General features: G+C 40.0%; 1 protein-coding gene across 10 annotated transcripts; it reads left to right on the top strand.

The window, feature by feature from the left end:
• Nucleotides 1-3,867: 3,867 nt before the first annotated feature.
• Nucleotides 3,868-37,975, top strand: LOC112138828 (SWI/SNF-related matrix-associated actin-dependent regulator of chromatin subfamily E member 1). 10 transcript variants are annotated; one of them, XM_024261478.2, is made up of 12 exons: nucleotides 3,868-3,962; nucleotides 4,353-4,390; nucleotides 8,706-8,749; nucleotides 9,184-9,282; nucleotides 22,263-22,289; nucleotides 26,084-26,176; nucleotides 27,245-27,376; nucleotides 28,048-28,219; nucleotides 28,310-28,482; nucleotides 28,556-28,657; nucleotides 35,136-35,343; nucleotides 37,065-37,975. In XM_024261478.2, exons 2-12 carry the CDS (start codon nucleotides 4,384-4,386, stop codon nucleotides 37,379-37,381), a joined length of 1,374 nt encoding a protein of 457 aa, XP_024117246.1. In that variant the 5' UTR covers nucleotides 3,868-3,962; nucleotides 4,353-4,383; the 3' UTR covers nucleotides 37,382-37,975. The 10 variants fall into 10 exon arrangements, with proteins under 10 accessions (XP_024117246.1, XP_024117251.1, XP_036066696.1 ...); XM_036210803.1 differs by having other exon boundaries at nucleotides 3,885-4,029; XM_036210800.1 differs by lacking the exon at nucleotides 3,868-3,962 and adding an exon at nucleotides 4,017-4,078 and having other exon boundaries at nucleotides 26,084-26,164.
• Nucleotides 37,976-52,857: the final 14,882 nt, after the last annotated feature.

Raw genomic sequence — 52,857 nt, 5'->3', positions numbered from 1 at the left:
CATTCTAAATGCTTGCCTAATTTTTCATGTGGTGAAAAATGAAAAATGGGCCGGGCTTGACCATTAAACTCCCGGGCTGAAAAGTTGTCCCACTCCGCCCCTGCTCGGAACAAAGCTCAAACAACACGATTGTTTGTTCTGAGCTTCACGGCTCTGCTGACACCTGCAGCTCCTCACCCCTCCCAACCGGAGAATCTGTTGGTCACTCCCATGCCCCTCCCCTCGCTCAGGTGCTGCTAGCTCATAGACTGTATATAAAATAACTGGACAGAGCAAACCCCCCTCCTTCCGTGTTCCATATAGGAAGTACCACTGGGTTGCAAAAAGGCCAAAGTCCCATTGACTTCCATTGAGAAACAGACAGTTATTTCTCAGTCATTTTATATGTCAGAATAATCATTCTTCCTCTGCTGCTTTCTGCTTAACTTCTTTTTTCTAATCCTAATTTTTTTAAAGATTTTTTTCCATTATCACAAGTTATTAGAGTTATAAATTGACCAATCAGATGGCTCAATAAGCGTTTGTGGCTCTGACGTCGACCGTCTGGGGGGTTTGATGGACAGATGGCGGGTAGCCAATGGGAGCAGACTTCATCAATGGGTCAATGAAGACCTTTTAACACCTACTTTACAATTCAACAATGTACCAATCATTGTCCTACTGTTGTTTTCCTCAATGGAATGTACCGATGCAGCAGTTTGAAACAACAAGAGGAGCATCCTGTCGACATTTTTAGATGAGGATTTACTCTGTAGAAATAGATTTCAGTCTGAGGTTATGTGCTTTGGACTTTATTGTTTGATTAACGTTCGTTTTTCTTTTTTTCACTGTTTTGGTTGTAGCTTATAAATTCTAAGTTGCGTATATGCGCATAAAATCCCCAACCAAAGTTTGCACTTTTCCAGCTTCAGCCTGAATTAGACCCAGCCGTCTGAGGAGCGCGAGACAAACTTGAAAGGACCTGGTTGTATTTTTAAACAGAAAAAAGATCCAGCTGTTCACTTGTTGGGATGGTTATTTATTTTAAATACCGCTGAACGCGCTTCTCACGTATATTTGATCAGACTGTAACGTGGAAGCGAATGTGAAGAGACAAGCTGCTACGGTGCGCGGCTCCTCCTTCGCGCGCCGTTCTGCAGCGACGTCACCCAAATGCTCCTTTTATCTCGACAAAAAGGAATATATGTAAGTAAATCCCAAAGGACCACTGACAGAATCAAATGTTGGAATGGTTCTCCCTCAAAGGCTTTAACAATGACTTGTAAAATTCTCCGGTGTTATTAAAGTGGAAGCTGTTTACATCCGCGGTCTCGTGGTCGAGGCGTGGAAAGAGGCGGAGACTCCCAATAAACTCACTCCAGATTGGCGACAGTACTTCCTATAGATTCCATGACTCAGCTATTACTCACAGAGGCTCAGACCAATCGCTGAAGATGGGTTGCAGACGTTTGCAAAATGGCGATAGTGACGGTCTACCTTTGAGAGGAGTGGAGGTAATGCATTTCCAATGGGGGACCTCATAGTTCGATTAGTCCATTACTTTTACAGTCTATGTGCGAGCTGCACTCTGAGTCCGGGCTGAATCACATGGGCGTGTTCGAGTCAGGACTTGGTCAGGACTCATATGAGTCATTTGATCCACCTCGTTTCGAGCTGAATCAAATGAGTGATGACTCAGAGCTCACCAGACACCCAAACTGTGGGGTTTGGGGCTGGGTTTCATCATGTTTCTGTTTTTACCTTTGTTTTCACCCCCTCTTGTTTTAGGTGTGTTTACTCATTTCCTTTTCCACCTGGTTAATTGGTCTTAATGGGTGCACCTGTGCATGATTATGGTTTCAGTTTAAAAGCTGTTGTTCACTTCCACTTGTTGCCAGATTGTTTTGTGTACTACTCTCGAGTACTACAAGCCTTCCAGCTTCTTAAAAAAACTTATCAAAAGAAAGAAAATAAATAAAACATAATCCTTCTGCAAACATCTGCCTCTGCGTTTGTGTCCACATCCGGATCCTGACACGAACAGCGCCTCCTCCGAGCTGAATCACGAGTCAGGACTCATGAAGGAGCAGCTATGATTCGTTCAGGACTCAGAGCTCACTGAAGAGAACTCATTTCAGACTGAATCGAGTCAGGACTCATATCTCTGACCAATCACAGAGAAATTCACCTCGTTAGGAGGTGAATCGTTTGAAAGAATCTCTCAGCAGCTCGTCCTCGCTCTGAAGCTTGTAGGAATCCATTGTGCTGGAGCTATAGATAGATAGATAGTCCTTTATTCGTCCCACGGTGGGGAAATTGCAGTGTTACAGCAGCATTGCAGATAGGTAAAAAATTGAACAATTAACATATTTACAACAGAGCTAAATAAGATAAAAAATACAAAAAGAAGAGATGAAAAAAAAAGAAGAAGCAATTGCACTGTGGATATGATTTATGTTAAATAAATAAATTGCACAACATATTTTTAAAAGTAGTTTGGAAAGACTGTGAGATAAAGTGACAACAGCAGGAATAAAAGTGACTAGTGACTAAACGGATCAAACGGTTCACTAGGAGCAGCTCCGATTGTACAGTCTCACTGCAGCAGGTAGGAGTGACCTGCGGTGACGCTCTTTCAGACACCTGGGATGGATCAGTCTGTGGCTGAAAGAGCTGCTTAGGGACAGCACCGTGTCACAAAGGGGATGGGCGTCGTTCCTCATCAAGGATGATAGCTTGGCTACCATCCTCCCTTCCCCCACCTCCTGCACAGACTGAAGCGGCAGCCCCAGAACGGAGCTGGCCTTCCTCACCAGCTCCTCCAGCTTCTTCATGTCTGCTGAGGAGATGCTGCTGCACCAGCAGACCACTCCATAGAAGATTTCTGATGCCACTACGGAGTCATAGAAGGACTTTAGGAGTGGTCCCTGGACTCCAAAAGACCTCAGTCTCCGCAGCAGGAAGAGTCTGCTCTGCCCTTTTTTGTAGAGTGCAGTGGTGTTATTGGACCAGTCCAGCTTATTGTTCAGGTGAACACCCAGGTACTTGTAGGACTCCACTCTCTCAATGTCCCTTCCCTGAATGTTCACCGGCGTTAGTGCAGAGTGGGAGTGCCTCCGGATATCCACCACCAGCTCCTTTGTTTTCAAGTTAAGAGGTTACGACGTAACCGGAGCTGCTGTAACAGGCTGCCACTCGGGCGGCGCCAGATTTTAGGAAATGGCTTTAGCTTAGCTTAGCTTTAGCTTATCAGCCTGTTTGACCGGGACGAGCTGCTTCCTCTGCTCAGCTGCTGCTTTGCCCTGATGGTCTGCTGCCATATTATTAAGATTTTTGTTTTCATTTTATGTCTTGCAAAGCAAATAAAAGATTATTAATCAATTCCACCACTTTTTAAAAATATAAACTGACCTTGTTATCAAATTTGCTAATTTCATTGCTCTAAAAGTGTAATAAAACTACAAAACTCATAGAAACTCAGTTGATTTCTGCTCTTTAACAATATGCTCTCTTGTTTGCATTTTATTTATTTTCACTTTATTTTTGAAGAAATCTAATTGGAGTTATTAATACATAAAAATTAGTGTTTTTTTATTGTAAATAATTATTTTTTTCTGTCCCACAATGCAATGATTAGTTTGAATTTTTTCATAATTAATTTAGTCATATGAATTTGGACCTAACATATTTTACTTTGCACTTCCTGGTTAAGTGACTCAGTGACTCAAATGACTCAAATGATTCGATTCACTTTGGTGGGTGACTCATTAAAACTAGAGTCAGTAAAATGAATCAAAAATTGCATCACTAATGTATACTATTTTAAGCTTTAAATTGATTCTTTAAATGCACCAGCATTTGCATTTAACAATACCAGGACACAGCTGTGCTTTTATTTTGAAAACATTGTTGTATGGGCGGAAGTGATTGTCTTACTTCCGGTTTGCTGTGAAGGAGGGAACAAAGAGCAGAGAGGCTAGCAGGTTAGCCATGTTTGAATAAATTAAATTGATAAATATATACATCTCTCTCTATACAACTTGTAGATTGGTATGTTCCCGTCTCGGCCGTGCTTGTGTAGGAATGACGTAACGCAGTGGTGAGCGTTTCAGCAGCGGCACCTGAAGCTTTGAGCTTTCGGGCTGTGGCCTTGTCACGTTCCCAGATGCTAAACGGCTTAAATTGAGGTTTTGGTTTTTAAACGCAACAATTTTAGCTTAAATGTAAACTTCTATCACTGTCGTGTCCGCTGGATCGTTTATGTTCAGACTGGTCGCTCAGACCTTGGGTAGTTTTTTCTTCATTTATTTCTTAAATAGTGCACTAACTTGATTTTTTGGACAATGTTCGTTTGTTTCTGTTTCCCTGTGCAGTCGAATTCAGTGGAGCAACTCTTACGCAGGAATGTCGAGTAAGTACACTGTACACCTTTGATGTAAAATTATACTGAAACATCCACAATATTAACAATTTATGCCGTATTAATTAGGTATGTGACAAAAAAAAATTAAGTGGATTGCTCTTATCTGTATATTACCAGAAAGGGCTGAAAGAGAACATTTCAATGGTATAAAGATCATTAAGATAGCTCAAAGAATAAGAAAGTTAGCGCATTTGAAGTGATCAAAAGAATGGTTAATTTTATTCCTGACTAAACAGCAAAACTGTGACATTATTGTGACCAGAAATAAAGATTAGAATCTTTAAACTGTCGTAATTTTCTCATTACTTATCCAATCCACAAAAGGGGGATATTGTTGGAAAGCTAATCAAACGAACTTCAAGAATTAGTTCACAAATGTGGTCTTAAATCAATATTCATTTCCATATTGCCAAATAATCATACAGAAATCTGCTAGTGTATGTTTGTAGACATCAGTAGCATCCCGTCAGCTTGCTGTATTTTGTTCCAGCATTCAATTCTTGAACACAGAGACTTGCGATTGAAAAAACAATACCTCAGAGTTTTTCCTGGCTTAAAATAAGGTGGTGGTGTCTCATCGCGGCCTCAGATTCGTGTACCTTAACTTTTGCTCCCTCGAGCAAATGTATTACTAAAGGACCATTTTAGCAGGTATATTTACATAAATAAAGGACAAATTAGTATGATTTCATTTCAAGTTTATTTCTCTATTTTCTTCTAAGTACTTCTTAGTAAATAACACCTCATGGAAACTAACAGATCCATGGACATTCACTGAACATGGGATTATACAAGAAACATGTACTCATTACCACTCAGGTACTCATTTGTACAATGAACAGCCTATAGCAGAGCATTTGACACGTCAATGTTTCATCTTATTGACCTTATTCCTGGGGCCTCTCATGCAAAAGGGATTATGGGTGCAACTTCCGGCATAGCAACCGGAAGTTACCCGGCTCTATTTGTTTCCACTGAAAGTTGCCGGTTTTGTTAGCTCTAGCGGTGCATGCAAACTTTAAAAGCGTGTTTTACTTAATCCCTCAAAGCGATGCATCCCTCATCGCAGCATGTAAACACAAGCACGTGAAGAGATAACGTTACAATTGATCAGCACTGTGTGCTAACTCTGGCAGAAATAGGCAGAAATAAAGAATTATGATGTGAACTTTTAAGATGGTTTGTAGCTTCACCACCTGCCGCAGCTGAATTGAGAAAGTAGCTAAAAACAGTAGCTAAAAATGCTACTAAATGTTATGTTTTTTAAGGTCATCCTCCAATCCCTCAATTTTGTTACGTCGCCTCTTTTAAGACATGACAGCTGGTTTTTCCACATTTATATGTAGTTATAGATCCAAAACAAAAGGAATTGCGCTGTCGGCTCTACAGTTGTAATGTAAATACATGCGAGTTCCGGCGTCTACCGGAAGTTTCACCTATAATTCATGCAAAGGCTCATGGGGGCTGGGAATAAGGTCAATAAACCTTTTCTGAATTTTTTAACCACAACATTAAAGAGGTCAAACAAAAAAATAAGATGTAATTTCAGTCTGCACTTGTGCAGCAGGTGCAGGTAGGAAGGATCTATACAACACCCGCAGGAGAAAGCCACTGCTCTGTTTGTAACCAGTGAATGGGGCTTTTATTGCATCAGGGAGTAGTGAAATAATGAAAGTACTGTAGTACATTCGAAAATCCCTTGCTTTTCTCCCTTTTTTTGAAACCCCCCTCCCCCCTCTCTCTTTTTTTTTATATACAATTATTATGCAAATATTTTGAGTCTGTTTATATGTGTCTATAGGTTGTAAAATACCTTATAAATGTTTTATTATATATATGTTTTTAAGCTTTAAACAAATAATTGCAGGATGTTATTTTGTTTTTTGTTGTTGATCCAGATTGCCAACCTTGTTGGATTTAAGTCCTGTTTTAATGCCAGAAACAAATGAAGGAGAAAAGCTGCATGTTTCATTAAAGGCTTAATTGTCTTAATTTTTTGTTAGCATAAAGCTTAAAAACTTCAAGTTTAAAGCTAATGATGGTTAAGATGAGTGTTTTACATCCACCCGCTGTGTAACTACAATACTTAGTCGACTAATAAAATAATCGTTTGTCCAAACTAGTTAAAACTAAGTGCTGATTTTTATGCCAAAATCAAGTCTATGATCAATAAATTACATCAAACATGTGCTAATGATTGTCAACATTAAAACCCAGTCGTTCCTGGTGAGGAACAGCAAACTGCTATTAAGGCGAGGTTGTAAAAGACAGTTTCACATAATGATGAGATTGAGCACCACAACAAGAAACAAGGTAGTTCTACTGCATCACCACCAGACAAAGATTTCAGAGTGTGCTGTAACAGACCTTCCAGGATATTGCGATGTTGCAACTATGAACACAAATTCAATCAAAACTTTAAGTTTTAACTGCAACTCTACTGCAACTTTGACCAATCTACCATGACAACAGTCATGGGCAATGACAGAGCTTTGCAACTGTTTCCTGAGTGACTCCTTCCCTGGAGTCATGCTCTTTTTTATTAACTCTGAGCTGAGTACGAAAGAAAGACGGAGAGAGTCTCTGGAAAAATAAGTAAAATTTGGCACCATTTTACTCTAATTGATAATGCAAAGGAAGAGTGAAGAGTCGCAGGAAAATAATTTCATTTTGCAAATACCTGCACCTACAAGAGTTATTGTTGTCTTGTAAGCAAAGAGTGTTCACATCAAACGTTGATTAGATTTGTCTTTTCTTTATTCACTGGAATTTTTTTAAAGAAATAAAAGTGATGAACATGTCAGTTTTTGGAAGCATTTTTTAACACCTGCATAAATAATCTTTTTCTCAGCTTTTGATTATGAGAAGACTGAATATGAGCAACTCAATTCTGAAATAGAAAGTCTTCAAAACAAGTAGAGGTCTGGTGAAATTTTAAACAGTGGACCTAAAAGTTGTACAATGACAAACGTGCTAAAAAAAAAAAAAAAAAACAAAAAACTCAAACACGTAAGTGTATGTTTCAACTTTTTAAAACTGAAAATGCTTACTATTGCTTTTTAAACTAGCGTGAAAATATAAATTAACTTTTCAAAGCTGTTTCCTGTATACTTTTTTGTGATGGTATGCTAATCATGACATAAATGAGAGTCACGTTTGCACACCTTTCATGTGTTGTCTACAGTAGGGCTATGACGAGTATCCGGGTGCTCGGGTATTCGTGATTTGCTCCCGAAAATTCGAGTACGGATACTCTCGACGTCCAAGATCGCTGATTTGCGATCTTTATAAATGTAGTAAATTGTAGTAAAATATGATCAAAATATCACCTGGGAACAATGTATTTTTGCTCTGAAATGCAGATTAATGTAGGATTTTAAGTTTACGAACTAAAACAAAGAGCCGCGGTACCGCCACCGGAAGTAAACATATCTTCGTGACGACGAAGCTTCCGGTTTTCAAAGTAAAACTAGCGAGAGGTTTTTTTCTGTTCAGAAACTGAGACTGAAGTTCCGCTCACAGGCATAACTTCTGAAACAATGAATTAGGTTTAGTGTTTACATTCTTCTGGTTATGGTAACTCTTCAACGTTTGATGCAATTAACAAAACTCCAGCTTATTCTGAAGAAACAGCTTCGTGCTGCTGAAAGGTGGATGTAATCAACGTGAATCAGCTGATTCTGCTGCGGGAAAAAAAAAATGTTTTTCATACGAGCTCTCCACCAATATGTAATGCTTAGAACGTAAAATATTGAAGAACTTTGAGGATAGAAAACTGTGTAGAACATTTTCAGATTCTGTTGTTGAATGATCCAAAACAGCAGTGATTTTATCCTTTTTATGTTGTTTTACTGCTGAACCAGAAGACTGATTAATAAAAAAGTTTAAAATGACAAACAACATTTCTTTCCATCTGAATCTTTGTGTGTTTTAATCAGTTTTGTTCATTTTGATCTCCTGTTCTAAATAAATGTATAAATGATGATTAAATACAATAATTTAAATTTTCCTCCATCCAGTAAATAGACATACACATGGCAATAAACATATTAAAAAGTAAGAATCGTGGTTCGATTCGTCAATCGAATCGGATCGCCACCTAAGCAATGATCCACAGCCCTAGTCTACAGTGGTCTGTAAAAATATGAATGCACAAGAAATTTGCTGAAGTACGTAATGGTCTGTGCTAACTGGAGTAGCATCCTGCCTATTTCTTGGCCAAAGCTCACTGTCATCTGAAGCAAGAACTGAATGAAGCTTTTTTAACCTCACTTAAGTATCTTTTGTTTTTTCTTGACCATAGAGCGCCCGTCCTACGCTCCACCCCCTCCCCCTGCCCCAACCACAGTAAGTGTCCCAGATTCAGCTGCCTTTTAACCCTGTCTTCACTGATCTCAATGGGCTGTCACCATCTCTGTACTGCTGCTGTCCTCTGTCAAGTGCTGGAGCAGAGCTAAGACTCCTGCTGTATACCAATGAGCCTCAGTAGTGTTTTTTTGTCACTAACTTGTGCTCAGGTCAACCTTTGGCTTAGTCTTGGTGTTTTTATCCGTTTAGGTTCCTCAAATGCTTAAGCTCACCATCAAGGGTCAAAGTGATCTAAATGCAACAGTCCATACTCATTCAGAACAGCTACCCTCTGCTTTTCATGAAAAGTCCATCAAAGAAATCAGCTTATATTTTCATGTTTACCCTTCTATTCACTTTTTTATGTTTCTCCCTGTTCCTCTTGTTTGTAAACCATTTCTCATTCGTGTTTTGTCTCATTTGTCTTCCATCAGCAAATGCCTTCCACCCCAGGGTTTGTGGGCTACAACCCCTACAGCCATCTGGCCTACAACAACCTCCGACTGGGAGGGAGCTCCGGAGGCTCCAGCAGGGTAATGAAGGATGGAGGTTTAACAACCATTCAAGACCAGGATAGGCAGTTCTTTAGTTTTTAATAGACAAATACACATTTGGGAAATTTGAAAGTCTCATAGATTGGCTCAGCTTCAGTCCTTTAGTTTTTCATATAGTGGGGATCAAAAGTTTGGGCACCCCCAGGTAAAATGTTGTATTATTGTGCATAAAGAACCCACAGAAAGATGGAAAAATCCTCTAAGGCATCATATTATTATGGAGCTAAATCGGGGCCAAAATTATTTGACACAAAATTAAATTAAATTGAAAAGAAGATTGGTGTTTGGTTAAAAAAAAAATTTAAATGTCCAAAACTTTTTGCTATGCAAAAATAAACTTAATTATTTTCAGTTTCAAATGTTCTGTTTTTTTAGGTTTCATAACTCGAAATTTCTGTTTTGAATCTTTTTTTCACTTTCAACTCTTTTTTTTTTTTTCGTTTACCGATCTGAAAGTTTCCATTACAAGACTTTTAGCCCTGTTGTGGCGCGTCTGGGCGGGTCTAACACATGGAAAATTAAGATTGATGAGTGTGGGAACTTCAGTTCCAATGCGTTCACTGACTCTGAGAACTGGGATAATTACGATTAAAAAATGCCTGTTTAGTCTGTACTATCATAGTCTAAAGTTGTCCCAAGACGGGTGTAAAAATCAGTTTTATCGCTTATAAACTGCGCGTCGAAAACACCGTTCCCACCCGATCAAACCACCATCTTATTGAGATAAATCCAGGCGTAGAAAATGTCTTTATGCTGGAATAAAATTACTCTGTGGTGGGTCGCCCTTAATAAACCTACAGAACACTTTGTTAAAACTGCGTAGTACCAGTAAACACTTTGCATGTGGTGCTTTTCCGGCTCTGTAGCGGGACTCACTGATCACTCCTGACTGCAGTGTGCAGTGGACCTCCACAGAATCGGCCTTGTGCACGTCTCCCGCCTCCTGGATGTGGAGCGCTGTGGGACCTCGCTGCAGCTCCTGTGGAGCTGATGGTTGTTCCCATTAAATCAGAGCTCTGTAACGTCAGAGCTGCACACCGACGGCCAGCCTCTCTTTCGCCGTAAACTGGCGCCGCACGGTGAATTCACTGCTTGCTGCCTGTCAAACATGTAATCCTGCACGGATGATGCTGGTTTATTTATTTTGAAGAGTTCCACAAAAACCTACAAAAAAATGAAATCCTTTAGAGATTTTCTCCCTAGCGGGGCTTCTGTCTGGCTTCTGGCGGGTGTGTCTGGATGACTCAGTTTGAAGACAACCTGAGTTTAAAGGTTGTCCAGCATGAACCTGAGAGGGGGGAAATAAGGAGACCTTTTTTAAGTGATTGTCTCAGACAAAAATAACAAAAAGATGACAGTTCACGACCAGAGCAACTGCTCCCGCTTAGGTCTCTCCCGACGTATTGAACGAGCTCCGCTGAAGTCCGTAAGGCTGGACGCCTATACGGCTGTATTTAACTCAATAAGATGGCACTTTGATCGGGCTAGAACAGTGTTTTGGACGCGCAGTTTATACCACAATAAAACTGTTTTTTACACCCGTCTTGAGACAATTTCAGACTGTTATTTCAGACTAAACAACCATTTTTTGAATCTAATTATCACAGTTCTCAGAGTCAGTGAATGCACTGGAACTGAAGTTCCCACCCTCATCGCACCCTCTGAAACTTTCAAATTCATAAACGAAAAAAAAGTTGAAAGTGAAAAAAAGATTTAAAGCTGGAAAAAAAAGTTTTGAAATTAAAATTTTGCGTTATGAAACCTAAAAAACAGAACATTTGAAACTGAAAATAGCTAATTTTATTTTTGAATGGCAAAAAGTTTTGGACATTTATATTTTTCTAACCAAACACCAATTTATATTTTTTCATTCATTCATTCATTCATCTTCTTGTCCGCTTTGTCCCTTTTGGGGTCGCGAGGGTGCCGGAGCCTGACCCGATTACTGATGGGCGAAGGCAGGGTTGACCCTGGACAGGTCGCCAGTCTGTCTCAGGGTCTCAATCACACACATATACATACATTCACACTAGGGCTGGGCGATAAAACGATAGTTATCGTTATTGCGATATTACTTTTTTCGATAGTGAAATGAGTCTATTGCGATAAACTTTCATTTTAAATGAACAGGGGAGAAACCCCGGAAGAGCCGCCCTTCTTCTTCTTCTTCTTACGGAGTGGCTGATTCTAGGAGCCCAGACTGAGACGGGGGGACGGAGGCCCCGAATGATGACAAAAGGACAAAACAGAAAACATTATTTCAGTAAACCAGTAACCAATATATAATTGCAAATACTTTTATTTTTAATATCAAGGTAACGATGTTTATATATTTTGTTTTGGAAACGTCGTCACCGGACCCCCTCCTCTAAATTGAAAATGGTTCGGTCCGACTGGATTATTCTTCCGCAGGTGCGCTGATTGTTACCCACAGACCCACAGAGTGTGAGGGAGAGAAGACACGCTTTAAAATCAGGAGTTTAAACACCTGATTTAGAGCAGAACCTCCATGAAAAAAGAAAAAGGAGACAGTCTGTCTATTGCCGCGCGTCACGTGTCACGCGGGGCTGAAAGAGGAGAGAAGGAGAGACTGCGCGTGCTCGTAACAGCCGCGCACAGGGGGGCGGGGACTCAATTGTGGCTGTGGAGTTGAGATGAGTTTGAGGGTTTTGTTAAAATATTAACCAAAAGCTTTTGTATAGAGCTTCGAATTAGAATAATTAGTTGTTTTATTATGTATCAAAAATGAATTTGTTAGTTACATTGGTTCCGTTTATGCTCATTTCTTAATGAGGTGATCTAATAATAGTAAAATAAACTTGTTTTTAACAACTCCTGACATGACTCTAAATGAAGTGTGTTTGATCAATCCTCCAACATGTACACATGTCAGATGACTGAGTGAAATGATGATTAAATCTATTATCAGAACTGTTTATTTTAAGTTTACATTTTATTATCTTCTGCTGCACAGCAGTACCTATAGTTTATGTTCAGAAGAAATTAGAAAATAAGATAAAAATAACTGCAATATATTTGCTGCTTTAGAACAATGTTTTTAAGACTTAATTTTAATTTAAAATGAACTTGTATGTGCTGCAGTCAGATTAAAATAAATCAGAAATTCTTTACAGCCTATTGAAAACATACCACCATTATGGTTTAACTATTGTGTACATTATGTATATGTACAATATTTATTAGAAATATTTAAATGTTCCTCACAGTTAGTTTCAATACTACAGTTAATACAAAAAATAATATAAGTTTAATTTGAACTAAGATTTAATGGGGGGGGGCAAAGTTGCAATAAAGATTACTTTGATTATTTGATTTATATCGTTTTTAATATCGTTATCACACAAAATGAAAAAAACGATATCGCAATATGAAAATTCCCATATCGCCCAGCCCTAATTCACACCAAGGGGCAATTTAGAGTCGCCAATTAACCTATGAAGCATGTTTTTGGACGGTGGGAGGAAGCCGGAGTCCCCGGTGAAAACCCACGCATGCACGGGGAGAACATGCAAACTCCACACAACCGGGGGTCTTCTTGCTGTGAGGCAAGAGCGCTAACCACTGCTCCACCGTGCAGCCCCACCAATATTCTTTCATTTCAATTTATTTGGGTTTCATATAATATTGGTCCTGATTTAGCTCCATAGATTATATATGAGACACTCTTTTAACATGTGAAAAAGTAGGTTTTATTTCCATTATTTACCCATTTCAAAATAACAGAAAACAAAGTAATGGCGTGTGTGAAAGTTTGCCCCCTGCAGAGTTTATAGTATGCTCCGCCCCCTTTAGATAAGCTCAAACCTGGCAGTGTCATGGATTGTCCACAAAGACAGGTGATTTCAATCTGAAAGATTCTAAATAATCAGAGTCATGTGACCTCTCTCCACCAATCAGCACGATGGGTTCTTCCAGCAGTTTTCTAGAAGACTGAAACTGAAAACAGTTGATGCTCACAAAGCAGGAGAAGGCTGTAAGAAGATAGCAGAGTTTTCAGATTCCAGTGTCCTCTGTTCAGAATGTCTTTAAGAAATGTCAGTCAACAGGAAGAGTGGAAGTTAAAGATCTGGAAGATCAAGAAAACTCTCAGACAGAGCAGCTGCAGAACTGTGAGAAAAACAAGTCCAAACATCAGGATTTCCACAAGAAAAGCACTGATAAAACATTCCAATGTTCTCAAATATCTCTGTTTTTAACACATAATAATAAATAAAATAAATAAATAAATTATTATGAATTAAAAATCAGGCAAATCAGTATGGAAGTTTTTTAGTTCCACCAGACTCTGATTTTATCTGAATTTATGACGCAAATCGCGTTTGGTGCTTCATGGCTCCTCCTCTGCCCAGCTGATTGGAGGAATGAATGAGTAAGCGAGGCACTGGACAGCCCGCCAGAGTCATATACCTCACTGTGATTGGTTCGTTCAACTCTGCACACAGCAACTGTCATTCATATCAGACTTGCGGGCCGCACTAACAGTAATCTTTCATATTAAGACGCGAGCCGCAAATTATCATCCCGGGGGCCGCAGATGGCCCGCGGGCCGCGAGTTTGAGACCCCTGGTTTAAGCTATATGCTAACTAAAAATTAAGACAATAGTTTATTAAGCCTTTAATGAATCATGCAGGTTTTCTCCTTAATTTCTTTCTGGCATTAAGACGAAACTTAAATCAAATGAGGTAATCTGATTCAACAACAGAATACTTATTAAAGGCCTGCAAGTATTTTTTAAAGCTTTAATATGTATATTTAATAAAACATGTGAAAAGTGTTTCAAAAGCTATTAGCAGCCTCTCTGTCTGCGCGGTGAACATTTCAAAATCATGATCGCGGTGCAGAATATAAATGAAGACTTGGACGAGCGATACATTTCCAGTTTAAACTCATAACCCACGCCGCCCTCGCGGCGTTTGGTTCAAAGGGTGCGGATTATGAAACGTTCACTATGCAGGCAGAAGCGCCGTAGACACGGATCTGCTGCAGATCTGATGGGTTATTTCCAAACAGCGCATTAATGCCAGCTGAACAGGATCCTTTTAAACCCAGAAAACTGCCGCGGCAGAGCTAGCTGTGTTAGTGCCGATGTTAGCTTAGCTAGACGAAGCTCTCTGTTCAACGTGATCGAACTCAGTCACAACATGCTTCATCTTCATGCACCGCCATAGTGATCTCGTGGAACACAAGTTCTGCCTTAAAGAAATTACATTGGATAATTTTCCTCTTTTATTTTTCTTATGTTTCCCCACATTTTCGAATTCCGTTAGCGTGTTGTTGTATTGTTGTTGATACTCCAGCCTGCCCTGTAACATCACTGCTAACCGGATTAGCACCACTGCGCATGTGTGAAGAGAACGGCAGACCCGGCATTAGAAAGCGCGCACCGTAGTTTTGAGATCAAAACAAGGAAAAAGCAAACCAAAACAGACGCTTCGACGACCAAAATAGCTGTCGACTATTTTAATAGTCCACGTAGTCGCAACTAATAGAATAATCGTGGCAGCCCTAGTTTATACACAACACATTTTTGGACAAGCATCAAGCAAATGTGAGTTTAATTTGTGAATTGAGTTTGTTGTGAATGGAGCATACCTCTACCTGGCTCCAATCATTTCCAGTTTGTGAAGTCGGAAACAGGTTTTCACTTGATATGGGAATATCAAGAATGATGAGCGCCTAAATCTAATAATAGCTTAGTAGCATATCAGTTTGATAAAGTAGCTGATCTCATTTTGAAAAGAGTTTAGCTCTGCAGACTTTACCTGGTCTGACCTCAGAAACGAGCAGTTTGCTTAAGAAACAAAATGTTTTGTATTTTCTTTGTTGTATTGAACTTTAAACGGCTTCAAACGAATTTTACATAGCCATTCTTTGCATTTTTGGGGTAAAGACAGCATGCATTCCAACATTCTAGGACATAACAATAAAACAATCACCCTCTTAGTTCTTTGGCATTTGCTTCTTTGCTTTGAACCTTCAGTCATTGTATCTTCATCACTGAACCTTTTATTTCTAGAATTGTGAACCGGTTTGTAACTCTGTTTGCCCAACTTTCACACCCCTTTTTTTAGTGCTGGGAAATATGACGATATATATCGTGTGCGCGATATTAAAGTGTCTCTTGTCCCATTTCTCCTCTATCCTTTATATTGTTGCTAAGCTAATTTGATCAATTATTACGGCAAATATGTCATTATCAGACCCTCAAGGATTTGTTGCGCACCCTACAGCTTTTTATTTTCACCGCACTTTAACCAATCTACCGTGACAACAGTCATGAATGACGACGCAGCTTCATGACCGTTTCTCTTCTGACACCTTACCGGGAGCCGTGCACTCTTTTATTATCTCTCTTTAGTCCTTCTGACTTGTTTCTCTTCGAGACGTGTATGAACGGTCGCCCCGCAGGGTGGCGGTGTGCTGTGCGTGAGCGTGCACGCACGCAATGGAGTGAAGGTGTGCTGGTCGCAAACATGTACGCGAGGGAGTAGAGGTGCCCTTAGCGCAAACGTGCACGCGGCGCTGTGGGTGCAGGTACGTAGCGGTCTGTCATTTTGCGCGCCGCACAGCTGCTGCACAACATGAGAGAAAGGCCACTGTCTGTGGATAAAATGGAAATCTGAGGATTAATCTTATTATACTGTTTTTTTAAGTTTATAATTTTCATTTTATTCTAAAGTATGTTCAAATCAATACACAAATATTTGTGTTATTGTGAGCAGAGAGGACCAAAAGTTAATTTTGTGTTTCACAGTTCTGTTCAAGTTAAATGACAGCACAACAACATTGTATATGGTGATGATGAAGTCTTTTCCTAGAGCATCTGTCACAATAAAACGAGTTGAAATATGAGAATGTGAAGTTTATTTCATAATTAACATTTTTTAGGCACATTTCAAAACAACATTATATTCAAAACATTGCATCTTTTGTTGCAACTTTTCACAAAAGCTGCTGCAACAGACATTTTTTGAGAGAATAGCTGAAAATATACTTTGTTGTATATCGTGATTATATATCGTATTGTGACATCAAATATTATCATATATATTATCAATAATATATCATGATATCAATTTTTTTCCATATTGCCCAGCACTACTTTTTTATAGCCTACTGAAACTAACTGCTGAAGTGGAAGACCTTTGAGGAGTTTTTGTAGAATCCTGGTGTCAGGAATGGTGGTGGAGGACCCAAATGCAGGAGACAAGATGGTGGCAGAAACTCAAAGATTTACTTAAAAAAAACTCAAAACATGACAAAACCAGGAGAAACCAAACCAGTGACATGACATAACAGAACAGATGACCTGACAATGAGAACTGAAGACCAGACACTTAAATACACTGAGGGTGATTAACTAAATGGAAACAGCTGTGGATGATTTAACCTGAAAATGGTGGGACTGACAGGGAAAAACAAAACATGACAAAACTTAAGCACGAATCATGACAGTACCCCTCCCCTAAAGGGCAGATCCCAGATGCCCAAACATCTGTGAGGAGGGGACCTGAAACAAAAACACAAGTCCAGAAAACAGGGTTCCTTAAAGAAGAGATTCCGTTCTCTGTCCTCTGTATTTCATCATCAGCATTCTGGCTTTTTCTCTCAACCGGCAAACCTAAAGCATTGCCAAAGCAAACAGCCAGAATGACAAGGACCAAAACTGAATCTACTCCCATCTTGTCAGACACTGAATGACACTGTCATGATACAGGGACACAGGGAGCATTGGCCCAGGCTTCAGTCCGGCCTGACTGACAGCTGCCAGAGTACCACTGTCTGTATTCATGACCACACTGACAATTAGAAAATAAATTGGGCTGCAGTACCTTATTCCAAAGCCTCCTCATGGCGCAGTGGCAGTTTCATTTGTGACCATACCATTAGGGTAGGGGTCTCAAACTTGCAGCCCGCGGGCCATCTGCGTCTTCATATGAAAGATTACTGTTAGTGCGGGCCGCAAGGTTGATATGAATGACACTTTGTGTGTGCAGAGCTAAACGAACCAATCACAGTGAGCTATATGACTCTGGAGGCGGGACATCGGCGGTCTGTCCAGTACCTCACTCCCTCATTCTTTCATTCCTCCAATCAGCTTTGCGGAGGAGGAGCCATGAAGCACCAAACGTGACTCGGGTGACTAATTCGCGTGACCCGCACAGTGAATTTGCTGCTCGTGTCTTGTCAAAAAACAAGGTGTTTCTGAGCTACCAGCTCTGTCTGTGGATGTCTCTCTTAGAATGAACTCGTCATATACGACGCTGAAGTTGAGAAATGCGTTTTTTCACGTGATGGTTGTTCCTATTAAATCAGAGCTGCTCAAGCTCCGAGCCGCAAACCTGTAGCCCGCCCCGCGCGGCAATCCGCTGCTCCCGCCTGTCAAACATGTGATCCTGAGCTTGGCTCGCACCTGCATGCGCGTGTCTATGAATTTTGTGGGATTGATTAAATGCTCATGATGGATAATACGCTCGTCAGTCTGGTGGCCCAGTCTTCTGTCACTTGTGAACAAAGCCCCAAGATTCTCAATCACCCAACTACATCATCATCATAAAAAAAAATGACCTCTTATCCTCCACCTGAGGCAGGAGCTCTCCACCCACCCAAGGAGGACAAACTACCTACACTCTCAGAAAAAGAAGGACCAAATTGTACCTTTAGGGGTACAATGGCTTGTAACTGGGGTGGTACCCTCAAAGGTACTTCTGGCGTACCCCTAACGCTTGGTACATATTTGTACCCCTGTGATTTGTACCTTATCAAGATCAGAATAGTACCTTTGGTGGCCAAATTGTACCCTCATTTTAGAGTACAATTTTGTACCCTTTAATAAAAGGTACAAAATTGACTTATAGGGAGCTATAAAATTATATATACACATCGTTTTTTTCATTTTGTGCGATAACGATATTAAAAACGATATCAATCAAATAACTATATTTGTCAAACTAATCTTTATTGCAAAGAGCTTTAGGACTTCAGATTTTTACACCTTAACCTTGCCCCCCCCCACCACCCCATTAAATCTTAGTTAGTTCAAATTAAACTTTAATTGTTTTTTTGTATTAACTGTAGTATTGAAACTAACTGTGAGGAACATTTAAATATTTCTAAAAAATATTGTACATATACATAATGTACACAATAGTTAAACCATAAGGTGGTATGTTTTCAATAGGCTATACAGAATTTCTGATTTATTTTAATCTGACTGCAGCACATACAAGTTCCTTTCAAATTAAAATTAAGTTTTAAAACATTGTTCTAAAGCAGCATTTCATTTCATTTTCATTTATTCATTTATAAAGCACCTTTCACCACCAGCCAAGGAGGCCCAAAGTGCTGTACACAAGAAAATACAACACATAACAATCCTTAAAACAATTTTAAAATAAATAAATACATACATACATAAAATCCTACTTAAAAGAAATTATGTTGCAGTTATTTTTATATTATTTTCTAATTTCTTCTGAACATAAACTATAGGTACTGCTGTGCAGCAGAAGATAAAATGTAAACTTAAAATAAAGAGTTATGATAATAGATTTAATCATCATATCACTCAGTCATCTGACATGTGTACATGTTGGAGGATTGATCAAACACATAAGATCTCTTCATTTAGTGTCATGTCAGGAGATGTTAAAACAAGTTTATTTTACTATTATTAGATCACCTCATTAAGAAATGAGCATAAACGGCACAAATGTAACTAACAAATTCATTATTGATACACAATAAAACAACAAATTATTCTAATTCGAAGCTCTATACAAAAGCTTTTGGTTAATATTTTAACAAAACCCTCAAACTCGCGGCTGTTACGAGCATGCGCTGTCTCTCCTTCTCTCCTCTTTCAGCCCCGCGTGACGCGCAGCAATAGACAGACTGTCTCCTTTTTCTTTTTTCATGGAGGTTCTCCTCTAAATCAGGTTTTAAACTCCTGATTTTAAAGCGTGTCTTCTCTCCCTCACACTCTGTGGATCTGTCTGTAACAAACAGCTGAAGAATAATCCTCTTGGACCGAACCATTTTCAATTTAGAGGAGGGGGGTCCGGTGACGACAATTCCAGAACAAAATATATAAACATTGTTACCTTGACATTAAAAACAAAAGTATTTGCGATTACATATAGGTTATTGGTTTACTGAAATAATGTTTTCTGTTTTGTCCTTTTGTCATCATTCGGGGCCTCCGTGCCCCCCCTCTCAGTCTGGGCTCCCATAATCAGCCGCTCCGTAAGAAGAAGAAGAAGCGCGGCTCTTCCGGGGTTTCTCCCGTGTTTATTTAAAACGAAAGTTTATCGTAATAGACTCATTTCATTATCGAAAAAAAGTAATATCGCAATAACAATAATTATCGTTTTATCGCCCAGCCCTAATGGCAATATATAAAAGCATCATCATTCTCTTTAAGAAAAAAAAACAGAAACCTGTATATCATTAACAACCTCTATGAAGCTATGTTGGGGCAATAAATATTTGAAACCCAAATATCACATTTTGAAGAAAAATATTGCAGTTTGGCCATAAACTAAAAAAGTTAAATGTCCTAAACTTTTTGCTATTCGAAAATAGACTAAATTATTGTCAGCTTCAAATGTTGCTTTTAGCTTTTAAAACTCAAAAATTACATTTCAAAACTTTTTTTTAGACTCAAATCTTTTTTTTCCATATTTAAATCTAAAAATTTCAGTTTCAAAACTTTTGGCTTTGTAGTGGAACTAACACGAAAGACCATTCAAAAATGATGAGGGTGGTAACTTCAGTCCCGGTGCATTCACTGATTCTGAAAACTGTGATACTTACGGTCAGAAAATGGATGTTTAGGATTGGTCCTTCTGAAATTTTTTGATTTGAAAATGGAAAAAAGTTTAATTTTGAGTTTTGAAACCTACAAAACATAAAATTTGAAGCCGAAAATAAAGTTTTTTTTTGAATAGCAAAAAGTTTTGGACATTTAACTGGTTTTTTTTTTTTTAGGCCAAACAACATTTTTTTCAAAATGTTTTAACTGGGCTTCAAATATTTATGGCTCCAAAATATCTCCATACAACCTCCTGTTGAACAGAGACATATAATTTCCTTGACTTTTTAGAATGAACTTAAGAAGATTTTCTTTGAAATTTGTTTTAAGATCATAGTGTAATATTGAAGTTGTGTCCATGAGAATGAATAAAAACTGCGTGCTGAATTGAGGTAAATGTTCTTCTAGACTTGAGCATTTGGAAAACTGGTAGGGATGCGGCATGATGACGTCAGTGAAGGAGATTTATTTTCATGGTGACAGTTAATGCAAGAGGCTGGTCTTCATCCTCCACAATTCTGACGATGTACCTCTGGTTGAAGATCCATGTGTTCTTCAAGTTGCTTGGGTATCCCAGGTTGAAAACGATGACAGAAACGATCCCTTCCTCAGTTGTTGCTGTGCGACACTCCTCAACCGTCAAGTGAATAGTTGGGTATGGATAGAGGGTCACGCTATCTAATGAGAAAAAGAAAAAAAAGAACATTAACTATACAGCTTATAGAGTGTGGGTACATTAAATCTGAGTGTCCTGTTATCTAGCCATTTAGTAAAAAAAATTCAGTTAGTTAGAAAATAGAAAGACTTGATCACTAGGGCTGTAACGAATATCCGACTGCTCAGATATTTGCAATCTGCTCCTAAAAAATCTGAGCACAAATATTTGCGACATCCAAAATTGCTGATTTGCCATCTTTATAAATATAGTAGAGTGTTGTAAAATATTATTCAAGAACAATATATTTATTGCTCTGAAATACAGAATAATGTTGAATTTTAAGTCTATGAACTAAAACAAAGCCGAATGTGCACCGCTACGGTCACCGGAAGTAAAGAAATCTTTGTGTCCGTGAAGCTTCCCATTTCTAAAATAAAACTATAGAGAGCTTTTTTTTTCTCGTTCAAGCACTAATAAAGAAAATTGAATTTGACAAAAAAATAAACTTTAAAATGTACACTCTTTTGGTTATAGTAACTCTTCTACAGTTGACACAATGTACTGTAACTTCAGCAAATTCTAAAGGGAAGAACCGCAGCCTCATGCTGATATGCTGCTCTGTACAGCTGAGGAGCGGATGTGATCAACGTGAATCAGCTGAATCTATCGGGGACAAAAGCAACTTTTTATACTGGATTTGCACCAATATTTAATGCTTACAACGTGAAGTGTAGCAGAACTTTGAGGATGGAAAAACTGTGGAGAACTTTATTTTAGGATTTGTTCTTCAATGACTCAAATCAACAATGATGCTTTTGTTGTTTATGTTCCTGCTGAACTTAACTAGAAGGTTGACAGAAAAAAAGTTTTAAATACCATTTCTTTCTATCTAAATCTTCAGCTTTGTTGATTCTGATCTCCTGTTCTAAATAAAGATTTAAACGATGGTGATTTAATACATATTATTACAATTTTCATACATCTAGTAAAAATACATAAACATAGCAACAAACTTTATATTAAAAAATAAGAATCCTGGTTTGATTTGTGAATCGGATCATATCCCCACCAAAGTAACGATCTACAGCCCTACTAATCACTAACTTCAAGTGTATTGGATAAAATAAAACAGCAGATATCTGCAGGTTACATACCTTTCCAAGAGCGATAAAGAGATCACTGTTCTCTTTGAAGATGAATGGCATGAATGGCAGAAAGGCGAGGGCAGCTTTACAATGGATGTCTACAAGAGATACATTTAAGATTAAACATTTTTAAAGCTAGATTTTTTTCTTACAAGACATTTTAAAAGACCCATGCTAGTGTAAGTATATTACAGTGAAATATTTAAGGTTGACAATTTATAAAATGTTTATTATAGGCATATATGCAATACTGATGCAGGCAATGAGAATATAGTATGCACCTGGTAACTCTTGACTTAGACCCTCCTCTGTTGTCTCCAGGTAGAGTGGAGAATCCCCTTTAGCCAGGTGAGGCACTTCAGGCACAACACTGAGAAGGGATGTATTGAAGCCATGGATGAAGTCGCTCCACTTCCTCACACAGCTGCAAATGAACACAAACAGAATACAAAAATAAACAAGACCTGGAAATATTTATCAAACGTTTGTTTTCAGCTATAACTAATCAAATTCTGCTTCATTTGCTCTTATTTCATTTTATCAGAGCTGGATACCCGGCATCATTTTTTTGTCAAGTTGTTTTGTGTTTGGTCTGCAGTCCTGTGTGGACTGTAGATGCAGTGAGATGAATCCTGTTTGCAGTTTAGTTAATCTTCATCACTGAAAAGAGCTTCTCGCAGTAATGTGCTATCAAACATGCACAAGGTTGGAGCTGCACGTAGACGGAGATGGGGCATTTCTGCGAAAATAGAGTAAACTGTGCGGGCCCTTCAGGGTTGTACTTTGCCTTCAAACACTGCAGCTCCATCTGAATCTGCACTGGTGCCGTTTTCAAATCGACGGCACACGGGTTACGAAGCATCTCAGAATTCCTTTCTTGTTCTTCAAAGTTACCACAGCGCCGCGGAAACTCGTTGCGCTCAGTTTCTCAGCAAAGTGCGTATGTGACGTTTGTTTCATAGCGCCGTCTTAGATTAGGTGACTGATAATTACAGCGACATTCGCTCCACAAATGAGACACGCGGATTGTTCTATAATGTCCGTAAACATGTATTCTTCCTCCAAGCGTTTTTTTTAAAGGTTGTTTTCATAAATATATGATATATATTCGGTATATTGGGGGATAGCGGAAGTGTTCGCCAAAGCAGCTGAAGCGCTGCATTATGGGATCTGTAGTGTGTATGTTTTCAGCGGTACATTTTGCCGGCCCATTAATAGAAATTATATAAAATTATTTCGTAGGCCGAATACAATTTCACAAGAGGCCAGATGTGGCTCGCAAGCTTCGACTTTGACGCAAATAGCCTAGGAAACATTTTCAACATTAGTCCAGTAACTAGTCTGAACTTTAGCAACTTGATTTACCAAACTTAATTAGCTACACAACTCAAAGAGGGCCAAAGGGGGAGAAAGGGGTAAAAATCTACTTGAAGAGATTATTTGAAATATTTTTTAAACCAGGGAAGTCCTTGTTTAAAAAAAAAAAGTCTGACTTCAGCTCATTTAAAGTAGTTCTAGCATGCTATATAACGAACGTTAGCATGCTAACTAGCTAGCTAGGGCCAAATCATTGACTGGCACGTAACCAAAGCTAAAGTGGTCAAACGCAAAATAACTAAATAAAATACTTTATCTATTTAGTCGTTGGATGATTTTGTTTTGTTTAATTCGACAGTAGCCACGCTGGCTACAGCTAGCTAGTGTAATGCAGCTCATGTTTGTATAATGTAGTTGTGAGCTGACGCCGGAAAAAATGAATTATCTAAGAGTAGAAAACAAGTTTGAATATTAAAATGTGCTTACCTCTGAGTATTTGAGCTTCAATCTCAGCAACATCGATACCAACTTCTTCCATGCAGCCTTTTTAAAAGTTCCTCCACCGAAAGCTCAGCCAGTCTAATAACGGCTCCTCCCGCTTCACGTAGACTGCTGTCTGTGACTGCTAATGCGTCAGTTTTTCACCATAATTTTTTTCTGACATTATATTTTGCCAAAGAGTCACATGATCTATTTAGATGTTTTTTTTTTAATCTTTTGGCCATTGTAAAATAAAATAAAAAAAAAGAAAAGAAAAGAACAACTTCTTATTAAAGTTAATTTCATACATAACATAAAATATATGACGTTAATAGTTCACATTTACTCATATAAAATCATTTTCTCTAAACACTTAGTCATAAAACTATACATTAAAGTAGCTAAAATCTGAATGAATAATAAATTTAAAATCTCTTAAAAGTCTTGAGCTATTGTTTTTCGCCCCCCACCCCCGTCCACCCAAACACAGAACTGTCCCAACCATAAAATTTTACCCTTAAATTTTAAAAAGATAGTACAAATATGTACCTTTTAGGGCTAAGGAACATTTATGTACCTTAAAGGCCCTCAAAAAGGTACACATAAGTACCCTGAGGTTCACTTGTGATCCTTTGAGGGTACATTAATCCAGATTGTACCTTAAGGAACAGAAATGTACCTCTACAGTACCCCTATTTCTAACAGTGTAACCACAGCCTTAGACTTTCTGTGGTCACCAAACCAGGTCCCTCCCCTGGCTGGGGCTAGAAATTCTGTCCACAAAGATTATGAACAAAACGGATAAAGTGTAGCAGATTCTAGCATGCGGTGCAAAGAGGTCTAAATTTCTACTTACTGTGAGTACAAAGTTTCTGCTTCAGTCTAACAGGGACTCAATAGCCATACTCCCAGAGCATCCTCCAGACACCACAGGGGACGTGGACGAACGCCTTCACCAAATCCACATAGTACATATTGCGACCTCCAAAAAACCTTCCATCACATTACGCATAGTGTCGACCTGATCCATTGTTCCAGACTAGGACGGAAACCACCCTTTTATCTTTTATCTGATGTTTGACTACTGGCCGAACTCTCCTCTCCAGTACAGTAGAATACCAGGAAGCTGGAGGAGTGTGATTTCTCTGTAGTCCCAACACACCCTCTGGTCCCCCTTCTTAAAAGCGGGAACCCCTGCCCCAGTCACCAATCCAGTGGTACTGTCCCTCAATTGCTACACAGTGCTGCAAAGACATGTGACCCATGACAATCCCACAGCATCCAGAGACTGGAGGTGCTCGGGGTGGACTTCTTCCACCCCTGCTACCTTGGTACAGAGGAGCTCTTTGATTACCATGGGGACTTCAGTCCAAGCGATGGACAACCTCACTTCATGACCTTGGCTTCCTCAATTGAAGATGTTTCAGTAAGGTTGAGAAACTACTTGAAGTATTCCTTGCTAACCTGACAATTTTTTTTGTTTGAAGTCTCGAAGGTGAATAATGGTATATGGACTAAAAGTCTTCTGTCTTTGAAACATTTTACCACTCATCCTAGTGGCTTCTTCAACCTAAACATTTAACTAACTAGCTAGCTATGTTAAAACCATAGCTTTGTTAAAAACATAGCAAGCTATCCTTTAGCTATTGGGCTAAAAGCTCAGACCACCAGCTATGTTTTTTAGATAGCTATGGTTTTAACATTGCTAACGGAGCTTGTAGCCCAATAGTTAGCAGCCTGAGCAGCAGCTTTATGTCGTGCAACACGAAAAGACAGGCGGATGTAGTCAAAGAACAGCTAGTTGGGGTTACCCCAAAGGTTAAAAAGTGACACGGAGGGACCCTAACCATACGTCCATATGACGAGGGCAGTAAAAATGTGTTGAACAGCCAAAACAGTTAAATAGCCAAAGCGTGCTCTGAACCCTCGCTCGAGTGCGTCTAGCGTCTGATGCAAGACGCACTCTAGGTGGGAGGGGGGAGCATGCCTGTGCTAAACAGAGCACTTCTCTTGCTGTAACCATTGGTCAAAGTGAAAGAGAAATATTTGTGGCCTTTATTGGTGGAGTTTTTGATTTTGGACAAATACTGATAATTTTAAATTATGCAAATTTCAGCAGGTAGCAATACTAGCACCAAGATATCGCACGTCCCTAGTCTTGTATAACCGTCTTGTTTACCTCTTGTTTGCTTCTTGAAAGTGGCGTATTGGCTAAGCGCATTTGAATGTAAAATGCTTCTGTCAGAAAGGATCATGGAAACCTTGGGATTTTTTAAAGAATATATAAAGTTCTATAACAGTCTTGTTGGCTTAATCTCATTTTATCTCCCTCCTTTTTCCTACAGAATTCATCTGGGATCGCAGTTCCAAAGCCTCCCAAACCTCCAGACAAGCCGTTGATGCCTTACATGCGGTACAGCCGGAAGGTAAGCAGGAAGGTAAGACACCCCTCCACGGTGTCTGCTTTTACTGCTTGTCCTCCCCTACCCTGAACCTTTGAGGAGATATATGGGGCTGGTACCAATCCCCAACACTTCATACCCATACAATGCGTTCCAAATTAACATGCAAATTGTATTTAAGTGTCAAAAAGATTAAATTCTCTGGTTTTCAATGAAACTTAAGGATGATATTGTGTGTCGGGGCTCTTTGGGTCACTGATATCAATCTCAGGCACCTGTGATCATTAGTTTATCAGGTGAGTTTAGTTGAAGGAAAAACTACTAAAGAAGGATTATTAGGCTGACCAACATTTTCAAGCAATATGGGAAAGAGTGACTATGTTAGAATTCCCACCCAAATCCCTAACTACTAAAAATCTATATAATCCAGGACTATCTACTTCCCTGGATTCTAAAAGCAGTTTGGACACCGTGCTCACTACTTTTTTTTTTCATTCATCTTCTTGGCCGCTTCTTCCCTTTTGGGGTCGCGGGGGTGCTGGAGCCTATCCCGGCTGCTGATGGGCGAAAGGGGGGTTTTTTTTTTTTTTTTTAACAGCAAGTATAAAGTATTTCAGAAAGTGAAAATCTGATCAATTCCTTTTGGTTCCCACCCATTTCATGATGTCAACCTAAAGCTGGTCTCTGCAGCATTTCACCCACAAAAATGGACAACATCCTAACTTTGATGTGCGTGTAAAATGAAAGTGTTTTGCCGATCACCGTTCGCTTCATTGAGAAAGTGTGTTTGCATTAGCTTGGGGTGGTGCTGGCAGTGCAGTCTCTTCCTGGAAGGGGCTGTTCTCCCTTTGTGACATCACAACGCCATGACCTACTTGGATTGGGAGGGGCTGGTGCTCAGAGAGCAGGGTTTTAGAGGAATGCTCAGAAATCCGTGAATGGATCAAAATCCCTCTTTTGGGGTGTTTTCTCGTAAGGAACTAACATTGCAAAACTCTTAAAAGCTGTTGATTTTAAATTATATAGGCCCTTTAGGAATCTAAGCTCAACTGCATGTTGATGGTGTACAATGGTGTGCAAGAAGATGTTTGTCCTTTTTTGCAGGTATGGGACCAAGTAAAAGCATCCAATCCAGACCTGAAGCTGTGGGAAATCGGGAAGATCATCGGCGGCATGTGGAGAGACCTGACCGACGAGGAGAAGCAGGATTACCTGAATGAGTACGAGGCTGAAAAGGTGGGCCACAGATGCTCTTTATTGCTGTGGGTGTCCTTTTTCCTTTCCTGATAGAATTGTTTTACAAATGGAACTTCAGGCTGCCAACAGCTCCTGGTGTGCAGAATAAAATAGTGGGCTGGGCCAGCTCCAAACAGCTGTAAATGTGTCATAGCGCTGGCTCTTTTACATTCCATTCACCCGTCCTGGTGTTCTAGTTATGAAGTTGTGCAGCTTTATAGCAGACTGTTTCTTTCTGAACAAACATCTAACCCCGGGCTCACATGGCTAGCGTTACAGCTCTGATGCGAGCGCCGCAGTCTTTACATAACTTTAAAAGTGCAAGAGGAAATCCCACTGCAGCGTTTACGTCCTGTGTCTGCGTTCAGGCCTCTCCAGGGCTGCAAATCCGTTGCATTGGGTTTAAATTTTTTGTCGGACGATGCAGCTGAACCACAGCAAATAAGGGGGGGACTTACTGTACTTCCTATATAAATGACCGGTTATCGCGTGAACGTGGGTTTGGAGTTTTGCGAGGTCGGCAGCAGAGCATGTGGCTACAACCATCCAGGAGCTAATATGAGCCATCTGCTGTAGCTAGACTGCTCCTGCATCGCACCTGAACTGTAATGCTAGCCGTGTGAGGCCAGGGTAAGGCTTCACTCTTCTATTTGTGTCTCTCAACCCTGCAGATTGAATACAACGACTCTTTGAAGGCTTACCACAACTCCCCCGCATACCTGGCCTATGTGAATGCCAAGAACCGAGCCGAAGCAGCCATGGAGGAAGAGAGCAGGCAGCGCCAGAGTCGTCTTGACAAAGGGGAGCCATACATGAGCATCCAGCCCGCAGAAGACCCTGATGGCAAGTTTTTGAAATCCAGCCGTCAACGTTTTTGACATCCTCAAACCAAGCACTTCCATCATGGTTCAGCCAATCTATTTCTTTCATCAGACTACGACGACGGCTTCTCTGTGAAACACACTGCAGCCGCTCGCTTTCAGAGAAACCACCGCCTTATCAGTGACATACTGAGTGAGATTGTTGTGCCAGACGTGCGCTCGGTGGTCACCACAGCCCGCATGCAGGTCCTTAAAAGGCAGGTGCAGTCACTCATGGTGCACCAGGTGAGTCCTTGTCATGTTTTTTTGTGCACTTCATGGCTCTGCAGGACAATACTAATAACAGGTTTGATGGCAGAGGAAGCTGGAGGCAGAACTTCTCCAGATCGAAGATCGTCACCAGGAGAAGAAAAAGCGCTTCCTGGAGACCACTGATTCATTCAACACTGAACTGAAGAGGGTATGAACCTTTCTGATCTACAAGAGGGGAGGAAGAGGAATTGAGTTTATTTTCTTTCATACGCTGCACTCTCAAAAGCAAACAAAGCGTGAAGCAGATCATTTGCTTGAAAAATCACGTAGTTGAAATAACTGCTGAGACGCGGGCACTACTACTGGTCCTTAAACTCTAAAAAAGTGCAGAGAAGAAAACTGGCTAGTCCACAAATGATCATGTAGGGAGCAGCTTTGTACCATACTTACCATGTTCAAAATGTTCAAACTTTTTATCCTGCTATATGTTCCTCATAATCATTGGAGCTTTGGTTGCAGCCTTCTTTTTTTCACTTTACACTTTGGTTTACACTCAAACAAGCATTTGTTCGATCATAACCAAAATTCAGTTCGTCTTTCACACATGCCAAATGTGGCAGTCCAAGGAAATGATCCCTTTGCAAAGTAAAGCTGCCTGTGTAAATTAAGTAATATTTGTACCACTAAAATGACAAAATGACTAAACAAATCTCACAATGTTTTTTTTTATAGCTGTCAGGCGATTAAATTTTTTAATCGCGATTAATTGCATTGTCCATAGTTAACTCGCAATTGATCGCAAATTAATATGTGGCCTTTTTTTTGTGATAAATGAAATAGAGATTTATCATTTCCAATTAACTTTTGTTTTTTAAAACATTAAAGACTGAGAAAAGCGGGATACACTGTGGATAGTTTGACAGTCTGTTACTGCCGCCGCGTTCTCTGGCTGCAGCTCGATGCAGCGACGTGTCCAGAGGAGCTCACGCCATGAATATGCCGGCAGAAAGACCGCTATGCTGGGGCTGGATCACGCTTAAACCTCCAGAACTTTGGGATATTTTTCATATTTTCACGCGCCGAAAGAGGGACGGGCCACACACTCAAAGCTGAGATATATCTTTTCATCTACAAATAACTGGCGTTGTTTAAAGTACATTTAAAACGTCCTCCGGTCCGCTTGCTGTTCGGAACGTCGGGGGTCTGCAGCTCTCGGGACGCGGCGCTGGACGCGAGCCGATACCACCAGACGTGGTACTGGACACGAACCGGAGCCGGGTTAGGGTGCAGGAGCTCTCCAGTTCCTGGCGCCGGGCCGGTTCTAGCTAGCAGCTCGGTGGTTGGAGAGCCGCTGTGATTCAGTGAGAGCAGCTGGTGAGTTAGAGGGCGATGACGCCCGCGCGGTATGGAAAGGCACGTATGAGAAAATCTGCGATTAATGCGTCAAAAATATTGTCTGCGTCATGCACATATCAAATTAACGCATAATTAACGCGACAAATCTGACAGCCCTAGTTTTTTTACTTTGTTATCTGCAGACAAAATGTACAGTTTTAGAAATATAACTTTGAAAGTTCCAAATATTTGCTTGTGAAATCCCATCTTTGCTTTCAAATCATCTTTTTTGTAAAATCAACCTATACAACAGGAATTGTCCAATTTATCAATTCAAGAACAACTTTGCTAAATGTCCTTGGTTAACTACTGGTCTACAAAATGCTTGTAAAAAGAAAAATAACCTCTATAAAAGTTCTTAAAACAAAGATCGAGAGAAAAAGAACAGATGATACAAATCCTACAAAAATAAACTCACTGAAATAACACGGCACAGTAAAAAAAAATGTACTATAATAATCTACTGAATGACAATAAAAACAATGTAAAGCAAGTTTGGGAAATATTAAACACCATCATTAAAAAAAGGGACAAAAAAACGAACGCGCCCAGATTACTTTACAGATGAGACGGGTCAAACCTATTCTATGAATGAAGCAGCAAACGGTCTTAACGTGGGTCCAGCGTTGGCAGCAGAAACTCCAAAGTGCAAAACCAACATAGAAAATATTCCATCCAGCGCTAGGATCCCACACTCCATCTTTCTCTCTGATGTGAATGAAAATGAGCTGATATCAATTGTTACTAAATTCAAGAGTAAAAACTCATCAGATTGTCATGATATCGATATGACGGTGGTGAAAAGGGTGATTAACAGTATTTCTAAGCCTCTAACATACATATGTAACTTATCATTACAAACTGGGAGATTCCCAAACCAAATGAAAATGGAAAAAGGGATCCCTAACTAGAAAAGTGGAGACAAACACCTGTTTACAAACTATAGACCTATTTCTCTCCTTCCACAATTCTCAAAAATTCTGGAAAAGATATTCAATGACAAATTAGCTAAACTCATTGATAAATATAACATGATAAATGAAAGCCAATATGGTTTCAGAGAAAACAGATCAACCTCAATGGCTATCATTGATGCTGTAGAGGAGATCACAAACTCTCTGGATAAAAAGAAATCTGCAGCTGGAATCTTCATTGACTTAAAAGAAGCATTTGACTCTCAATCATGACATCCTTCTGGACAAACTGGAAGTGTACGGGATCAGAGGAGTAGCGCTAAGTTGGGTCAAAAGCTATTTAACAGGAAGAAAACAATTTGTCAAGATGAATGAATTTACATCAGAGGCCAAAGGGATAAGTTGTGGTGTCCCACAAGGATCAATTCTGGGCCCGCTGCTGTTCAATATTTACATCAATGATATATTCAATGCTTCAAAACTTTTAAAACTCATTTTATTTGCTGATGACACAAATATATTCTGTTCTAAAGACAATCAAAGGGAACTTATCAATGTGTTGAACACAGAGTTAATCGAAATAAAATCATGGATGGATTACAACAAACTATCTTTGAATCTAGACAAATCTAAAGTGATGTTTTTTGGTAAATACAAAGCCAGTACAGAGCTCTCAATTAAAGTTAACAATGACTAAAGTGAAAGTGTTACAGAAATCAAATTCTTAGGGATTGTTATTGATAACAAACTGAGTTGGAAGCCACACATCAGACACAAACTAAACTTTCAAAAAGTATTTCAATCATAAATAAATCCAAATATATATTAGAATACAACTGTAGATATTGATTGTACTGCTCCTTAATATTACCATATTTCACATACTGTATAGAAGTTTGGGGTAATAATTCTAAGAGTTCACTACATCCTCTCTTTATGCTTCAGAAACGAGCCATCAGAATTATACATAAAGCCGGTTATCTTGATCACACTAACAATTTATTTGATCAATCCAGAATTTTAAAACTGTATGACCTTGTTGATTTTTACACTGCACAGTTACTATACAGAGCTAGTGGGAAAACATTCCCATAAATATCCAGAAACAGTTCTTAGAAAATGAAGGAGGAACAAACTGAGAGGATGCAGGAACTTCAAGGTCAGATTGACCCACAAAGAAAAGTTTCTGTGTGGAACTAAACTCTGGAACAAGTTAAGTAATGAGCTCAAACAATGTTCAAGCATTTATACATTCAAGAAAATGTATAAAGAAACTCTAATCTCACACTATGAAGATAAGACGAGTTAAAGATCAACTGGTGTTTGAATAATTCCAAATGTATGAACTTGAATGTGATGAAATAATCAAAGCTTTTTCAAATGCAAACAATAAGTTTAATGTTATGTAATATACAGTTTACAATCACTATGATATTAATTTTCTTTAGTTAATCTAAAATATGTAGCAATGATTACAGGATTAATGTAATTATGTGTTCTAAAGAAAATCAATGATTATTAGATATTGTGTGAATCATTAATGTTTACTGAAAATATCTAAGAATTCTTTCAGAGAATGATTAACAACAACTCTACGGTACTTTAAAACTTGATCTCAATGTTTAATGATTATTACAACAACAACAACCAGATTACACAATTATGCTAAACAGTGAAATGAAGTAATTAAGTAGGGGTGGGATTATACAAGTTTGCTTCTTCCCACTCCTTTTCAAGCAATCAATCAAACTCTACTGACTTTAGTTAATTAGCACAAAAAATAATGAACCAAATGTGACATACAGTGGTGTGAAAAACTATTTGCCCCCTTCCTGACTTTTTATTCTTTTGCATGTTTGTCACACAAAATGTTTCTGATCATCAAACACATTTTTAATATTAGTCAAATATAACACAAGTAAACACAAAATGCAGTTTTTAAATTATTTTTTTTATTATTTAGGGAGAAAAAAGTCCAAACCCACATAGCCCTGTGTGAAAAAGTAATTGCCCCTGCACCTAATAACTGGTTGGGCCACCCTTAGCAGCAATAACTGCAATCAAACGTTTGCGATAACTTGCAACAAGTCTTTTACAGCGCTCTGGAGGAATCTTGGCCCACTCATCTTTGCAGAATTGTTGTAATTCAGCTTTATTTGAGGGTTTTCTAGCATGAACCACCTTCTTAAGGTCATGCCACAGCATCTCAATGGGATTCAGGTCAGAACTTTGACTAGGCCACTCCAAAGTCTTCATTTTGCTTTTTTTAAGCCATTCAGAGGTGGATTTGCTGGTGTGTTTTGGGTCATTGTCCTGCTGCAGCACCCAAGATCGCTTTAGCTTGAGTTGATGAACAGATGGCCGGACATTCTCCTTCAGGACTTTTTGGTAGACAGTAGAATTCATGCTTCCATCTATCACAGCAAGCCTTCCAGGTCCTGAAGCAGCAAAACAACCCCAGACCATCACACTACCACCACCATATTTTACTGTTGGTATGATGTTCTTTTTATGAAATGCTGTGTTACTTTTACGCCAGATGTAACGGGACACGCACCTTCCAAAAAGTTCAACTTTTGTCTCGTCAGTCCACAAGATATTTTCCCAAAAGTCTTGGCAGTCATCGAGATGCTTTTTAGCAAAATTAAGACGAGCCTTAATGTTCTTTTTGCTTAATAGTGGTTTGCGTCTTGGAACTCTGCCATGCAGGCCGTTTTTGCCCAGTCTCTTTCTTATGGTGGAGTCGTGGACACTGACCTTAATTGAGGTAAGTGAGGCCTGCAGTTCTTTGGATGTTGCCCTGGGATCTTTTGTGACCTCTCGGATGAGTTGTCTCTGCGCTCTTGGGGTAATTTTGGGCGGCCGGCCACTCCTGGGAAGGTTCACCACTGTTCCATGTTTTCGCCATTTGTGGATAATGGCTCTCACTGTGGTTCGCTGGAGTCCCAAAGCTTTAGAAATGGCTTTATAACCTTTACCAGTTTGATAGATCTCAGTTACTTTTGTTCTCATTTCTTCCTGAATTTCTTTGGATCTTGGCATGATGTCTAGCTTTTGAGGTGCTTTTGGTCTACTCCTCGGTGTCAGGTAGCTTCTGTTTAAATGATTTCTTGATTGAAACAGGTGTGGCAGTAATCAGGCCAGGGGGTGGCGACAGAAATTGAACTCAGGTGTGATAAACCACAGTTAAGTTATTTTTTAACAAGGGGGGTAATCACTTTTTCACACGGGGCTATGTGGGTTTAGATTTTTTTCTCCCTAAATAATGCAAACATCCATTTTAAAACTGCATTTTGTGTTTACTTGTGTTATCTTCGACTAATATTAAAATGTGTTTGATGATCAGAAACATTTTGTGTGACAAATATGCAAAAGAATAAAAAGTCAGGAAGGGGGCAAATAGTTTTTCACACCACTGTAAGTGTGTTTTATTTTTGTTTGTTTTCTATTTTCTAATCAATGCATTTAATTGTTTCTGTAATGAGTTTGAAATAATTGTGTCCTGTATTTTTCAATCTATGCTTGAAATAAACCAATCAATCAACCAATCAAAACCTTCATATACCTGGTTAATATCGTTGCATTACACCAAACTGTTTTCAGCTCATCAGCGTAAGATGTCTGGCCTGTGATTGGCTGGCTTTGCGGCTCATTTGTAGTGCTAAAGTTGAGAACCAAAAATTACAGATTAAGAGAAAAATTACATTTTGAGAGTGTGGGTCTGAAAACATCTGAGTGAAATGATTTGACCTGGTTTATGAGGTTGCAGATACACTAAAGATTTTGAGACCGCTTATGGGATTTTGTAAGCTAACGTTATTTAACCTCCGTTATATTTTTCAAAATGCACATTTCGTTTGTAGTTTAGGAGCATGTCATTTCAAAACTGACTTTTTCTTGTCACAAATATCCCTTCATATTCCTATCAGCTAGTACAAAAAGGAATCTCAGAAAAAGACCTGAGTTTACGTTCAGACACTTCCTGGACAAACTTGGGGACAAACAACACATTGAAGCCAGTTATAAATGCATAACAATAGTATTGAAACTGTCAGAAAAGTATTTTTGTGCTGACTAAACACACTGCTTTGCTTGTGACAATACTAAAGACTAGCACTATCTATCTGGACTGAATCAAGTAGACCTAAAGAATGGAGTCTAGCAGACACATAGCCTTTGAGGGAGAGTTTGCTAAAAGCGCTGATCCCAAAGCCTGTTTAGAATAAAATACCATCAATTATGTCAGGTGGATGGCATGCAAACCTCTGTTATGTGCATATGGAGCAGAGGTGCCACGTGTAGACTTTGTACAGCAGGTAGGGTGTGGGCCTTAGTGTTGTTGCGTTGCTCTGAATGTGCTGGTTTTTGGTTCTACAGCTGTGCAGTCAGAAGGTGGAGGTGGACATGGAGAAGCTGGCAGCAGAGATGGCTGCTGCTGAGGAGGTGGCTCGACGGCGGGCTGAGGAGAGGGAGCGTGAGGCGGCGGAGCAAGTGGAGAAGGCTGCACAGCAGGAAGAGACGGGGTCTGAGCCGGCTACAGCCAACAACTCCCCCGGGACCAAGGAGGATACACCTATGGAGACAGGTATCAACTCGGACTGTTTACTGTAGGAGTAAAACTGCGTTCACAACAAATGCCATTTGCGCAACAGAGATGTCAAGTTTCCACATTAAGTCAATGTACAGATGAAACCTGAGGGCGCTATTTGACTTTTGGGCATGGCATGTCGGTCCAACAACAGCGAGATTTGAGCGCCGTGGCAATCTATAGTAAAGAAGACGCATCACGACAACCATTCAGGTACTCAGCTTTGGGGATGAGCCGTTTTCAATAACCAAGTTGTTGAATTTTTATTTATCCAGGTAGGTTGATTAAAGACATTGAGACAATAATATAAAAGATCATCTATGCTTATTTTTCCCTCCTCTGACTAATGGGGGGCAGAAAGGTCACACTGGGTCACAGAGAGACAGAAGCGTCCGTCATTCAGACACAGTTCCTGTAGGAGATGGTGAAGCTCTCCATACCAGAATCACGGAATGAACCCAGACATGGAGACGGGATTCCCTATACTTTGAATGAATGAATTAAATGGTTTATTTCAAGCAATCAGGTCACAATACATACATGACATATCACTTAATGAATCACAAGTTGATCACTTGAAAGGGAGTGGAAGGAAGTGAACTTATATAATCCCACCCCGACTCGACCATTTTCTCTACATGAATTATCAATATCCGGTTCAGGACTTATTATCAAATATTAATAAAATCAGGCTATTAATAATTATGAATATAATTTATGTAATCAAGTTCCAAAGCATCCACAACAAATCATTTATATTAATCAGTAACAATAATTTAGTATTATCATTGAAAAAAAGACACTTTGTGCAGATTGTATTCAGAGAATTATGATAATACAAAAAGTAATAATTAAATCATCTTCATTTGCTAATGCAATAAAAATCTAAATATTCTCATTTTAAAAAAGGCAATTAGTGCAGATTGCATTAATCAAACAATAATTATAAAAATAGAAAAGTAATAAGTAAAAATCATCTTCATTAGTTAATGGAGAAAAAAATCAAAATATTATTAATTAAAAAAAACAATTTGTGAAGATTGTATTCTTCAAAGAATGATTATAATACACAAAAAATAATAAGTTGAAAAGAAAAGGATCAGGAATTTGAGCCGAATCAGTGCTACATCACAGCTTAGGAACAAGTCTAAGGCCACGTAATCGTTCTCTGTTGTGATAACTGAGAGACTGAGAAGGTCTCATTTCAAGGGAATTGTGCTCGAGTTCTGCAGCTCAGAATCAGGTCAGAGTTCACATCCAGCGTTTTTTTCACATTTTGCTTGAATTAAAGGGTCAAAAATGCCTAATCCCACAGTTCTCAAAGTCTTTCATAGATTTTATTTCCAGAGGCTTCGTGAGGTCCGGTGGTCCGAGTGGTTTTACAAAGATTCTGGAGTTCAGAGTCCACGTGCTGTGGATCTTTAGTAGAGCTCTTTAAAATAAAGTAATCTGATCTCCCAAGGTCTTCCATACATTGTAGATAAGATATACACACAGAGAGAGTGCTCTATGTAGTGATCTGACTAAAAACATTCGGCCTCCCGCACACTTCTGGGTTGTCAAGTTTATACACGTTTTTGGACAAGCGTCATTTGTCATGCATCCAAAGAGAGGCAGTCAGCATGAATTTGACGTGCAAATGACGTTGGGTGTGAACCCAACACAAGGTGCCACAGCTTCATGTCTGTAACAATATTTGTAACTCTCCAACCTCACAGAGAATGCAGCAGCTGCAGACCTTCCTTCAGAGCATCAACCCGCCACAGCACCTTCATCTGAGCCTCCATCTTTAGTATCCGAGATGCTCTCTCCTCCCCCTGAGCCCCCCAGGGAGAACAGCTCTCCTAGTAGCAGCTGCACCCCTAGTGATGACAGTAACAGCATGCCTCCCCCTGGAGAAAACAACGTGGAAGCAGCAGCTTCACAGTCTCCTACGGGACAGGAAGTCAACCCTCCAGCTGTCCCTCCTCCCTCAGAGGAACCAGCCCCACCACCGCTTCTGCCCCCCAATCAGGGGAGCCTCCAGTATGAGTAGAGTTACAACTGTGTGAGCTAGAGCATAGCAGGGGGGCCCTGGAGGCAGCTCAATGAGTGCTCTTCTAGTTATGAAAACTTCTGCTCTTCCTGTTTTTTAAAGAATCTACTGAAACTTTTTTTGGTTGATGTTTGTAACTTTTAGATTTTCAACGTTTCATGATTCTTCTAGATAATCTGCAATATTTTGTTACTCTTCTAGAAGATTAGTTTCTTGACTTCCAGGTTATCACATCTCACAACTCTTTAGATAATCAGTTGTGTTTTGTGGCTCTTCTAAATGACCAACAGCATTTCTTCATTTGTTTTGATAATTTGTGACATCTCATGACTCTTCTAGATTCTGCAGCGTTTTGAAACTTTTGAGATTCACAATCTGCTATGACTATTCTAGATTATGAGTGACATTTTTGACCCTTTTAGATTATCTGTGTGTTTTGGTTACTCTTCTAGACAACCAACAATCTCGATTGCTGATTTCATTGAGCTTCCTCAGTGAATCTGACAGAAAATCTAACTAAAGATCAGGATTTAGTCAAATGATTTATTTTGTACTGTCCAAACTGACCAAATAAAGGCCATGTCTTTCATCTTATGATTTTACTGGCTTTTTTTGTCCTGGTTTGTCTTGAAATCTTATCAAGACCCAGTTTATATCTGTCATAATCCATTATTATAATCAGGGTTTGGGTAAGGCTGTCTATGGTGCTCCAGATGGGTCACAGCTACACAAAATAAAACACTTTTATCAGAATCCTCTACACTTAGACATCAAGACACATCAGTTCTCAACATCTTAAATTTTAATCCGTTGAAAATTTATTGCAAAAAGTGATTTAAAAATGTCCCCCGAAGAAAAGCCCAGTCATGAATAAAAGCAAAGATCCAAAAACCACTGGTCAACTTGTGTTGGCTGAGGACGCGACGGTCCTCAAGATCCAGCAGAAACAACTGATGGAAAAAGGGAAGACGCTACAAGCCCTGAACAAATAGACAGATCAATATACTTGAGAAACAAGTGGACGTCTTGGAGCATCGCTCCAGAATTAATCATTTGATGATCACTGGACTAAAGATCAAACCCTGATGAAATGTGAAGAACCCAGTCAGAGGAGGAAAGCTCTGATGAGCAACCAATGGAGGTTTTTCTCAAGTCTAAAGTGAAGAATTTCATTCATATTTTTTCTGTCAAAATAAAAAAGTAGTCATCCAAAAACCTAAACAAACTCACTCAAAAGTTTGTTGTAATCAGTGACTGCAGTGCAGCGCCCCTCCCTTCCTGATGCTGTCTAAGCTAGGTTGGGGGGAGGAGAGGAGCGTGCTGCTGTTGGTGCTTCTTTAAAACGTTAGGGATGGAAAAACAAGCCCTCAGGGACAGCATAAAGGGGAGAAATAAGGGAAAAGGAGAAACGGCCTTCAAACTGAGGTTTGTCTGTTTTGCATATAATTGTTTGGAAATTGGATTTTGGCCAAAACAAACAAATCCTGTGTGGAAATACCCCTAGTTTGCTTCTAAGCATAACCTGAAAGGTGGTGCAGTTGGTTAGCGCACCTTCCTCATGATCAAAAGACCCTAGTTTTGAGCCTCAACTGTGGCAATCAAAATAAAATCCCGTAACGGGGAGCAGTTTTCTGTTTTTGCCTGAGGCGCCATGCAGCCCAGGACTGGGCCTGCTGACGACAGCAGTGGAAATGGAGCGGGAGGATGAACGGGATTCATGTGGTCGTCCTCCACCCAAGACGTCTGAAGCAAATATGTGTGCAGCATTTGTGTTCAATCAGTAAACCACCTGTACTCGCACATACTTCTCCACTTCTTTACACCTTTTCCCTTTCTTGTACCCTACCCATGCCTCCATCTCTAATTTCCCACTCTCCTTTGTCTTCTGCCTGTCTTCTATCAAGTAGACAAACACACAAATATAACAAAAATACATTTTAAGAAGGTCTAAATACATAAGGAGTTCATACAAAGATACACCTTGTGTGTCTGAAGTTCCAAAACCCCACCCCAAAATTCTTTATCAGTCAGTCAACTGTTTTAACATTCATGTTGGGAAAAGACTCACCTCACAACTTCTACTTCCAATTTTGGACTTTTGAAACTTGATATTTTATAACACTACTTCCACCTGCCTACATTCTTTAAATACAATTTATAACAGTCTCATTTCATTCTATGTTGTCCTTATACAACTCACCATTGAACATCATATAATACAGTAGTTCAGGTTGGCTATCACCATCACGTAGATGGCAATTTCACTGGCTATAGTTTGTTTTTATTTATTTTGACTTCCTTTTTTTTTTTTAAGTACTTGGTTCTGTGTACTTCACAACATAAACTACACCACAATAATCAGGTTTTTTTCTGTACAAAATATTCACAAACAATCTGGCAAACTTGCATTTTGTTTTAAAGCACCAAAACGCTTTCTTCTTGTAGCTTCTGCTTAACATTGATACTTATCCATAAAAACTGAATTAACTGAGAAAACAGCAACAGTACAACACATCTTAAATAACAAACGTCACTTCTTCTACTGACTGGAACATGCTACCACCCATTTTCTAAACCTGCTTTGTCCCTTTCACAGTCTCGGGGCTGCAGGAGCCTAACCCAGCCACTTTTGGGCGAAGGCACGCTAAACCCTGGACAAGTCACCAGTCTGTAACTGGGCCTTTTTAAAACATTAAAGACTGAGAAAAGCGGGATACACTGTGGATAGTTTGACAGTCTGTTACTGCCGCCGCGTTCTCTGGCTGCAGCTCGATGCAGCGACGTGTCCAGTGGAGCTCATCATGAATATGCCGGCAGACAGACCGCTATGCTGGGGCTGGATCACGCTTCAACCTCCAGAACATTTAAAACGTCCCCCGGTGCGCTTGCTGTTCGGAACGTCGGGGGTCCGCAGCTCTCAGGACGCGGCGCCGGACGCGAGCCGGTACCACCAGACGTGGTACTGGACGCGAACCGGAGCCAGTCTAGGGTGCAGGAGCTCTCCAGGTCCTAGCGCCGGCCGGTTTTCGCTCGCAGCTCGGTGGTTGGAGAACCGCCCGTGATCTAGTGAGTAGTGATGGGAATTCTGGCTCCTTTAAAGGGTTAGTAATGGGGTTGTGGGTCATTTTCGGTGTTAACTGTATTTCGCCTTATATTTACCATTTCCAAATGTTTTGGCGTGTTTTGAGAAAGAAATATTGAAATAAAACGGCATTTTTGAGGCAAAATTTGGCAAACCTGTCTCTTCTGGGTAAAAAGCTCCGTTTTGGTCACGTGGTGCGTGTGACGTCACCAGAGTCAACACAGCAAGATGGCTTCTCCTTTGCGTGTCGGAGCTAGCGATAGCGGCGATATTTCAAGGTCCACAATTCTGTTTTCAGATTGTGGAAACATTTGTTCTGAAAGTGACGTTGATTCAGAGGCGCCGGGTGTTTGTGGTTTGAGGACTGTAAAGCCCTATCAATTTGAGCCGGCAGCGCGGAAAGTAAGAGCTCACAATCTGGCAATGACACTGACAGTGACGCTGAGAATGCCCATGAAAACGAAAACTCTCCGTTTATCAGAGCCATGCTCGAAGCTGGAAGATGTGGAGCATCTAATGAAGCTTTGTTTACAGATCGGAACCTTTTGGCGACTCTAAATCAAATCATCAATGAAGCTGACTATCCGGGTCGGTAATGCAGAGTTTCATATGCAAAATAATGAGCTTAGAGACATGTTTGCAGAACCGTCCACCACTTTATTATTATTTATTCACTTATTTAATCACTTTATTCACATACCCAGAAGCTCTTTCACCACCTTACTGCATGTCTCTGACATGCGCAGAAACCAAAGGAGAATGTAAACAGTGAAACGTACGCCCCCTTCTCCACATGAATCGTCCCGTTTCAACACACAACAACAACAGGGGATGACAACAGTCTGTCACGTTAGCTAAGTACACTGAAAATTCCGAAAACGATTCCTCTTCAGATGAAAGCATCACACAGAAATGAATGAGATCTGATCTTTCACGGAGGAAGAAATGACTGGTGGACCGCTGCGAGTGTCGGTGGTTTCATCAACGGATCTGCAGAGATCCTGCAAGCCGCCATCAATGATTAATAAACTTAAGAAACTTCCAAACATGTGCAATGTTTTAAACATTCAGTTTACCTGTTGAAATCAGAAGCTTTTCACGGTTTAGTCGGTCTGGTTCTGCTCACAGTGTTCATTCGCAATAGGCTCATTTCGATTGTAAATCTCGTAAATTTACGACTTTAAAAATCATAATTTTATTATTATTTTTTTTGGTGGCCCTAACACTCCGTCGGACCATAACACAGATGTTTACAGAATTCAACTTTGCCGCAGCACACACACATACATGTATCTGCAGACACCCTGGGTCCGCCTGCATTCTGCTGCTGGCGCTGTCTCACTCACATGACGTCAACGCGTCACGTGACCCAAATCGAGCCGTTTCTGAAGCAGGGCGAAATGCGAGTGTGATTTGTCGTTGATTTTGTCAAATTTTACAAAAACCTGCGTTTGTCAACGGTAATTATTTGTTATTTTTGATACATTAGAACATATGGAATATATCTGGATACGCATTTTAGCTTTGTCCCAGGCCATTACTAACCCTTTAAGGGAGCCGGCTCTTTCGGATCGGCTTCCCAAAAAGAGCCGGCTCTTTCGGCTCCCAAACGGCTCTTTAGGTTGTTTTGTTGCTTTGAGTAATTTATTATCAACAATTATATAAAATTATGCACAAAATGAATTACTAATAAAAAAACTTGTTTTTAATATGATTTTATTTCACTCATATAAACAGAAAAATGAATAGAAATTATAATAAAATACAAAAATCAACTATTTACTATTCAACAGAGCTGTTCTATCAGATTTTTAACCATCTCTTTGTAAACAAATTCAACTTGAAAACAATATAAAACACTGCAAACCACAACACAAAAATATCAATCAATCAATCAATCAAATTTTATTTATAAAAAAGCGCTTCTCATACTTCGCGCAGCTCAAAGCGCTTTACATTAAAAACAAAAACATATACAAAAAGAAAATCTTCACTCCCCCCCCCCACCCCCCAAAACATACAACTCATGATCCCACACACAATGAATATTTATAAAAATGACTTATAAATGACAATTGTAAAATAAACTTAAGGCTTGGCTCTGCTGTGAGGAAACAGTATTGAGGATTCTATCATACCAGGGACCAGCTCAGTCAAAGGAACATCGCCATGGCACCCACCCAGACCGGGACAGCAACGGAGTCCACTCCACAGCTGTGAGGCTGCAGTGCAGGACTCCAGCCGCCCCAGCAAGGGCGAGAACCACGGCAACGACCCCAGACCAAGAAGACAAGCCCTGATATGATAGAACCCACAGGAAACACTGGGTTTAAAATCATAGTAAAATGTTTAAATAAGAGACATAAAATACTATTGAAAATATTAATAAATTCGCAAAATAAAATAATAAATAACATAATATATAAAAATAATAACATATAATAAAACTACTAAAACAAATAAACAAGGACATAAGGTCAACTAAAAGCAGCATTAAAAAGGTGCGTCTTGAGCCTCTTCTTAAAAACCTCTACGGTCTCTGCGGCCCTGAGACTCTCCGGCAGGCTGTTCCAGAGGCGAGGACCGTAATGGTAGAACGAAGCTTCACCATGTGTTTTGGTCCTCACCTTAGGAACCACTAACAGGCCGGTGCCGGAGGACCTCAGGGTCCGCGAGGGTTCATACTTTAAAAGAAGATCACTTAAATAAGAAGGCCCAAGACCATAAAAACATTTATAAACCATTAAAAGAATCTTAAAATCAATCCTGAAACGCACAGGGAGCCAATGCAGCGATTTTAAAACTGGTGTAATGTGTTCCCGCCCCCTGGTCCTCGTCAGAACTCGTGCCGCCGAGTTCTGTAATAATTGTAAGTTTGAAAGAGATTTTTGAGGTAAACCAGAGAGCAGGGCATTACAATAATCTAAACGACTAAAAATAAAAGCATGCATCAGCACCTCTGTGCTGGCAAGAGAGAGGAATGGGCGGACTCTGGCGATATTTTTAAGATGATAAAATCCTGTCTTAACGACATTTTTAATATGAGGAATAAAATTCAGCTCAGAGTCTAAAAGAACGCCCAGGTTTCTCACACAGTGAGAGGGATTAAAATTCTGAAGACGAGTTAAAATTCTCTCTCTCTTGTCTTCAGGACCGATGATTAAAACTTCTGTTTTGTCCTGGTTGAGCTGAAGGAAGTTCTCTGCCATCCATGACTTGATGTCTAAAATACAATTTAAAAGAGTATTTAAAGGTTCAAGGTCATCAGGAGACACGGCGATGTAAAGCTGAGTATCATCAGCATAGCTGTGAAAGTCAACGCCGTGTCTCCTGATGACATCCCCAAGAGGCAACATGTACAAATTAAAAAGAATGGGACCTAAAATTGACCCTTGGGGAACCCCACAACTTATTTCATGGATTCTTGAGGAGCATGTATCCATACTTACATAAAAGTGTCGGTCTGTAAGGTAAGAATAAAACCACTTAAGAACATTTCCAGAGAGGCCCACTAGACTCCTAAGTCTATTTAATAAAATCTGGTGATCTACTGTATCAAAGGCGGCACTAAGATCCAGCAGCACCAGAACAGAGAGTTTCTGTGAGTCTAAATTAATTCTAAGATCATTAACGATCTTTAAAAGAGCCGTCTCTGTACTGTGGTTCATTCTAAAACCAGACTGATATTTTTCTAAAATATTTTTGTGATTTAAAAACTCATGTAGTTGAGTAGCGACACTTTTTTCTATAATTTTACTTAAAAACGGTAAGTTGGATACAGGTCTGTAGTTATCCAGAGTATTTGGATCTAAACTGCTCTTCTTCAGAAGGGGCCTCACCACCGCCGTCTTACAGGCAGAGGGGAAGACACCCGTCTGAAGAGAGCAGTTCACTATGTTTAAAAGCTCTGACTCAAAGAATCCATAAAATGTTTTAAAAAGTGAAGTGGGAATGGGATCTAAAAGGCAGGTTTTGGTGTTTACTTGGGATAAAACTCGACCAAGCATTTCCACATCAACCAGGACAAAACTCCCCAGTGTTTCCTCGGGTAAAACCAACGCTGGTGATCTGTTAAAACCAGAGTTTGGCACAGGTGAAAGACTAGATCTTATAGCATTGATTTTACCCATGAAGTGGTCTGCGAAGTCCTCACATGCAGCATTAGATGACGGCATGGAGGACTTATTAAAATCTTTATTTATTAAAATATCTATTGTTTTAAAAAGAACTTTGGGATTGTTTTTATTTTCTGAAATTAGATTTGAAAAGTATAGTGTTCTGGCCTTTTTAATGGAGTTATTGTAAATTTTGAGTTGTTCTTTAAAAATGTCTTTATGAATCATTAGTTTTGTCTTCCTGTATCTCCTCTCTGCTCTTCTGCACTTCTGTTTCAGACACCTTATGTCGTCAGTCTTCCATGGTGTTTTAGAAGTGGTTCTTAATGTTTTTGTTTTGACTGGAGCCACTGCATCTAAGGAAGACTGAAGTCTGTTATTAAAATCATCAACCATAAAATCACAGGATGCAGATGAAGTTTGAGCAGGAGTTTGGTTAAAATTATTAATAAAACTTGCAGCCACTTCAGGATTTATATACCGTTTCCTCACAGTTCTCACTGAGGCTTCCTGCTGGATTTCACTGGTGACATTAAAAAACACACAGCAGTGATCTGATATTGCTAAATCAACAACAGAGGACACCCCGGCAGACAGACCGTAGGTGATGACGAGGTCGAGGGTGTGTCCTCTGTTGTGAGTGGCCTGTGTGACATGTTGTTTAAAATCCATGCTGCTAAGAAGATTTAAAAACTCACAAGCATCGTCATCATTTTTATAAACATGTAAATTAAAATCACCAGTAATTAAAATCCTATTAAATCTAATGTGAACAGATGATAAAAATTCAGAAAATTCTTCAATAAAACAGGAAGGAGGGTTTGGTGGTCTATACACTGTGACAGCTAAAACAGGTGGGGCACCAAAGAGAAAAGCATGATGCTCAAACGAAGAATATTTCTTGAATACAATATTTTCAGACATTATTGTTTCGTGAGCTATCGATGCTGTGCCACCACCTTTCTTACCTCCCCTGATTGAAAATAAAAAGTTAAAATTAGGTGGAGAAGCCTCAGTGAGAATAGCTGGAGCATCAGTGCCAAACCAGGTTTCAGTTAAAAACAGACAAGTTAAATCATGGTCTAAAATCATATCATTGATGATAAAAGACTTGTTTAAAAGTGATCTGACATTAAAAACAGCCATTTTCATTGTTGTGGGTAAAATCTGACGTGAGCATGAGATGGGTTTAGTGACTGGTGTTGTGTGAATTGGACGGAGACATCTGACATGCGAGGCACTTGGGAAAGAATTGAAGTTGGAATATGTATTTGTGATATGAACTGGTATGTGATGCTGAGTGGCAGAGAATGATGGATCAGGGGTGTGGATGTCCTGGTTCGACCGTCAGCTTATGGTTTGGAAAGAACGGAGGGTGAGATCAATGTTAAAGCTAAGAAGACGGGAACCATTATTGTTGGGGTGTAAACCGTCTGCTTTGAAGAGATATGGTCTATTGTAGAATGTTGTGAAGTTATCAATGTATGGGATGCTCATGGAGTGACAATATGATTTTAACCAGATGTGAAGCTGACGGATGCGTGAGAACATGATGTCTCCGTAACGGGGTGCAGGAAGTGGTCCAGATATTATACAGTTTATGTTTAAATCTTGGATGTTGTGAATGAGGTTAATAATGTCCACTTTCAAAGTCTCAGATTGGTGCAGTTTAAGGTTGTTGGTGCCTGCATGTATAATAAAGGTCTCAGCAGAGGGGTATTTAACAGTGAGATGGTGGGCAGAGTTATTAATGTCATTGACGGCTGATCCCAAGAATGAAAGTGTTTGGCACCTGGCAACACGGACATGCCGGACAACGGAGTCTCCCACGATGAGCTGCTGCACAGGTCCGGTTCTTCCCGCTCTCTCTGGGTGACGAACAGCAGCCTCCGCGGGCTCAGGTGGAGGGATGAGAGCTCCAGAGAGATGTTTCCCGGCAGGCAGTGATCCAATACAAAGATACGTTTTGGCATGGGATCCGCTGAAGCTGGTGAGCCGGAGAGTGCGGTGCGCGATCCCCTGGACAGCCCGCCCGAGCGTTGGGCCACGGCCTCGCGGAGCAGACGGCGGCGGCGTTTCCCTCTCGAGGCGGACACCGAAGAAACAGCGGAGGCCCCCGGCGGAGGCGCCGTGACTCCAGGAAGAAGCGCGTCCCGACCAGGCTCCACCAAGGCGGGCTCCGAAGCAGCAGCAGACGCAGACGCCGTTGGATCCGGACAGGAGGAAGCGGAACCCGTCGCCCCGCAGAGACCCGCGGTAGAGCCGGATGTCACGGTAGGAACTCCGCCTGATCTCGGTCCCGGTGGGCCCACTCGCGTCGCTGACGCCGCAATGACGCCTTCAGCCAGCGGGGCAAAGCGGTTAGAGAGCGCTAGGTTTTCCGAGCTGGCAGTCGCAGGTTTAGATCCACCGTTCCTCCGGCCACGACGTGTCACCTCAGCCCATGATTGTTTCGGCGTGGAGGAGAGGGCTGGAGCCCTGGGTCCAGCGTCGGTTTGGTCATCATGGAGGCCCAGTGGACTCCTGGCTTCAACTGCGGAGCTGGTGTTGGTGGTGCTTGGAGCTGCGTCTGTCCGCTCCCATCCGTTGTTATCACGGCCACATATCTGAACAATATTGCTGTCGTTAGCGGTGGAATTAGCCTCAGCGGGAAGTTCTCCGGACCATGGCAGCGTCTGTGACATTGAACGATTTGACAGCTGCAGGTGTTGGATGTACTTGGATTGTGAAGCTGAAACTGAGAGAATTTTCTCTATGAAGTTTTGTTTTTCCTTGAGCTCCAGTCTCAGCTTTTGGACAGTGGCTTGAAGTTGGCTGTGTCCTGAGTTGCATTTCTCACACATGGGAGTGCAGGAAACTCCGAGCGGTAGAGCGTCAGCGTCAGCCATCTTCCCAAAAAAATATATATATAATATAATAATATAAAAATATATAATAAAAATATATAATATAAAAAATATAAAATATAAAATATAGATTAAAAAGTGCTTTTGTTTCATCTGTAACAGTGAAATACTCCCATATTTTGCTGCGTTTCCTTGTGTCACTCATTGTTTTACCTTAATGTTATGCTGTTTGTCTTGTGGCCACTGACTCTCTTTTTCGCTTTCCTTCTGTGCGCCGCGAGTGTGTAACCTCCTCCTCTGCGCAGCGCGAACACATGCACAAACACATATTGACCAATCGCGTGCGACATGAGGAGGAAAAAAAGGGAGTGAGAGAAAGGCTTTCCCTCCGTGTGTGCTTTGCTACTGTTGTTGCTGCGAGTGTAACTCATAGACTGAAAAAAAATAATGGACTGAGCGAGCAATGAGGTCCCCCATTGGAAATGCATTACTTCCTCTCCTCGCGAAAGTAGGCCGCCGCTTTCACCGTCAATTCCTGAAACGGATATCGCCATTTGCAAACAATCTTCAGCGATTGGTCTGAGTCATAGCTGAGTCATGGAATCTACAGGAAGTACTGTCGCCAATCAAGAGTGAGTTTGTTGCAACCGTCTGCCTCTTTCCACGCCTCGACCACGAGACCGCGGATGTAAACAGCTTATTCTTTGATCACGGCGGCTCGGGAGAATCGTACAAGTCTTTGTTCAAGCCTTTGAGGGAGAACCATTCCAACATTTGATTCTGTCAGCGGTCCTTTGGGATTTACTTACATTTATTCCTTTTTGTCGAGATAAAAGGAGCATTTGGGTGACGCCGCTGCAGAACGGCGCGTGTCCCTCTCACGCGCCGCAGCTTTTCAGTTGTCATTCGCGGCCAGGTTATAGTCTTAACAGATGCACGTGAGAAACGCGTTCAGCGGTATTTAAAATAAATAACCATCCTAACAAGTGAACAGCTGGATCTTTTTCTGTTTGAAAATACGACCAGGTCCTTTCAAGTTTGTCTCGCGCTCCTCAGACGGCTGCGTCTAATTCAGGCTGAAGCTGGAAAAGTGCAGCGAATATGAAACTTTGGTTGGTGATTTTATGCGCATATACGCAACTTATAATTTATAAGCTACAATCAAAACAGTGAAATAAAGAAAAACGAACATTAATCAAACAAAAAAGTCCAAAGCACATAACCTCAGAGTGAAATCTATTTCTACAGAGTAAATCCTCATCTAAAAATGTCGACAGCATGCTCCTCTTGTTGTTTTAAACTGCTGCATCGGTACATTCCATTGAGGAAAACAACAGTAGGACAATGATTGGTACATTGTTGAATTGTAAAGTAGGTGTTAAAAGGTCTTCACGGACCCATTGATGAAGTCTGCTCCCATTGGCTACCCGTCATCTGTCAATCAAACCCCCCAGACGTTCGACGTCAGACCCACAAACGCTTATTGAGCCATCTGATTGGTCAATTTATAACTCTAATAACTTGTGATAATGGAAAAAAATCTTTAAAAAAATTTGGATTAGAAAAAAGAAGTTAATCAGAAAGCAGCAGAGGAAGAATGATTATTCTGACATATAAAATGACTGAGAAATAACTGTCTGTTTCCCAATGTAAGTCAATGGGACTTTGGCCTTTTTGCAACCCAGTGGTACTTTCTATATGGAACACGGACGGAGGGGGGCTTGCTCTGTCCAGTTATTTTATATACAGTCTATGGTGTAACTACCGCTCCTCCTCCTCTGCTCAGCGCGAACACACACGGCACAAACACATATTGACCAATCACGTGCAACATGCGGAGAAAAAAAGGGGATCGAGAGAGAGGAGGTGAGAGAGAAAAGACTCGGCTCCCGACTTCCGGCTCCCAGCGAGGAGCCGACTCGCGTCGCTCACTTCAAAGAGCCGGTTCAAAGAGCCGTTTCGTTCGCGACCGACCCATTACTTCTAGTGAGAGCAGCCGGTAAATTGGAGGGTGGGACGCCCACACGCGGTGTGGAAAGGCACGTATGAGAACGTCCGCGATTTATGCGTCAAAAAAATTGTCGGCGTCAAGCACATGTCAGATTAATGCGTTTTTAACGCGAGAAATCTGACAGCCCTAGTCTTTTATATTATTTTTTAACATCTTTTAGAGTAAAACTGTTAATAAAATAGCCGCGGGATTCATTGCATGTGCATTGTCCTAAATAAATTAATAAAATAAAAATAAAGTTAAGTTTTAGAGACAACAATAACAAATATGACCATCGATTATTTGAAATCTTGTTTATTTTTTCATCAGTGATTCACTACCTTCCAGAAAAAGTAAGAAAAATACACCGGTGTCGTCATTTAGCGCCATTTATTTCACAGCAACTACAAGAACTGTGCGGACACCATTTCCCACAATGCATTTTTGTTTTGTAGTCATCAAGGCGGCATGCAGCCAGCGCAGTACCTATTTTCTGGCTTAGGAAGGCGCCTTGGGGGTTGGCCAAGATGGCGGAATAAGTGGTTCAACCTTTCTGGGCTCCGATGCTTTACCTGTAGAAAACAAGTCTTTCCATGTAAGAAATTCCAGTTAAAGCTTAAGAAAACACCAGCTGAAGAAATCCGACCTGTTCCAGCTCAATATTGATCTGTTTCTCCACTGTTTTCGCCGTATTTTCAAACTTTGAGACGACGGGAAAAAATGGCTAACATTAACAAAGACCATGAGTACCACCTAGTGGCTTCAAGACAGACATGTGGCGAGGAAGATGTTGAATGGATGGATGAGCAAGATGATGCCTCACAAGATCAGATAAAAGGCGACAGAAACCACACACCGGTAAAAAGCCCTAACCCAAAAAAGATGAAAAAGAACGCTGTACAGGAACGTAAGGAAGAAATATCCAACAGTGTCCTCTTTAACGCAATTCAAACCTTGACAAGCAAATTTGATTCTCAAAGTGAATATTTGAAAAGCTACGAGTTTCAGCTGCAAGAGAACACAGATGCGGTGAAAAAAGTTAAAGAGTCTGTTGATGCAAATACAACTGCTGTTAAAAGTGTTGTGGAAGATGTGAACTGCCTCAAACTGCAGATGGTGTCTCTTCAAAAAGAAAATGCATCTCTCCGTGAAATGTGTCTGGAGCATGCAAGATACAAACGAAGATGGTCTTTGCGACTTATTGGCCTTCCCGAGAAAGAAGGGGAAATCTTGAGAGAGGAAATGATCAAGATCCTTTCTAAAGTGACTTCAGTCAATGACGAGCAACTGCGAAACACAGTTTACACAGTTCACCGGCTGGGTCAGAAAGGAAAAAAGAACCAACCAAGACAAATTATCATCCAGTTCGGGATGAGAACTGTTCGAGACCAAGTTTGGAAAATGTCAAAAAATGCAAAAATCTGCAAAGATCTGAATATTCGATTCAAGGAAGACTTTTGCAAAGAAGACAGGGAGACCCGTCAACGCCTTTGGCCGAGAGTGGAGGAGGCGAGAAAGAGAGGACTCAAGGCGTTTTTGAAGGACGGCTACGCGGTCATCGATGGTCATCAGGTCACAAAGTGAACTAACACTTTTCTTCATTTTGACTGAATGGAAACGTCATCCTCTTTAAGGGAAGAGTGACATTACGAATCCAAAGCTGGTATGTTATTGTGCTAATTATTATTACAGCTTTGTTGAAAATGCTTTAAAAACTTAAAATGTTCTAAAGCCCTGTGTGAAGGTAACTGCATTCTAGCTATACTTCATGGTTCTTTCTTTGTTATCTTCAAATGTTCGTGGTTTTAAAAATGGCACAAAACGCAAGGCAATCTTTCTTTATTGCAAGGAACAAGTCAATGTAAACTGTTTTTTCTTTCAAGAGACACACAGTACTGAAGAAGATGTTGATTTTTGGAAATCTCAGTGGGGCAGCGGAAACATTTTTTTATCCCATGGCAGTTCAGCAGGAGTGGCAATTTTTTTGCATAATTTTGATGGTAAAGTTTTTGATCATAAAAGTGACATAGACGGTCATTGGGTAATGGTTAACCTTGAGGTGGACAACACTAAATATATTCTTGTTAACATTTATGGTTTTAATAATAGGACTAAAAACCAGAGATTAGTTGCAAACATAAAACATATGATAATTAATTGGAAACGTCTGTATTCAACCAATAAGGTTGTTGTTGCAGGCGATTTCAATGTGGTACCACATGAATACCAGGACAGATATCCAACTCAACATAACCCAAATGGTTTCAATAAAATAATTTCTGAATTCTCTAGCTCTCTCGACCTTATCGATATTTGGCGTAAAAGAAATCCACATAAGCTTCAATACACCTGGAATAACTCAGAACGCTCTCAACGCTCAAGAATAGACTATTGGTTAATAACAAGTAATTTAATATCTTGAATTGCAATATTTCCCACTCTCCTCTCACTGACCATTGTGCTATCACTCTGACCCTTTCCCCTGAAACAAATCTACCTAAAACAGGAACATCTCAATGGAAACTCAACAATAGCCTTTTAAATAACACAAACTTTTGTAAAAAAAATAAAATCTGTTATTATTGAAATAAAAGCAGTACACTACTTGTCTCCTATTAACAAATGGGAATGGCTAAAATTTAATATTAGAAAAACTGCAATTGAAGAAGGAAAATTATTGGCTAGTAAAAAAAGACAAGATCAGGCTGAAATAATTTCCAAATTAAATACACTATGCAATTTAACTCAACAAAGTGAAGAAAATGTCATTGAAATTAACAATTTGCAATTTAAATTAGATGAACTCTACACAGAAAAAGCAAAAGGAGCATTTATTCGTTCAAAGGCTAAATGGATTGAAAATGGAGAAAAAAACTCAACCTATTTTTTTAACTTGGAGAAAAGCAGACAAAGGAAAAAATCTATCACCAAGTTACAAATTGAAAACTCTGTTACCGAAGATCGAAACATTATCAAAGATTATATCACTAGCTTTTTTAAAAACCTTTATACCACTCACTTTTCAAGTCACAACAAAATCCTCTTTTTAAGGTTAATCCAGGACAAAACCCCTAAAATAGATACAAAATTCAGAGATCTCATGGAATCTGAACTCACTCAAGATGAACTTGATACCGCTGTTTCTCAAATGGCCAATGGTAAATCACCGGGACCTGATGGAATTACAGTTGAATTTTGAATTTTGTTCCCTGCTTTGCTAGAGTGCGGACGCACATTGCTTTGCTCCCCCTTCTGCTTTTAATTTTCGCTGATTATTTTCCTTTCTTCTTTTTTTTAATCACATCAGCAATAACTTTTGAATACTTTTAAACCATCGGGTCAGATTTATTTTTCTTTTTTTACTCTAAACAAAAGGATTTTTTTCCTGCATTCCTCTTAAAACATTTTATCTTGAGCACTACGTGTACTTGGCCTTCACGCAG

This window comes from Oryzias melastigma, unplaced genomic scaffold (genome assembly GCF_002922805.2).
Source record: "Oryzias melastigma strain HK-1 unplaced genomic scaffold, ASM292280v2 sc00250, whole genome shotgun sequence".
NCBI classification, from domain to species: Eukaryota; Metazoa; Chordata; class Actinopteri; order Beloniformes; family Adrianichthyidae; genus Oryzias; species Oryzias melastigma.
This window is presented reverse-complemented; position numbering and strand designations above follow the sequence as displayed.

What these genes read in the sequence shown, in the direction of transcription:
- LOC112138828 (XM_036210799.1), top strand. Translation starts at nt 4,032, where the DNA reads ATGTTCCCGTCTCGGCCGTGCTTGTGTAGGAATGACGTAACGCAGTG. An exon ending in AGTCACTCATGGTGCACCAG is followed by an intron (nt 28,483 to 28,555) that starts GTGAGTCCTTGT and finishes GTTTGATGGCAG; the next exon opens with AGGAAGCTGGAGGCAGAACT. An exon ending in GGATACACCTATGGAGACAG is followed by an intron (nt 35,344 to 37,064) that starts GTATCAACTCGG and finishes CCAACCTCACAG; the next exon opens with AGAATGCAGCAGCTGCAGAC.